Source organism: Triticum aestivum, chromosome 5B (assembly GCF_018294505.1).
Source record: "Triticum aestivum cultivar Chinese Spring chromosome 5B, IWGSC CS RefSeq v2.1, whole genome shotgun sequence".
Lineage (NCBI taxonomy): Eukaryota > Viridiplantae > Streptophyta > Magnoliopsida > Poales > Poaceae > Triticum > Triticum aestivum.
Window position 1 is genome coordinate 147,810,571 of NC_057807.1, and position 72,089 is coordinate 147,882,659.

The window sequence follows — 72,089 nt, forward strand, 5'->3', positions numbered from 1 at the left end:
CTAACCTGGAGATAAAGCGGCTCAAAGCGGCCACACATCCAGCTAGTTTCTAGATGTGCTTGAGGTCTGTTGGTATAGCCAACTGCGACAGAGCTCGGATTTTTGCCGGATTCGCTTCAATTCCTCTATTGGAAACAATGAAGCCTAGCAGTTTCCCCGAGGGGACGCCGAAGATGCATCTTTCTGGATTCAACTTAATGCTGTATGCCCGGAGGTTATTGAATGTAAGCCTCAAGTCATCTATTTGGGTTTCGATGTGTCTAGTTTTTATGACCACATCGTCCACATATGCTTCCACTGTTTTGCCAATTTGTTTTTCCAGGCACGTTTGAATCATGCGTTGATAGGTTGCGCCTGCATTCTTGAGCCCGAAGGGCATAGTGTTGAAGCAAAAAGGGCCATATGGCGTTATAAAAGCTGTTGCAACTTGGTCAGACTCTGCCATCTTTATTTGATGGTATCCAGAGTATGTGTTGAGAAAACACAGCGAGTCGTGTCCAGCTGTGGCATTGATGATTTGATCGATGCGAGGGAGGGAAAAGGGATCCTTGGGGCAAGCCTTGTTGAGGTCTTTGAAGTCGACGCATAGGCGCCAGGATTTGTCCTTCTTTGGTACCATTACCAAATTTGCCAGCCAATCCAGATGTTTAATATCTGTGATGAATCCGGCCTCGAGTAGCTTGGCTAACTCTTCCCCCATTGCTTGTCGTTTGGGCTCTGAGAATCGCCTTAGGGTCTGCTTGACCGGTTTGTATCCTTTTAGAATAATGAGGCTGTGTTCGGCTAATCTGCATGGGATGCCAGGCATGTCCAATGGGTGCCAGGCGAAAATGTCCCAATTCTCGCGTAAGAAATCTTGCAGTGCGGCGTCCATGGCGGGGTTCAACTGTGTCCCGATGGAAGCTATCTTCATGGGGTCCATTGGATGGATTTGGAATTTGACTATCTCGTCTGCAGGTTTAAATGAGGTGGACTTGGGTCACTTGTCGAGTATCACATCGTCCCTGTCCATGGTGGCCCGCAGTGTTGTGAACTCTTCGGCTGCTAGGGCTTCAGATAATGCTTCCAGGGCTAGTGCTGCGGTTTTATTTTTGGCGCGAAGTGCGACGTCCAGATCACTGGCTAGAGTGATGATTCCATTGGGTCCGAGCATTTTAAGCTTCATGTACCCGTAATGGGGTACAACTTGAAAGCTTGTAAACGCGTCCCGCCGTAGAAGGGCGTGGTATCCGCTGCTAAAAGGAGCCACTTGGAATGTGATTTCTTCAGACCTATAATTCTCCAGGGTGCCGAATTCCACATCGAGTGTGATTTTTCCCGCACACCGCGCTTCCCGAGTAGGGACAATTCCCCTGAAGGTTGTGCCTCTTTGTTCAATGCGGCTTTTATCAATTTCCATCTTGCTGAGTGTTTCTTCATAGATCAGATTTAATCCGCTTCCGCCGTCCATGAGTACTTTAGTGAGCCGAAAGCCATCTACGATCGGGCTAAGGACTAGAGCAGCTGGTGCCCAGACAGTCTGGAATCGAGGTTCATCACTGGCATTAAAAGTTATAGCAGTGTCGTTCCAGGTGTTTATTTTTTGCCACATGGCAAATTTCAGTGGAGCTTCGATGAGCTCGCTTGTGCCTATTGTTCGAGGCAAAAGTCTCGAAGACTGTTAGTACCGTATTGTATTCGCTGGCAAGATGTTGTTCCACTTTATGGCTTACAAGAAGATCCTCACCACTTTTTGCCACCTGCCGGAGTATCCAACATGCCCTAAGGTTATGAGTTGGTATTGTGTCCGGAGTACTGTGGAGCTTACATGGCCCGTCGAGCCATTCTTCCAATACGGTTCCCCGCCCTCGGGTGGCCTTTGGTTTCTTGGGGATTGGATCGGCCGACTTATAAGAGTTCGTCTGTTTAGTTTGGACAAAGGTCTTGGTGAGAGTAGTACTATCCCAAAATTCTGTTTGGGTTTTCTAGGCGTTTTCATTTGCACAGTACTTCTATACTATGATTGCCAAGTCCGCGAAGTGTACTATGTCACAGCGGCTTATAGCATTGAGGAGTCCTTCGTCCGTGCAGTTTTTGCAGAAGAGTGAGACCACGTTCTCCTCGCGACAGTCCCTGACCTTGTTAAGCGCAAGGAGGAATCTGGCCCAATAGCGATGTACAGTCTCCTGGTGCTCTTGTCTAATGCGGGAGAGATGGTTTAAGTCCGGGTTGGCGTTGTTAGCTGAATCCGGATTTTGATCCGATCTAACGCCCAAGGGCGCAGGAGATTCCGAGCTTAACAGCTCAGAATCCGGAGTGCTGCCCAATTTCGTTGGCCCGATGCCCGATTCTAAGCCCGGGCCCGGGTCATGTCTTCCCTTGAGCAGGTGTTTGGCTCAAGGAGTTTGGTGATCCGAACATAATTTGTCCTCAAAGTTGAGGGGAAATCCGCGTGTGGTTCCTCCACTATCGCTATCTCATGGGTGGCCAGCGGGGATCTGATGTCCCTTTGGTCGGGTTTAAGCCCGATCCGGTCATAGTCCGTAGCGACTCCCAAAGCGGCGATGCGATCCAAGAGCTCATTAAGGGAGGAGAGCTCATTGGATCCATCTGTTTGGCAAGTTCCGAACTGACGCGAAGGTTATGATTGATGACCCGAGAGGCCATCGTCGGTGCTACCGTCGATGGGCCGGCCATGATAAAGCCGCCGAGTCGGAGAGTTTGGCCTACAGCCAGAGCTCCCTCCGAGGTAATGTCGTCCTTGATGATGAGACGAGCCATCGAGCCTTGCGGCGACGTCACAGAGGAACTCTCAATGAAAGCACCAATGTCGGTGTCAAAACCGGCGGATCTCGGGTAGGGGGTCCCGATCTGTGCGTCTAGGCTGATGGTAACAGGAAGCAAGGGACACAGATGTTTACCCAGGTTCGGGCCCTCTCGATGGAGGTAAAACCCTACTTCCTGCTTGATTAATATTGAATATATGGGTAGTACAAGAGAAGATCTACCACGAGATCATAGAGGCTAAACCCTAGAAGCTAGCCTATGATGGTATGATTGTAATTATGATCGGCCTTCTAAGGACCAACCTCTCCAGTTTATATAGACACCGGAGAGGGCTAGGGTTTACATGGAGTCGGTTACAAGGAAGGAAACACAATATCCGGATCGCCAAGCTTGTCTTCCACGCAAAGGAGAGTCCTATCCGAACGCGGGTCGAAGTCTTGAGTCTTGTATCTTCACGCTTCAATAGTCCGGACGTTGTACACTGTCTGGCCGTCTGGATACTCCCTAATCCAGGACTCCCTCACATCTCCCGGGAGGAAGGACTAAAGCTGTTGGCAGAGATACATGGAGGCATATGTGGGTCCCACATAGGGTCGAGCGCCCTCGCCGGCAAGGTTTCTTCTGGCCCACCGCCCTCCAGGATGCGACAGCACTAGTAACCAAGTGTGAAGCGTACCAGTTCCATTCGAAGAAGCTTCATCCACTGAGCAACGGCCAAGTGGAGAGAGCAAATGCTGAAGTTCTGCGAGGCTTAAGAATGAAGACTTTTGACAGGCTGCGCAAGAGTGGAAGGCGCTGGATTGATGAGTTGCTGGCGGTTCTTTGGTCGATCAGAACGACGCCAAATCGAGCCACCGGCCAGACACCCTTTGCCCTGGTCTACGGGGCAGAAGCAGTTCTCCCCACGGAACTCATATACGGGTCACCTCGAGTGCTCGCTTATGATGAGCTTGAGCAAGAGCGATTGCGGAAAGATGACGTGACGCTCCTTGAGGAAGATCGTCTCCGGGCGGCTGTGAAAGCAGCACACTACCAGCAAGCCTTGCGCCGCTACCATAGCCGCAAGGTTCCTGCCCGGAGCTTTGAGGAAGGCGACCTTGTTCTTCGGCACATTCAGTCGGCCAAGAATTCCAACAAGTTGATGCCGAAGTGGGAAAGCCCTTATCGGTAACGCAAGTCACCAGGCTCGGCGCACTCCGGCTAGAGACCGAAGATGCCATTCCAGTGAGAAACTCCTGGGACATCGAGCATCTCCACAAGTTTTACCCATAAGGCGCGGCTGCCGGGCCTCCCGGCAAGCCCCCTTTTGTACAAGCCTTGCCGGCGAGGCATGTAACCCTTTGTACAAAGCCAGACGCAGACCCTGAGCATAAATAAACGAAGCGCTGGCGCCCTAAGTTATAGCATGCATGCTAGGTCAAGTCTCTTCCTCGGTTAGGGTTGATAGTGCTTGGCGGCGGCTAACCCCTAGCTTAGAGGTCGAGTGCGCATCTCTCTGTTCTTCTCTGTCTTCTTTGGTTCGGAGGGCACATAAGTATGCTTGCTGAGCTATTTTGGAAGGAAAGGGACGGACCGGCGTCCAGGCCCCGGCGAGCCAAAGTTGCCGGGGGCTGCAAGAACAAGGATCCATCCGTGGCAAGCCAAGGTTGCCGGGGGCTGCAGATCCAGATAAGTTCTCTATCCTCTTATCATGTATTTCATTATGAACTGGGATATGTGAAACCTCGTTTTATCCCTAGACTATCGTGCTCCCCTCTTTCCGTACTCTGGGACTTTCTCCTGGGGGCGAATTTGGTCGTAGTCGCGGCAGCAAGGAAATGAAACGAGGAGCCTAAGCCCACCTCATCCCTGCCTCTGCCAAGGGCGTGAGAAAGGTCGAGTGAAGTGGGGGGACAGCAAGGTGAAGGAAATATACCCTAGAGGCAATAATAAAGTTATTATTTATTTCCTCATATCATGATAAATGTTTATTATTCATGCTAGAATTGTATTAACCGGAAACATGATACATGTGTGAATACATAGACAAACTTAACGTCACTAGTATGCCTCTACTTGACTAGCTCATTAATCAAAGATGGTTATGTTTCCTAACCATATACATGTGTTGTCATTTGGTTAACGGGGTCACATCATTATGAGAATGACGTGATTGACTTGACCCATTCCGTTAGCTTAGCATTTGATTGTTTAGTATGATGCTATTGCTTTATTCATGACTTATACAAAGTTCCTACAACTATGAGATTATGCAACTCCCGTTTACCGGAGGAACACTTTGTGTGCTACCAAACATCACAACGTAACTGGGTGATTATAAAGGAGCTCTACAGGTGTCTCCAAAGATACATGTTGAGTTGGCGTATTTCGAGATTAGGTTTTGTCACTCCGATTGTCAGAGAGGTATCTCTGGGCCCTCTCGGTAATGCACATCACTATAAGACTTGCAAGCAATGTGGACAATGAGTTGGTTACAGAATGATGCATTACATAACGAGTAAACAGACTTGCCGGTAACGAGATTGAACTAGGTATTGAGATACGGACGAACGAATCTCGGGCAAGTAACATACCGATGACAAAGGGAACAACGTATGTTGTTATGCAGTTTGACCAACAAAGATCTTCATAGAATATGTAGGAGCCAATATGAGCATCCAGGTTCCGCTATTGGTTATTGACCGGAAACAGTTCTAGGTCATGTCTACATAGTTCTCGAACCCGTAGGGTCCGCACGCTTAACGTTATGATGACAGTTATATTATGAGTTTATATGTTTTGATGTACCGAAGTTTGTTCGGAGTCCCGAATGAGATTACGGACATGACGAGGAGTCTCGAAATGGTCAAGACATAAAGACTGATATATTGGACGACTATATTCGGACACCGGAAGTGTTCCGGGTGATTTCGGAGAAAATCGGAGTGCCGAGGGGTTACCGGAACCCCCCGGGGAAGTATTGGGCCTTAGTGGGCCTGAGGGGAGAGAGAGGGCAGCAGCCCAGGAGGTGGCGCGCCCCCTCCCATGAGGAGTCCGAATTGGACTAGGGGAGGGGGGCGCGGCCCCTCTTTCCCACTCCCTCTCCCTCTCTTTCCTTCCCCCTCCCTCTTCCTAGTTGGACTAGGAAAGGAGAGTCCTACTCCTACTAGGAGGAGGACTCCCCCCTCCTTGGCGCGCCCCAAGGGCCGGCCGGCCTCCCCCCTTGCTCCTTTATATCTGGGGGCAGGGGGGCACCCCAAAGACACACAAGTTGATCTTCGTGATCGTTCCTTAAATGTGTGCGTAGGAATTTTTTTGAAATTCCTACGTTCCCCAACAGTGGCATCCAAGCCTAGTTTTATGCGTAGATGTTATATGCACGAGTAGAACACAAGTGAGTTGTGGGCGATACAATTCATACTGCTTACCAGCATGTCATACTTTGGTTCAGCGGTATTGTGAGATGAAGCGGCCCGGACCAACATTACGCGTACGCTCACGCGAGACTGGTTTCACCGTTACGAGCACTCGTGCTTAAAGGTGACTGGCAGGTGTCTTCCTCTCTCACTTTAGTCGAACCGAGTGTGGCTACGCCCGGTCCTTGCGAAGGTTAAAACATCACTAACTTGACAAACTATCGTTGTAGTTTTGATGCGTAGGTAAGAACGGTTCTTGCTCAGCCCGTAGCAGCCACGTAAAATTTGCAACAACAAAGTAGAGGACGTCTAACTTGTTTTTGCAGGGCATGTTGTGATGTGATATGGTCAAGACGTGATGCTATATTTTATTGTATGAGACGATCATGTTTTGTAAGGGTAGTTATCGGCAACTAGCAGGAGCCATATGGTTGTCGCTTTATTGTATGAAATGCAAACGCCCTGTAATTGCTTTACTTTATCACTAAGCGGTAGCGATAGTCGTAGAAGCAATAGATGGCGTAACGACAATGATGCTACGATGGAGATCAAGGTGTCGCGCCAGTGACGATGGTGATCACGACGGTGCTTCGGAGATGGAGATCACAAGCACAAGATGATGATGGCCATATCATATCACTTATATTGATTGCATGTGATGTTTATCCTTTATGCATCTTATCTTGCTTTGATTAACGGTAGCATTTTAAGATGATCTCTCACTAATTATCAAGAAGTGTTCTCCCTGAGTATGCACCGTTGCAAAAGTTCTTCGTGCTGAGACACCACGTGATGATCGGGTGTGATATGCTCTACATTCAAATACAACGAGTGCAAAATAGTTGCACACGCGGAATACTCAGGTTAAACTTGACGAGCCTAGCATATACAGATATGGCCTCGGAAAACGAAGACCGAAAGGTCTAACGTGAATCATATAGTAGATATGATCAACATAGTGATGTTCACCATTGAAAACTACTCCATCTCACGTGATGATCGGACATGGTTTAGTTGATTTGGATCACGTGATCACTTAGATGACTAGAGATATGTCTGTCTAAGTGGGAGTTCTTAAGTAATATGATTAATTGAACTTAAATTTATCATGAACTTAGTCCTGGTAGTATTTTGCAAATTATGTTGTAGATCAATAACTCGCTTTGTTGCTTTCATATGTTTATTTTGATATGTTCCAAGAGAAAATTGTGTTGAAAGATGTTAGTGGCAGTGATGCGGATTGGATCCGTGATCTGAGGTTTATCCTCATTGCTGCACAGAAGAATTATGTCCTTAATGCACCGCTAGGTGACGGACCTATTGCAGGAGCAGATACAGGCGTTATGAACGTTTTGCTAGCTCAATATGATGACTACTTGATAGTTTAGTGCACCATGCTTAACGGCTTAGAATTGGGACTTCAAAGACGTTTGAACGTCATGGACCATATGAGATGTTCCAGGAATTGAAGTTAATATTTCAAGCAAATACCCGAGTTGAGAGATATGAAGTCTCCAACAAGTTCTCTAGCTAAAAGAACGAGGAGAATCGCTCAACTAGTGAGCATGTGCTCAGATTGTATGGGTACTTCAATCACTTGGATCAAGTGGGAGTTAATCTTCTAGATAAGATAGTGATTGACAGAATTCTCTAGTCACCATCACTAAGTTACTAAAACTTTGTGATGAACTATAGTATGCAAGGGATGACGAAAACGATTCCCGAGCTCTTCGTGATGTTGAAATCGACGAAGGTAGAAATCAAGAAAGAGCATCAAGTGTTGATGATTGACAAGACCACTAGTTTCATGAAAAGGGCAAAGGGAAAGAAAGGGAAACTTCAAGTAGAATGGCAAACAAGTTGTCACTCCCGTGAAGAAGACCAAAGCTGGACCAAAGCCTAAAACTGAGTGCTTACACTGCAAAGGAAATGGTCACTGGAAGCGGAAATGCCTTGAATATTTGGTGGATAAGAAGAATGGCAAAGTGAACAAGGGTATATTTGATATACAGGTTATTGATGTGTGCCTTACTAGCGTTTATAGTAGCCCCTGAGTATTTGATACTTGTTCGATTGCTAAGATTAGTAACTCGAAATAGGAGTTACAGAATAAACAGAGACTAGTTGAAGGGGAAGTGACGATGAGTGTTGGAAGTAGTTCCAAGATTGATATGATCATCATCGCACACTCCCTATACTTTCGGGATTAGTGTCAAACCTAAATAAATGTTATTTGGCGTTTGCGTTGAGCATGAATATGATTTGATCATGTTTATTGCAATACGGTTATTCATTTAAAGTCAGAGAATAATTGTTGTTCTGTTTACATGAATAATACCTTCAAATGGTCATACACCCAATGAAAATAGTTTGTTGGATCTCAATTGTAGTGATACACATATTCATAATATTGATGCCAAAATTTGCAAAGTTAATAATGATAGTGCAACTTATTTGTGGCACTGCCATTTGGGTCATATCGGTGTAAAGCGCATGAAGAAACTCCATAAAGATGGATCTTCGGAATCACTTGGTTATGAATCATTTGATGCTTGCGAACCGTGCCTTTTTGGGCAAGATGACTAAAACTCCATTCCCCGGAACAATGGAACGAGCTATTGACTTATTGGAAATAATACATACAGATGTATGCGATCCGATGAGTGTTAAGGCTCGCAGTGTGTATCATTATTTTCTGACCTTCACAGATGATTTGAGCAGATATGGGTATATCTACTTGATGAAACATAAGTCTGAAACATTTGAAAAGTTCAAAGAATTTCAGAGTGAAGTGGAAAATCATCGTAACAAGAAAAATAAAGTTTCTACGATCTGATCTTGGAGACGAATATTTGAGTTACGAGTTTGGTCTTCATTTGAAACAATGTGAAATAGTTTCGCAACTCACGCCATCTGGAACACCACAATGTAATGGTGTGTCCCAACGTCGTAATCGTACTTTACTAGATATGGTGCGATCTATGATGTCTCTTATCGGTTTACCACTATCGTTTTGGGGTTATGCATTAGAGACAGCTGCATTCATGTTCAATAGGGCACCATCTAAATCCGTTGAGACGACACCATATGAACTATAGTTTAGCAGTAAACCTAAGCTGTCGTTTCTTAAAGTTTGGAGTTGCGATGCTTATATGAAAAGGGTTTTCAACCTGATAAGCTCGAACTCGAATCGGAGAAGTGCGTCCTCATAGAATACCCAAAGGAAACTGTTGGGTACACCTTCTATCACAGATCTGAAGGCAAAACATTCATTGCTAAGAATGAATCCTTTCTAGAGAAGGAGTTTCTCTCGAAAGAAGTGAGTGGGAGGAAAGTAGAGCTTGATAAGGTAATTTGTACCTTCTCCCGAATTGGAAAGTAGTTCATCACAGAAATCAGTTCCAGTGATTCCTACACCAATTAGTGAGGAAGCTAATGATGATGATCATGAAACTTCAGATCAAGTTACTACAAAACCTCGTAGGTCTTCCAAAGTACAGTCCGCACCAGAGTGGTATGGTAATCCCGTTCTGGAAGTCATGTTACTAGACCTTGATGAACCTACGAACTATGAGGAAGCGATGATGAGCCCAGATTCCGCGAAATGGCTTGAGGCCATGAAATCTGAGATGGGATCCATGTATGAGAACAAAGTGTGGACTTTGGTGGAGTTGCCCGATGATCGGCAAGCCATATTGTATAAATGGATCTTCAAGAGGAAGACAGATGCTGATAGTAGTGTTACTATCTACAAAGCTCGACTTGTCGCAAAAAGGTTTTCGACAAGTTCAAGGTGTTGACTACAATGAGATTTTCTCAACTGTAGCGATGCTTAAGTTTGTCCGAATCATGTTAGCAATTACCACATTTTATGAAATCTGGCAAATGGATGTCAAAACTGCATTCCTTAATGGTTTTCTTAAAGAAGAGTTGTATATGATGCAACCAGAAGGTTTTGTCAATCCTAAAGGTGCTAACAAAATGTGCAAGCTCCAGAGATCCATCTATGGACTGGTGCAAGCATCTCAGAGTTGGAATATACGCTTTGATAAAGTTGATCGAAGCATATAGTTTTATACAGACTTACAATGAAGCCTATATTTACAATAACGTGAGTGGGAGCACTACCGCTTTTCTGATAAATATATGTGAGTAACATATTGTTGATCAGAAATGATGTAGAATTTTTCTGGAAAGCATAAAGGAGTATTTGAAAGGAGTTCTTTAAAATAAAGACCTCAATAAAGCTACTGACATATTGAGCATCAAGATCTATTGAGATAGATCAAGATGCTTGATAAGTTTTTTGATAAGTACATACCTTGTCAAGATTTTGAAATGGTTCAAAATGGAACAGTCAAAGAAAGAGTTCTTGCCTGTGTTGCAAAGGTGTGAAATTGAGTAAGACTCAAAAACCCGACCATGGCAGAAAATAGAAAAGAATGAAAGTCATTCCCCATGCCTCAGTTAGAGGTTCTATAAAGTATGCTATGCAATGTACCAGACCTATTGTATACCTTGCTCTGAATTTGGCAAGGGAGTACAATAGTGATCTAGGAGTAGATCACTGGACATTGGTCAAGAATATCCTTAGTGAGGACTAAGGAAATATTTCTCGATTATGGAGGTGATAAAAGAGCCCGTCGTAAATAGTTACATCGGTGCAAGCTTTTACACCGATCCAGATGACTCTAAGTCTCAATATGGATACATATTGAAAGTGGGAGCAATTAGCTAGAGTAGCTCCGTGCAGAGCATTGTAGACATAGAATATTTGCAAAATACATACGGCTCTGAATGTGACAGACCCATTGACTAAGCTTCTCTCACGAGCAAAACATGATATCACCTTAGTACTCTTTGGGTGTTAATCACATAAGCGATATGAACTAGATTATTGACTCTAGTAAACCCTTTGGGTGTTGGTCACATGATGATGTGAACTATGGGAGTTAATCATATACAGATATGGATATTTGTGTTAAACCACATGGCGATGTGAACTAGATTATTGACTCTAGTTCAAGTGGGAGACTGAAGGAAATATGCCCTAGAGGCAATAATAAAGTTATTATTTATTTCCTCATATCATGATAAATGTTAATTATTCATGCTAGAATTGTATTAACCGGAAACATGATACATGTGTGAATACATAGACAAACTTAACGTCACTAGTATGCCTCTACTTGACTAGGTCATTAATCAAAGATGGTTATGTTTCCTAACCATAGACATGTGTTGTCATTTGATTAACTGGATCACATCATTAGGAGAATGACGTGATTGACTTGACCCATTCCATTAGCTTAGCACTTGATCGTTTAGTATGTTGCTATTGCTTTCTTCATCACTTATACAAATTTCCTACAACTATGAGATTATGCAACTCCCGTTTATCGGAGGAACACTTTGTGTGCTACCAAATGTCACAACGTAACTGGGTGATTATAAAGGAGCTCCACATGTGTCTCCAAAGATACATATTGAGTTGGCGTATTTCGAGATTAGGTTTTGTCACTCCGATTGTCGGAGAGGTATCTCCGGGCCCTCTCGGTAATGCACATCACTATAAGACTTGCAAGCAATGTGGCCAATGAGTTGGTTACGGAATGATGCATTACGTAACGAGTAAAGAGACTTGCCAATAACGAGGTTGAACTAGGTATTGAGATACCGACGATTGAATCTTGGGCAAGTAACATACCAATGACAAAGGGAACAATGTATGTTGTTATGCGGTTTGACCGATAAAGATCTTCGTAGAATATGTAGGAGCCAATATGAGCATCCAGGTACCGCTATTGGTTATTGACCGGAAACAGTTCTAGGTCATGTCTACATAGTTCTCGAACCCGTAGGGTCCGCACGCTTAACATTACGATGACAGTTATATTATGAGTTTATATGTTTTGATGTACCGAAGTTTGTTCGGAGTCTCGAATGAGATTACAGACATGGCGAGGAGTCTCGAAATGGTCAAGAGATAAAGATTGATATATTGGACGACTATATTCGGACACCGAAAGTGTTCCGGGTGATTTCAGAGAAAACCGGAGTCCCGGAGGGGTTACCGGAACCCCCCGAGGAAGTATTGGGCCTTAGTGGGCCTGAGGGGAGAGAGAGGGCAGCTGCCCAGGAGGTGGCCCGCCTCCTCCCATGAGGAGTCCGAATTGGACTAGTGGAGGGGGGCGCGGCCCCTCTTTTCCTCTCCCTCTCCCTCTCTTTCCTTCCCCTCCCTCTTCCTAGTTGGACTAGGAAAGGGGAGTGCTACTCCTACTAGGAGGAGGACTACCCCCTCCTTGGTGCGCCCCAAGGGCCGGCCGGCCTCCCACCTTGCTCCTTTATATACGGGGGCAGGGGGGCACCCCAAACACACACAAGTTGATCTTCGCGATCATTCCTTAGCTGTGTGCGGTGCCCCCCTCCACCATATTCCACTTCGATCATATTGTTGCGGTGCTTAGGCGAAGCACTGCGTCGGTAGAACATCATCATCGTCACCACGCCATCGTGCTGACAGAACTCATCCCCAACACCCTGCTGGATCGGAGTCTGGGGATCGTCATCGAGCTGAACGTGTGCTGAACTCAGAGGTGCCGTACGTTCGGTACTTGGATCGGTCGGATCGTGAAGACGTACGACTACATCAACCGCATTGTTCTAATGCTTCCGATTTTGGTCTACGAGGGTACGTGGACAATACTCTCCCCTCTCGTTGCTAAGCATCACCATGATCTTGCGTGTGCGTAGGAATTTTTTTGAAATCACTACGTTCCCCAACAAAAGGCCTGTTGTCGGGCGGGAAAAAACATTTTTCTTGGAAGATAATGAGGATTCACTCCTTGTCGTGGGTTCGACCCGCGAATGAAAAACCCGGCAAACATCCCTTTTTCATTAAAAACATCCCGTACAGGTACAGTTCATACGAAATGAAAAACATGAGCAAGGGGATTACAAGTTCTAAATCCAACAAAGGCCCGAAGGCTTACAAGACTAAAAAGAGATAAGGTGCCCGTAATCCCTTTCTTGTCCCTCTCCTCGGGAAATGGAACAAGAAAGCAGAAGGGCAAAAGGGGCGCCTAGGCGAGCTACGAGCGGCAGAAGACACCAAGAGAACATCTTGGTGGCCGTCCAAAGGCTAGATGGTGATGGCGCCGCCGGAGGAAGAGCTCGAAGACGAGGCGGCAGGACGTCAATACGCGACGAAGGCGTCGGTGCCTGCGTACTCTGACTTGACGGCCTTGCAGCCCGCCCTCTTCCTCTTCCGCAGCCTCCCAACGCCAGCCGCCCAAGGAGACGACCCCGAGAAGTTCAAGGAGCCGGCGACACGGATGATGGGGTCGCCGGTGTCACCCGGAACGGCACCCGACGCCTAGTCGGACCCGTCATCCTGTCGCCCGCTACCCTCGTCATCGCTGCCGTTGTTTTCCTCGCCACTCTCGCTCGAGGGGGAATCTTTGTCATCAGAACAGCTCTCCACGCAGCACCTTACGCGAGTCCCGAAGTGCCCTAAGATCTTGACGGAGAGTAGGCCACTCTCCATTAGTTTGAAATGGAGAGTGAGCCCCTCCGTCAAGCTGTGGATATGAGCGAAATTTTCCACCCTCAGCGGAGATACATGACATGAGGTGCAGGGAACTCGACATTGGCCCATGTGTTGTTGTTCCCGCAACCCTTCATATGCAGCCGCAACGCCTGCGGCGGATCCAGCTCCATCTCCCGCGCAAATGGAGTCGGGAGGCGAAGACGACAGTGTGGCGGCTGGCGCAACCTGACAAAGAATTCATAAGGGTTGTCCCCCACGTGGCCCTCCATCGGAGGAGGGGCCCCTGGCGGAGGCGAGGCCGATCCGCCGCCCCGTCCTCCTCTCCCTCGAGCGCCACGACGGCCTCGACCTCGCCCCCTCCCCCTTCCTCTAGCGGCCGGCTCTTCCGCTACAAGCTCTTGGGGAGGGGCGATGCGTTATCTAGCCGAAACCCTCACCGCCACCGATGAAGCGTCGCCACGCCCCCTCGCCATGGCAGAAGAAAGGGGCGAAGGATTGAGAGGCATTATTCCTCCCGCTCCCCTCTTTATAAAGGGGCGGGGGCGAGACTCGGTCGCCCCTCTTGGCCAATCTGGCCCGTGGAAGTGACAGCAAGCGGGGCCGTCGACCGCCCTCCCCGCTCCACTGAAGGCGAGTGGGAATCGACTCACGCGCGCGTGTGACTTCCTACATCCCGCACGCCTGCCATTCGCTTTGCATCGTGCATGCAGCGAACGTGGCACAAGGGATGGGCGCAGTGGGACGCGTTGAGCGACGGTTCTCAAGCGAGCGCGGTAAATGAGCAGCGGCCCTGCGGTCTCGGAGAGACACGCAAGCCGCCTCTTTACTGTCCACCACAAGATGACGCTAGTGTGCTTCCATCACGCAAGCGCGCATGACCCCCACGTTGCTCGTTCAATGTGGGTCATGGGGAAGTGCAGCGGATGGAGTAGTTACCACGGTAAAATCCGCCCCACCTGCCCGTGCACCGTTCTGGGCCTGGCCCAACAACATGTCGTGCTTATGTATGGCCCAGGCCTGGGGGCTCCTGTTGGTGTACAAAAGTAGGGGCTCTCCTTTTGACCCCTTTACTTGTGCACAGGCAGTCAGAGCCACGCGCCATGGACACACATAGCAGGGCAAAGGAGGGAAGCCGGAGAGAAGCTGAAGGCTCGAGACAAGCAAGGCAACGTCAAGGACCAAGGCCACAAAGGGCGGATGGACGAAGCAGGATGCCCCGGCAAGACCCTTGCCGGGGGCAACCTCAGCAGCCCCGGCAAGTCCCTTGCCAGGGCAGCTCGCCCACACCAGCGGAGCGAGCCACCCTCGAGCCCACGATTTCTAATGAACCACGTTGGACCAGGGCTCGAGAGGCGCCTCCGTGGTGGCATGCATATATTTGTGAAGACATAGAATGCTCAAGATCAAATGGGGGTTGAGAGGCAATAATCCTCACCAAAGGCCCTTACCGAAGAAACCCACAAGACCCCCGGCAAGATCCTTGCTGGGAAAGCCAGCGCGCCACGGCAAGACCCTTGCCGGGCCACCCAGCAAGACCCTTGCCGGGCCACCCGGCAAGACTGTCAGGACCCTGACTCAATGCCACATCGATCTAGCATGTAACACCTCATATCACTTTGCGGCCTCACGCACGGTATTCCCACGGGTGTCGCCTTACCTTTGCCCGGGACCGTTTGCGCCTTTTGGCACACGTATATGATAGTGTCGCTAGCATCCATATGATAAGGAGCCTGGGATGACATGGCTAGTCGTAAACCCAAAGTGGCACAAACTTACAGGGACAGGCATCCATGACCCAACATCGAACGTGTTGGTCATCAGCGAGTGAATCCAGGCTGTAGCACTGGGCTAGCAGGACTCCGGTGAATCGGGCTATAGCTGGCTAACAGGACTCCGGTATTCATCGCGTGACATTTCCTCGAAGGGACAGACACAGGAACGAAGAAGGACACATGCTGGCCAGCCTAAGTGTTTCAATAACATATACACAATATGCTCGATATGTGCAAATACAACATGGCATCACAACATGACTCTACAACTCAAGTATTTTATTCAATAGGCTTCGAGGAGCGAGATATTACAAACATGGGTCTCTCGACCCAGCATTCAGAGCATACAAGTCAAAGCACATGCGAAAGCTTAACATGTCTGAGTACAGACAACTACAAATGAAAAAGGCTGAGAAGCCTGACTAACTACCAGATCCTGCCGAGGGCACAAGATCGTAGCTAAGGTAACAAGCTAAACGTCGAAGTCCACGCGGAACTACTAGTGAGAATGAAGTCTCTGCAAAAACATAAAATAGGCAAACATGAGTACAAATCTACCCAGCAAGACTTACATCAGAACTAACTACATATGCATCATTATCAACAAAGGGGGTGGTGGAGTTTAACTGCAGCAAGCCAGCTTTGACTCAGTGGCTATCTTGAACTACGACTGCATGTAACTCTTTAGAGGTGGCGCACACAAGTCCACATATTCACCATATCAATACACCACTATGGATCCGCTCCCATCTCCCCACGAGAGCGCCATCCATAGCACTCACGCTTATCTTGCGTATTTTAGAGTATCCACTTCAAGTTATCTATGAACTGTACAGGCAACCCAGAAGTCCTTTACCGCACACACGACTATTTGAATAGATGATGTTAACCTTGTAGGGGTGTACTTCTTCACACACGCTCTCGCCACTTACCGCCATATACACGTCATGTATCTCGGCAACCTTCAAGCGGAAGCACTGGCGAGGGTGTCGTCCACGGCCTACCTAAACACTCAAGTCTCTCGTCCAGGTTTATCGCCTATTCACGTTCCATCCGCAAGGAGATCCGGCCGGGGTGTCGCTCACGGCCCCAAATGATGTGAGCAGGGTTCCCAAGCCCACCATCCGGGTGCCACTTGGTACACCGTGCCACTGCACCTAGTCTGTCCCAAGCCCACCTGTACTGGGTGCCACTTGGTAGACTACTAGCACTACCTACAAACACCAGAAACTAGTTGCAACTCCTGGACAGAGAACAAGTGTGATTAAGAAGACGAGAGGGTCAATTAAGGATCCCAATGAGTGGTAGTAGTTATTCATGGATCACAAACACAGAACTCAGTTCCTGAGGACGGTTTCAATGAGACAACCCACCATGTACTCCTACATGGCCTCTCACCCCTACCTTTACCAAATCGTGTTCACAAATTTAGACCACACTCAGCAGGACATGTTCACACACCTCCAATTCATCCCCGATGAATCAGACCTGACTAAACTCTAAGCAATAGTAGGCATGACAAACAAGCATGAATGAGTAGGCACATTAGGGCTCAAACAACTCCTACTCATGCTAGTGGGTTTCATCTATTTACTGTGGCAATGACAGGTCATGCAGAGGAAAGGGGTTCAACTACCACAGCAAGTAACAGATATGTCGTTGTTGTCCTAATGCAGTAAAAGAGAGCAGGAGCGAGAGAGTGGGATTGTATCAGAATGAACAAGGGGGTTTTGCTTGCCTGGCACTTCTGAAGATAGTATAGTTCTTCATCGGTGTCATCGATCACATCGTCAGAACCACATCTATCGAGAGGAGACAAACACCGGCATACAAGGAAGAACACAATCAATGCAATGCACAATATGATGCATGATCATGACATGGCAATATGCTGTAATTTGAGCTAATGCAACTAGCAATAGATTAAATGAAGTTGGTTCGAACCAAGGGTTCAAATTCAAACTCCATATGTGTTTATTCAAATGCCAATTATGCAAATTTCCATATACAGCAACCTTAGGTTGTTCAAACATGCATGAAAATGGTACAGATGGATAGATTGGATTTTTCTGATCATTTTTCATATATAAATTATTTCATTTGGAGTTATGGTTGAATTTCTATGAATTTTAGAAGTTTATACAATTTTCTGGAATTTCTTGGATTAAATTAAATCCAGAAAATAATTAATTGCGTCAGCACAACGTCACTGTGACGTCAGCGGTCAACACGCGTCGGCCAGGTCAAACCTGACCAGTGGGGCCCACTGGTCAGTGACCCAGTCAACTAACTAAGTTAGTTAGCCCTAACTATCTGGGCAGGGCCCACTAGTCAGTGACTGTAGTAACTAACCTAACTAGTTAATTAGTGCTAACTAGAGTAATTAATCGGGCGGGGCCCGCAAGTCAGTGAGAGAGAGGGGGAAGTCAAACCGGGCAGTGGGGTCAAACCACGCCGGTCAACGGGTCAGCGGTCGCTAGCATTTAACCGCCGACGAGTCCAGACGCGGTGGTGCTCTGCGGGATTCGCCTACAGAGCGTCGTTTGGTGCGCGAAGCTCAGCTACGGGATGCGGATGCTCGTCCGCATCCAACCGTGGTGGTGGCGGAGGCTGGGGTGGCCGGAGTTGTCGCCGGCAACGACCTTGGCGGTCGCCGGAGCTCGGGTGAGCTCGGGATCGACGCTACGGCGGACGAGTCGGCGCGTGCGAGGCATCTACGGGCCCTACAAGATGTGGCGAGGTCAGTGGACAGGACGACGGGGCCGTTGCATGGCCGGAGCCACGTCTTGTAGCGACCAGACCTCAAACAGTCTGATCTCTATGCTCAGTGTCATCCCTGGATCAGTAATGCTGACACCACACAGTACTTGGAGGATTTATAACAGAGTAGCAAACACACACTTATTACATCGAATGTCTCAAAAGAGAACTTACTGAAATAAATATGGCTTAAGGCCATCTAAAATGATAACAGCCGAAGGCTTGGAAGATAAGCGAGTCCATCAACTCCAACGGCATCACTGAGTATAGAACCACGACCTAACAGCACCTTACTCGTCGTCTGAAAAGTCTGCAACATGAAACGTTGCAGCCCGAAAACGGGTCAGCACATGGAATATGCTGGCAATGTAACACATAGAGAATAACAAAGGAGATAGGCTATACTGCATGCATATTTGGCTGGTGGTAAAGCTCTATGGTTACAGTTTTTGCGAAAAGCCAATTTTTCCCTACTGCAAAGGAATAAATTTAATTAACTATCGTGGTGGTTGTTAAACATTGAGAATGGTTGACAGCATCCTCAATCCCAATTAAAAGTACTAATTAAAACCCAACAATATTAATTAGAAGTAACATGATGAGATTCACATGATAATCAAGTACTAGATACTCAAGATGTCCATAACCGGGGACACGGCTAACCATGATTAGTTTATACACTCTGCAGAGGTTTGCGCACTTTTCCCCACATGACTCGATCGCCTCCGCTTGGTTTCTCGCACTACATGGTGTTTGAGAAACGGATGACCGAGACATAGTCTTTCAGAAGCACTAGCACCTTACATGAGGGGTAGACCGTACCAACCTACATCCCCTACATCTTCTAGTCCACCCCGTAAGAGTTCGCACAACTTAGTAAACTATGCTAGAGCCCATAATAGCATGTGACTGCACACGGAAGTTTCTAGTTTGAATAATCTCATGATCCCTTTGAGCCTGGGTGGCGGTCCGAAGAAATACAGGCAAGTCCTGCTAGAAAACAGGTGCCTCAATCCACCCAGATGTGTGTTTAAGTTGCCACCTTAAATAAACCATTAATTAACAATCTCACATCTGTCATGGATACACTCACCCAATCCACGTCTACTAGCATAGCATGGCATAATAAGCAAACGTAGAAGTAACTCCCAAAGGTTCGAAAATAAAACAGGTAATAGGTACTACCTCATCTACTTCCCATCCCACAATTTAATTAGATCCTAGTCATGCAATATTTGAGGATAGATCTAATGCATAAAACTGGGTAGTAGAAAGGTATGATCAAGTGTTACTTGCCTTGCTGATGATCCGCGAGACCTAGAGACTCGAAGTAACAGGCGACGCACTCCGGGTATTCTATCGCAGACAAACAAACAAGCATACAATAAGTAATTATCTAATGCACAGGTAAAACTCGAATAAAAGATCCAACCAGAATGTTCAACTTAAGAACTCCGGTTTGCAAAAAGAATCAAATCGAATAAAGCAACGAAAGTCAAACGGCGAAAGAAATCAGCTTCATTTTACTAATCTGGATCTAAGTCAAATTTTACAGAAGCAAAAACTTGTTCAAGTATATTATTTGGAAAGAGGGTTTCGAGACGAAACTACAGGCACTTGAATCGCCTGATTCCGATAAACGAGCGAAAAGATATACTAAAACGAAAATCAGATCAGAAATCACGATCAAAAAATAACCGCGGAAAATCTGAGAAAAAGAAAAACGACGAACGGATTAACGAACGAACGTTCGTTAATTAAACGAATCTGATGAAAAGCGTTCGCTAAAACGAACTAACGGACGAATGTCCGCTAATTAACCTAAACCGAAAAAAACCGAAACTAAAAAAACGAAAAAAAAACCAAAACAAAACCGCCTGGTTTTCTAAAAAAACCGGCATGCTTTTCGAGGCAGCGGCGAACCTCGGGATGCGGGGCGGCGGGGGCGGTGGCGACGGGCGGCGGCGGCGGGGGCGGCGGCGGCGGGGGCGGCGCTGGGCTAGGGTTAGGGTTAGCGCGCGGGTGGGCCGGCGGGGTGGGCGGCGGGGCGCGACGCTGGCGGCGGGCGCTAACGGGCCGGGGCGGCGGCGGGGCTGGCGGCTGAGGCATGGGGGGGCGGGGCGGCGCTATATAAAGGCGCCCCGAGCGGAGTCCCGCTCGGGCACGGCCCGTTAGGTCGGTTCCGTTTTTTTTAATTATTACGCCCAGAAAAAAAACAAAAGAAATACTAAACGGACTCCAAAAATCCCGAAATAAATTTTCCCCGGCTTCTAAAATCAAGCCGGACTAGATAAACATTTATTTGGGGCCTAAATGCAATTTTGAAAAACGCGCATTTTTCCTAAATTCAAATAAAAAGCGAAAAACTACAAAATAAAACTTATTTGATTTTTTATTAAATCTTCATTATTTCTTTATTTTGGGAAAGTCATTTTATTCCCTCTCTGAATTTTTGGAAGTAGAAATAATTGAAGATAAAATAAATAAAATCAATGATCCTATTTTCAACATTTGAGAAAAACCCAAATATGAAAATAACGAAATCCCCAACTCTCTCCGTGGGTCCTCGAGTTGCGTAGAATTTCTAGGATCGAGCCAATAATGCAACAAAAATATGATATGCAATGATGATCTATATATAACATTCCAAATTGAAAATTTGGGATGTTACAAACCTACCCCCCTTAAGATGAATCTCGCCCTCGAGATTCGGGTTGGCTAGCAAATAGGTGAGGGTGGTCCTTGAGAAAATCTTCCTCTCGCTCCTAGGTGGCTTCCTCCTCGGTGTGGTGGCTCCACTGAACTTTGCAAAACTTGATAACCTTGCTGCGGGTAACTCTGCTGGCATAATCCAAAATTTTAACTGGTTTCTCCTCATAGGTCAAATCTTCTGTCAACTGAATCGTTTCCAATGGCACAGTATCTCTTAGTGGTATATCAGTCATCTCTGCGTGGCACTTCTTCAACTGTGAAACATGGAACACATCGTGAACTCCTGACAATCCCTCAGGTAATACCAACTTGTACGCTACTTCTCCCATGCGTTCCAAAACCTTGTATGGCCCCACAGAACGTGGCGCTAACTTTCCTTTAACTCCAAAACGCTTAACTCCTCGAAGTGGAGATACTCGAAGATAAACTCTGTCTCCGACTTCGTATTCTGTCTCCTTGCGTTTCGAGTCGGCATAGCTCTTCTGCCTTGACTGAGCTACCTTAAGCCTGTCGCGAATCAACTTTACTTTCTGTTCAGACTCCTTAATCAAATCTGGTCCAAACAACTGGCGGTCTCCAACCTCATCCCACAACAACGGGGTTCTGCACCTCCTTCCGTATAAGGCTTCGAAAGGGGCCATCTTCAAACTGGATTGATAACTATTGTTGTAAGAAAACTCCGCGTATGGCAAGTTGTCATCCCAACTTGATCCATAATCCAAAACACAAGCTCTAAGCATATACTCCAAAATCTGATTGACTCTCTCAGTCTGTCCATCTGTCTGTGGGTGGAAAGCTATGCTAAACTCCAGTCTGGTTCCCAATGTTTCGTGCAACTGCTTCCAGAATTTCGAGGTGAATTGGATTCCTCTATCTGATACAGTACTTCTCGGAACTCCATGCAAACATACAATACTCGTCATGTATATCTTAGCCCATTTGGCACTGCTGTAGGTAGTCTTTACTGGGATGAAATGAGCTACCTTCGTCAAACGATCAACTACAACCCAAATCGAGTCATAGCCGGAACGAGTCCTGGGCAATCCCGTGATGAAATCCATGCCTAGTTTATCCCACTTCCATTCAGGTATAGGCAATGGCTGCAACAATCCAGCTGGCTTCTGATGTTCTGCCTTCACCCTCTGACATACATCACAAACTGCTACATACTCTACAATATCCTTCTTCATTCCGGTCCACCAGAATGTTTTCTTCAAATCCAAATACATATTTGTATTTCCAGGGTGGATCGAATATGGTGAATCATGTGCCTCTTGCAGAACCAACTTCCTGATCTCCGGGTCATTGGGCACAAAAACACGGTCCTCAAATCGTAAGGTATCGTACTCATCCTCACGAAATCCTTTAGCCCTTCCCTTTCTCATTCGTTCCTTAATAGTGGCAACTTCCGTATCTGCCGTTTGAGCTTCTCTGATTTTATCCATCAAAGTTGACTGAATCTCCAATGCTGCTACATAGCCTCTCGGAACTATTTCCAAACATATCTCTCGAAGGTCCTCGACTAACTCCTTGGGTATTTCTCCCGTCATTAGAGTATTGACATGGCTCTTGCGGCTCAACGCGTCTGCTACAACGTTAGCCTTCCCGGGGTGATAATGCAATCTCATATCATAATCCTTAATAAGTTCCAACCATCTCCTTCGCCTGAGATTCAACTCCTTCTGTGTGAAGATGTACTTCAAACTCTTGTGATCCGTGTACACCTCACAATGATTTCCAATGAGAAAATGTCTCCATGTTTTCAATGCATGCACTACGGCTGCTAACTCCAAATCATGCGTAGCATAATTCAACTCATGCGGCTTAAGCTGTCGTGAAGCATACGAAACAACTCTTCCCTCCTGCATAAGCACTGCTCCAAGTCCTCGTCGTGAAGCGTCACAATACACTTCATAATCCTTAGTCTGATCTGACAGAATCAACACTGGCGAGGTAACCAAATGTTTCTTCAATTCTTGGAAACTAGCCTCACACTCCTCGCTCCAAATGAACTTGGTATCCTTCTTCAACAATTCTGTCATAGGCTTCGCAATCTTCGAGAAATTTTCAATGAATCTTTGGTAGTATCCTGCGAGTCCAAGGAAACTCCTGATCTCTCCAACTGTGGTTGGTGCTTCCCAGTTTGTCACAGTGACTACTTTAGTGGGGTCTACTGCGATACCTTCTCCGGATATAACATGTCCGAGAAATCCAACTTCCTTCAACCAAAACTCACACTTGCTGAACTTGGCGTATAGCTGATGTTCCCTCAGTTTCTCGAGTACTAATCGCAAGTGCTCCTTGTGTTCCTCTTCATTCCTCGAGTAAACCAAAATATCATCAATGAACACCACGACGAACTTATCCAAAAACTCCATAAACACCTTGTTCATCATGTTCATAAAATAGGCTGGGGCGTTAGTCAGACCAAATGACATAACGGTATACTCATACAGCCCGTACCTGGTGGTAAAAGCCGTCTTCGGTATATCTTGCTCCCGAATCTTCAACTGATGGTACCCTGATCGCAAATCGATCTTGGAAAACACCTTAGCTCCTTGCAACCGATCAAACAGATCATTTATCATTGGTAGTGGGTACTTGTTCTTGATTGTTACTTCATTCAATCCGCGATAATCAACAACCATTCTTAACGATCCATCCTTCTTCTCCACTAGAAGTACTGGCGATCCTGAAGGCGAAGAACTTGGGCGAATAAAACCTTTGTCCAACAACTCCTTAATCTGCTTCTTGATTTCCTCCAAATCTTGGGCTGGCATCCTGTACGGTCTCTTGGATATTGTCCCAGTGCCTGGCAGTAGCTCAATTAAGAATTCAATGTCTCTATCCGGTGGCATGCCAGGCAACTCTTCTGGAAATACATCGGGGAAATCCCTTACCACTGGTACTTCCTCCTGCACAACTCCTGATAGGGAATTTACATGTGCTCTCCTCGGCTCCTGCCGTGATACATACTTAATCCTTCTTCCTTGAGGTGTGGTAAGCAAAATCGACTTACTGACGCAATCAATATTCCCTCCATACTTTGATAACCAATCCATGCCTAATATCACATCCAAACCTTGCGATTCCAAAACTATTAGGTCTGAGGGAAATACATGGTGTCCAATCCTTAATGACAGTTGATCACACCATTTACTAGCCATATACTCTGCTCTGGGTGAGGTTACTAGCATGGGTGACCTAAGTGTTTGGTTGGAAATTTATATTTATCCACAAATCCCCTTGATATGTATGAATGCGATGCACCAGTATCGAAAAGAACAACTGCAGTAAATGTCTTAACCAAAAACTTACCTATTACTGCATCTGGCTGAGCTTCAACCTCCTCCACGGTAACATGGTTTACTTGCCCCCTGTTGAAAGGGTTCGGCTTCTTTCCTGAGCTTCCATTGCCATTTCCATTTTGGCCTTATGGGCAATCATTTGCATAATGCCTCGTCTTGCGGCACTTATAACAAGTGATATGGCTCAGGTCTGCGTTGGATGGTGTTGACGGGTTGGTGCGGCTTTGTCCATTGCTTCCTCCATTCCCGTTCCCATTCTTTGTGCCATTGTGATTGTGCGAACTGCCTCCTCCATGAGTATGTTGAAAATGCCCTCCTGACTTTGGGGTAAAGCGTGGTTTCTGCTGAGCTCCAGAATTATACTTCCCCTGTGCATACTTCCTCTTACAATTATCGATCTGCTGCTGCTTCCCTTCAATCATAAGAGCATGATCTACTAACTCCTGGTAATTATTGAAAGTGGCTACCATCAACTACATGCTCAGCTCATCATTCAGTCCTTCCAGAAACTTCTCCTGCTTAGCTGCATCCGTAGCAACGTCATCTGGGGCATAACGTGCTAGCTTACTAAAATCATCCACATACTGGCCAACTGTCCGTCCTCCTTGGCGTAAGTTGCGAAACTCACGCTTCTTCATGGCCATAGCTCCTGCTGAAACATGGGCAGTACGAAAAGCTTGCTGAAACTGATTCCATGTGACAGTGTCTACAGGGTAAGTGGCTGTAAAATTCTCCCACCATGCTGCTACGGGTCCGTCAAGCTGATGTGCGGCAAACTTCACCTTTTCTCCATCTGTGCATCCTGCAGTGGTCAACTCCCTCCCTATCTTACGGAGCCAATCATCGGCTACTATCGGCTCGGTGCTACTGGAAAACACCGGCGGATTCAACCTTAAGAAACGTGCCAGATGGTCAATAGGTGGTGGTGGTGGTGGGTTGTTGTTGTTGTTGCCTTGGTTCTATACCAATGTTTGAATCAAGGTATTCTACTGCTGAATCAACTGAGTGATCTCTGGCGGAAAAACAAACTCGGGGTCACGTCTCGGAGGCATCTGAGGGTTTAAAGGGGAGAGTTAAGAATAGAAATGAGGTCTAGTGAGAATACACTACCCATATGCACATGAGACAAAACACACAATATCATTCCAATCAATTCAAACAAGGGCATACAACGGTCTAACTATCGTTACAAAAGTGCTTGGACTAAAACTAGTTAAATGGTGGAAAATTCTACTACTGTTATGGTGGTCAACTAGAAAAACTGATCCGATGCAGATTCCATGATATCTGCTCCAACTTCATCAACATAGTCATCATCGCTGTCGTCGGGATCAGAGTCGGTGTCGTCGATGATGATATAATTATCTGGACATGTAGGTTCATCCTCTTCTCCTCTGGGTGCTGAACCTCCCATGAATACTCCAATCTTCTCCTTAAGGTCACCGTTCTGTCTTACTAGAGTGACGATTTCTTCCATATAGTCTTCACGCGTAGCCTTGAGTTCTGCTTCTAGCTCCTTAATCCTGGTCATAGCCTTCTGTAACTCTTCCATATCCGCGCACATCTGGTTCTCCTGGCGTCGGATGTGTTGGTTTAACTCCTGAATATAAGCTGCGATCGATCTGTCCCTCCTAGTGGTGATCATCTCCCAATGCTCATCTCGACGCCCACAAATCTGGTAGATGGTATTCTTGAGATCGTTGTAGTAAACTTCTCTAATTCGTCCCATGGCGATGTGAGCTGCCATGCTCTTTCCTAGGCTCCATGTTGGTACATCAAAGGTAAACTCTATTGGCTCCGTGACTGGTGCAAACGTCCTTCCTGGAATGTAGACTTGAATCCTCCAGCGCTCCTCTTCAGGTAAAGTGGCGTTGAAAGTTCCAGTGAAGCTTGGTACTCCTATGTCCAAGTATCTAGTGGCTTCCTTCAAGTGACATCCAAAAGGTGAATTCTCATCTGGTTGAGCGAACTTGATCCTTGCATCCGCCATCCTAAAGAATAGGAAAGATTAGGAGTCAGAATGAGAAGAAAGAGTAGTGATCTAGGGCTTAAGCTTAGTGGCCGTGTCCTACAGTCAGCGTGTGCTCTGATACCACCTTGTAGCGAGCAGACCTCAAACAGTCTGATCTCTGTGCTCAGTGTCATCCCTGGATCAGTAATGCGGACACCACACAGTACTTGGAGGATTTATAACAGAGTAGCAAACACACACTTATTACATCGAATGTCTCAAAAGAGAACTTATTGAAATAAATATGGCTTAAGGCCATCTCAAACGATAACAACGGAAGGCTCGGAAGATAAGCGAGTCCATCAACTCCAACGGCATCCCGGAGTATAGAACCACGACCTAACAGCACCTTACTCGTCGTCTGAAAAGTATGCAACATGAAATGTTGCAGCCCGAAAATGGGTCAGCACATAGAATATGCTGGCAATGTAACACATAGAGAATAACAATGGAGATAGGCTATACTACATGCATATTTGGCTGGTGGTAAAGCTCTATGGTTACAGTTTTTGTGAAAAGCCAATTTTTCCCTACTGCAAAGGAATAAATTTAATTAACTATCATGGTGGTTGTTAAACATTGAGAATGGTTGACAGCACCCTCAATCCCAATTAAAAGTACTCATTAAAACCCAACAATATTAATTAGAAGTAACATGATGAGATTCACATGATAATCAAGTACTAGATACTCAAGATGTCCATAACCGGGGACACGGCTAACCATGATTAGTTTATACACTCTAAAGAGGTTTGCGCACTTTTCCCCACATGACTCGATCGCCTCCGCTTGGTTTCTCGCACTACATGGTGTTTGAGAAACGGAAGACCGAGACATAGTCTTTCAGAAGCACTAGCACCTTACATGATGGGTAGACCATACCAACCTACATCCCCTACATCTGCTAGTCCACCCCGTAAGAGTTCGCACAACTTAGTCAACTATGCTAGAGCCCATAATAGCATGTGGCTGCACACGGAAGTTTCTAGTTTGAATAATCTCATGATCCCTTTGAGCTTGGGTGGCGGTCCGAAGAAATACAGGCAAGTCCTGCTAGAAAACAGGTGCCTCAATCCACCCAGATGTGTGGTTAAGTTGCCACCTTAAATAAACCATTAATTAACAATCTCACATCTGTAATGGATACACTCACCCAATCCACGTCTACTAGCATAGCATGGCATAATAAGCAAACGTAGAAGTAACTCCCAAAGGTTTGAAAATAAAACAGGTAATAGGTACTACCTCATCTACTTCCCATCCCACAATTTAATTAGATCCTAGTCATGCAATGTTTGAGGATAGATCTAATGCATAAAACTGGGTAGTAGAAAGGTATGATCAAGTGTTACTTGCCTTGCTGATGATCCGCGAGACCTAGAGACTCGAAGTAACAGGCGGCGCACTCCGGGTATTCTATCGCAGATAAACAAACAAGCATACAATAAGTACTCATCTAATGCACAGGTAAAACTCGAATAAAAGATCCAACCAGAATGTTCAACTTAAGAACTCCAGTTTGCAAAAAGAATCAAATCGAATAAAGCAACGAAAGTCAAACGGCGAAAGAAATCAGCTTCGTTTTACTAATCTGGATCTAAGTCAAATTTTACAGAAGCAAAAACTTGTTTAAGTAGATTATTTGGAAAGAGGGTTTCGAGACAAAACTCCAGGCGCTTGAATCGCCTGATTCCGATACACGAGCGAAAAGATATACTAAAACGAAAATCGGATCAGAAATCTCGATCAGAAAATAACCGCGGAAAATCTGAGGAAAAGAAAAACGGCGAACGGATTAACGAACGAACGTTCGTTAATTAAACGAATCTGACGAAAAGCGTTCGCTAAAACGAACTAACGGACGAACGTCCGCTAATTAACCTAAACAAAAAAAACGAAACTAAAAAAACGAAAAAAAACCAAAACAAAACCGCCCGGTTTTCTAAAAAAAATGACGCGCTTTTCGAGGCAGCGGCGAACCTCGGGATGCGAGGCGGCGGGGCGGCGGCTCCGGCGAGACGGCGGTCGTCGTCGGCGGCGGTGACGGCCCGGCGACTGGCGGCGGCGCGGGGCGGCGGCGGCGGCGGCGCTGGCGGCGGCGGCGGGCTAGGGTTAGGGTTAGCGCGCGGGTGGGCCGGTGGGTGGGCTGCGGGGCGCGGCGGCGGCGGCTGGCGCTAACGAGCCGGGGCGGCGGCGACGGCGGCGGGGCTGGCGGCGGAGGCCTGGGGGAGGGCAGGGCGGCGCTATATAAAGGCGCCCCGAGCGGAGTCCCGCTCGGGCACGGCCCGTTAGGTCGGTTTCGTTTTTTTTAAATTATTACGCCCGAAAAAAACAACAAAAGAAATACTAAAGGGACTCCAAAAATCCCGAAATAAATTTTCCCCGGCTTCTAAAATCAAGCCGGACTAGATGAACATTTATTTGGGGCCTAAATGCAATTTTGAAAAACGCGCATTTTTCCTAAATTCAAATAAAAAGCGAAAAACTCCAAAATAAAACTTATTTGATTTTTTATTAAATCTTCATTATTTCTTTATTTTGGGAAAGTCATTTTATTCCCTCTCTGAATTTTTGGAAGTGGAAATAATTGAAGATAAAATAAATAAAATCAATGATCCTATTTTCAACATTTGAGAAAAACCCAAATATGAAAATAACGAAATCCCCAACTCTCTCCGTGGGTCCTCGAGTTGCGTAGAATTTCTAGGATGGAGCCAATAATGCAACAAAAATATGATATGCAATGATGATCTATATATAACATTCCAAATTGAAAATTTGGGATGTTACATGTCGGCGGCGAGTTCAGGCGGCGGCGCGAGCGGGTGTGCTTGGTGCGGCGACTACGGCGAGTGGCAGAGAGAACGGAGAGGGGGAGGATAGTAAGTGGCTCACAGCAGATGCAGGGGTGGCTTCGGCGTGCTCGGGGAAGCACCAGAGCGAGCGCAGCGGTGAAGGGGATCTCCGGCGGCCGGTGACGAAGATGGCGATGATGCAGGGCCTCCGGCACCATGTAGCTCAGTGAAGAGGACGAGGAAGATGCGGCGGAGCTTCTGGACTGGTCGAGGGGGTGAGGTAGAGGCGATGGCCGCGGCGGTGCTTGTCGGTGGCGGCGGACGCGTTCGGTGAGATGGGGAATGGCGAGTGAGAGAGCGGGGGGGAGGAATGACAGGACAGATCGATCGGGACGGCACCGAGGGGGAAAACCCGCGGCATTGCGCTGTCCCGGGGACGCAGGCAGGCAGGTGGCGTGGCAGCACGGCCGTGCGCGCGCGTCGGGCACGCGCTTGGCGTCCGACTGGCACGGTGGAGATGACGACTGACAGTTGGGCCCGTGGGCCGCACTGCTGGGCTGGGTAAGTGGCCAGGTATTCTCTCTCGCTCTCTCTTTCTAATTATTATTTCTGTTTTCTATTTTTCTGCAGCTTTTTGGCTTTATTAAAAATACTAAATCAATCCCAAAATTCATGCAACTGCTCATGACCACTGTTGGAAATATATCCTACAGTAAACATTCCAGTTTGGGATTATTTGAGCATTTAAAATATTTTATAGTATTTAAATGCCCAAATGCAAATAAGTAATGATTTAATTCAAAAATCCAGAATGGCCTAGAAAAATCTGCACCATTTTTGGGAGAGGTTCTAGACCAATCCAAAAATAATGAACTTTTCTGTAGAGCATTTTGGGTTCATTGAAAACATTTTTATTTGAACCTAGTTGATTTGATCTGGTGCTAGAGTTTGATCAATCCCCATTTCAACTTAAATAAAATTTAAACATGATGCACACATGAAGGGCTAGCCTACTGCATACCAGAACTAGGGATGTGACAAAGACCCTGGCCAGAGGCGACAGCGGGGCCACTGCCAGGCCCGCACCAACCACATTCCCGCCGCCGTTCGCATGCACCTGCCAGCCCAACCAGCTGGGCAGGCACCTGCGTGGCAACATGCAGCTTCCAGGCCAACTCAGCACGCACCTGCATGGCGGCATGCAGATCTTCGTCGAGGCTCCATCACCGCGCCACCTCAGCCACTTGCCTGCCTACATGTCACCGCATGCACCACTGGCCAGGGCGCGTGTCGAAGCGAGGAGGAGCGGCGATGGACGGCACGGGCCTCACTCCCGTCCCCGGTAAATTGAGGGACACCTAAGCCATGCATTAAATGCATCTTGTCCTGCAATACGGGCGATAAGCTCGCAACACTGTAGGCTTTTCCACCTCCTGTGTGCCACTGTGGTAGCCCCTTTCGTTGATAAAAGGAGGCCCATGGCATTGAGGAAAAGGATTCGGCTCTTTCGAACCACGCGTCACCCGCAGCTAGTTCGAGAGCTCAAAAACACTCAATACATCCACCAAAGCAGGACTAGGGTTTTACACATCCTCGCGGCCCAATCCTGGGTAAACGGTCCTTGTGCCAACTGCTAATCCTGCTCTTCTCACAACCTCGCACCCCGCAACCGTAGTAGGGATTCTTGTGATCCCATAGGTGTCGTTTTGCACCGACAAAACTACTAGAGACTTCTTTGCTTACAAGGATAGATATGATCGTAAGAAACTATTATATAAGCTGAATGAAAAGTCTTTGAATGCTAGAATGAAATATGACCCTGCTTTTGCTACTTCACCTATCTATATTTCTGATAAGGATTATGATTTCTCTGTCGATCCTGAGTTAATTGCTTTGGTTGAATCTGATCCTTTTCATGGCTATGAATCTGAAACTGTTGTGGCACATCTTACTAAATTGAATGATATAGCCACCCTATTCACTCATGAGGAAAAAATCGTTACTACTATATCCTTAAGTTATTTCCGTTCTCATTAAAGGGTGATGCTAGAACATGGTTTAATTCTCTTGATCCTGGTTGTGTGTGTAGTCCCCAGGATATGATTTATTACTTCTCTGCTAAATATTTCCCCGCTCATAAGAACAAGCTTCCTTAAGGGAAATATATAATTTTGTGCAAATTGAAGAAGAGAGTCTCCCACAAGCTTGGGGGAGGCTTCTCCGATTACTTAATGCTTTGCGTGATCATCCTCTCAAGAAAAATGAAATACTTGATATCTTTTATAATGGACAAACTAATGCTTCTAGAGACCACCTGGATAGTTGTGCTGGTTGTGTTTTTAGGGAAAGAACTGTTGATCAAGCTGAATTACTATTGAATAATATATTGAGTAATGATAATGATTGGACACTTCCTGAACCAACTCCTAAGACAACTCTGAAGAAAAGGGGTATTCTATTTCTCAATCCTGAAGATATGCAAGAGGCAAATAAATCTATGAAAGAGAAGGGTATTAAAGCTGAAGATGACAAGAATTTACCACCTATTGAAGAAATACATGGTCTTGATAACCCGACACAGGTAGTAGAGGTAAATTCTATTGGGTAAAGTAGTAATTTCAAAAATTTCCTACGCACATGCAAGATCATGGTGATGCATAGCAACGAGAGGGGAGAGTGTTGTCCACGTACCCTCGTAGACCAAAAGCGGAAGCGTTATGAAAACATGGTTGATGTAGTCGTACGTCTTCACGATCGACCGATCCTAGTACCGAAAGTACGGCACCTCCGCGATCTGCACACGTTCAACTCGGTGACGTCCCATGAACTCACAATCCAGCAGACTGTCGAGGGAGAGCTTCATCAGCACGACAGCCTGATGACGGTGATGATGAAGCTACCAGTGCAGGGCTTCGCCTAAGCACTATGACGATATGACCGAGATGGATTATGGTGGAGGGGGCCACCGCACACGTCTAAGGGATCAATGATCAACTTGTGTGTTCTAGGGTGCCCCCCTACCCTTCTATATGAAAGAGCAAGGGGGAGGCCGGCCGGCCCTTGGGGCGCGCCAAGGAGGGGAGTCCTCCTCCTCCTAGTAGGAGTAGGACTCTCCCTTTCCTAGTCCATCTAGGAGGGGGAAGAAGGAAGGAAGGAGAGGAGAGGAGACGAAAAGGGGGGGCGCCCCCCCTCCCTAGACTAATTCGGACTCCCAATAGGGAGGGGGCGCGGCTGCCCCTTGTGGGATGCCTCCCCTCTTCCCTATGGCCCATGTAGGCCCAATAGTCCCCACGGGGGTTCGGATAACCCCCCGACACTCCGATAATTATCCGGTGTCCCCTAGAACTCATCTGGTGTCCGAATATAGTCATCCAATATATCAATATTTATGTCTCGACCATTTCGAGACTCCTCGTCATGTCCGTGATCACATCCGGGACTCCGAACTATCTTTGGTACATCAAAACACGTAAACTCATAATACCAATCGTCACCGAATGTTAAGCGTGCAGACCCTACGGGTTCGAGAACTATGTAGACATGACCAAGACACGTCTCCCGTCAATAACCTATAGCGGAACCTGGATGTTCATATTGTCTCCCACATATTCTACCAAGATATTTATCGGTCAAACCGCATAACAACATACATTGTTCCCTTTGTCATTGGTATGTTACTTGCCCGAGATTCAATCGTCGGTATCTCAATACCTAGTTCAATCTCATTACCGGGAAGTCTCTTTACTCGTTCCGTAATGCATCATCCCACAACTAACTCATTAGTCACATTGCTTGAAAGGCTTATAGTGATGTGCATTACCGAGAGGGCCCAGAGATACCTCTCCGACAATCGAAGTGACAAATCCTAATCTTGATCTATGCCAACTCAGGAGGTACCATCGGAGACACCTGTAGAGCACCTTTATAATCACCCAGTTATGTTGTGATGTTTGGTAGCACACAAAGTGTTCCTCCGGTATTCGGGAGTTGCATAATCTCATAGTCATAGGAACATGTATAAGTCATGAAGAAAGCAATAGCAATATAATATACGATCAAGTGCTAAGCTAACGGAATGGGTCAAGTCAATCACATCATTCTCTAATTATGTGATCCCGTTAATCAAATGAAAACTCATGTCTATGGCTAGGAAACTTAACCATCTTTGATTCAATGAGCTAGTCAAGTAGAGGCATACTAGTGACACTCTGTTTGCGAAAGTATTCACACATGTACTAAGTTTCCGGTCAATACAATTCTAGCATGAATAATAAACATTTAGCATGATATAAGGAAATAAACAATAACTTTATTATTGCCTCTATGGCATATTTTCTTCAGTCTCCCACTTGCACTAGAGTTAATAATCTAGTTCACATCGCCATGTGATTTAAAAATAATAATTCACATCACCATGTGATTAACACCCATAGTTCACATCGCCATGTGACCAACACTCAAAGGGTTTTCTAGAGTCAGTAATCTAGTTCACATCACCATGTGATTAACACTCAAATAGTACTAAGGTGTGATCATGTTTTGCTTGTGAGAGAAGTTTAGTCAACGGGTCTGCCAAATTTAGATCCATATGTATTTTGCAAGTTTCTATGTCCACAATGCTGTGCACGGAGCTACTTTAGCTAATTGCTCCCACTTTCAATATGTATTCGGATTGTGACTTAGAGTCATCTAGATCGGTGTCAAAGCTTTCATCGATGTGACTCTTTATGACGAACTCTTTATCACCTCCATAACCGAGAAATATGTCCTTAGTCCTCTAAGGATATTTTTGAGCCCTGTCTAGTGATCTACTCCTAGATCAAAATTGTACTTCCTTGCCAAGCTCAAGGTAGGGTATACGATAGGTCTGGTACACATCATGGCATACTTTATACAAACCTATGGCTGAGGCATATGGAATGACTTTCATTCTCTCTCTATCTTCTGCCGTGGTCGGGCTTTGAGTCTTACTCAACTTCACACCTTGCAACACAGGCAAGAACTCTTTCTTTGACTGTTCCATTTTGAACTACTTCAAAAACTTGTCAAGGTATGTACTCATTGAAAAACCTATCAAGCGTCTTGATCTATCTCTATAGATCTTGATGCTCAATATGTAAGCAGCTTCACCGAGGTCTTTCTTTCAAAAACTCCTTTCAAACACTCCTTTATGCTTTCCAGAAAATTTTACATCCTTTCCGATCGACAATATGTCATTTACATATACTTATCAAAAAGGATGTAGTGCTCCCACTCACTTTCTTGTAAATAAAGGCTTCTCCAAAAGTCTGTATAAAACCATATGCTTTGATCACACTATCAAAGCGTATATTCCAACTCCGAGAGGCTTGCACCAGTCCATAAATGGATTGCTGGAGCTTGCACACTTTGTTAGCACCTTTTGGAGCGACAAAACCTTCTTGTTGTATCATATACAACTCTTCTTTATGATATCCATTAAGGAATGTAGTTTTTACATCCATTTGCCAGATTTCATAAAATGTCGCAATTGCTTACATGATTCGGACAGACTTAAGCATCGCTATGAGTGAAAAAATCTTATCGTAGTCAACACCTTGAACTTCTCGAAAACTTTTTTCAACAATTCGATCTTTGTAGACAGTAACATTACCGTCAGCGTTAGTCTTCTTCTTGAAGATCCATTTATTCTCGATGGCTTGCCGATCAGCGGGCAAGTCAACCAAAGTCCATACTTTGTTCTCATACATGGATCCCATCTTAGATTTCATGGCCTCAAACCATTTCGTGGAATCTGGGATCATCATCGCTTCCTCATAGTTCCTAGGTTCGTCATGGTCAAGTAACATGACCTCCAGAACAGGATTACCATACCACTCTGGTGCGGATCTTACTCTCGTTGACCTACGATGTTTGGTAGTAACTTGATCAGAAGTTGCATGATCATCATCATTAGCTTCCTCACTAATTGGTGTAGAAATCACTGGAAATGATTTATGTGATGAACTACTTTCCAATTCGAGAGAAGGTACAATTACCTCATCAAGTTCTACTTTCCTCCCACTCACTTCTTTCGAGAGAAACTCCTTCTCTGGAAAGGATCCATTCTTAGCAACGAATATCTTGCCTTCGGATCTGTGATAGAAGGTGTACCCAACAGTCTCCTTTGGGTATCCTATGAAGACACATTTCTCCGATTTGGGTTCGAGCTTATCAGGTTGAAGCTTTTTCACACAAGCATCGCAGCCCCAAACTTTAAGAAACGATAACTTTGGTTTCTTGCCAAACCAAAGTTCATATGGTGTCATCTCAACGGATTTAGATGGTGCCCTATTTAACATGAATGTATGTGTCTCTAATGCATAACCCCAAAAATGATAGTGGTAAATCGGTAAGAGACATCATAGATTGCACCATATCTAATAAAGTGCGGTTACGATGTTCGGACACACCATTACGTTGTAGTGTTCCTGGTGGTGTGAGTTGTGAAACTATTCCACATTGTTTTGAATGAAGACCAAACTCGTAACTCAAATATTCTCCTCCACGATAAGATCGTAGAAACTTTATTTTATTTTCGTTACGATGATTTTCCACTCACTCTAAAATTCTTGAACTTTTCAAATGTTTCAGATTTATGTTTCATCAAGTAGATATACACATATCTGCTCAAATCATCTGTGAAGGTCGGGAAATAACGATACCCGCCGCGAGCCTCAACGCTCATCGGATCGCATAAATCAGTATGTATTATTTCCAATAAGTTAGTTGCTCGCTCCATTGTTCCGGAGAACAGAGTCTTAGTCATCTTGCCCATGAGGCATGGTTCACAAGTATCAGGTGATTCATAATCAAGTCAGCATGGAGTTTCTTCATGCGCTTTACACCAATATGACCTAAACGGCAGTGCCAGAAATAAGTTGCACAATCATTATTAACTTTTCATCTTTTGGCTTTAATATTATGAATATGTGTATCACTACGATCGAGATTCAATAAACCATTTATATTGAGTGCATGACCATCGAAGGTTTTATTCATGTAAATAGAACAACAATTATTCTTTGAGTTAAATGAATAACCGTATTGCAATAAAAATGGTCAAATCATATGCATGCTCAACGCAAACACCAAATAACATTTATTTACGTTCAACACTAATCCTGAGAGTATAGGGAGTGTGTTATGATGATCATATCAATCTTGGAACCACTTGCAACACACATCGTCACTTTACCCTTAACTAGTCTATGTTCATTCTGCAACTCCCGTTTCGAGTTACTAATCTTAGCAACTGAACTAGTATCAAATACCGAGGTGTTGCTATAAACACTAGTAAAGTACACATCAATAACATGTATATCCAATATACCTTTGTTCACTTTGCCATCCTTCTTATCCGCCAAGTATTTAGGGCAGTTCCACTTCCATTGACTATTTGTAGTAGAAGCACTCAGTTTCAGGCTTGGGTTTAGCTTTGGGTTTCTTCATGGGAGTGACAACTTGCTTGGCATTCTTATTGAAGTTCCCTTTCTATCCTTTGCCCTTTTCTTGGAACTAGTGGTCTTTTCAACTATCAACACTTGATGCTCTTTCTTGATTTCTACCTTTGCCGATTTCAGCGTCGCGAAGAGCTCGGGAATCGTTTTTGTTATCCCTTGCATGTTATAGTTCATCACAAAGTTATAGTAACTTGGTGATAGTGACTAGAGAACTTTTTCAATTACTATCATATCTAGAAGATTAACTCCCACTTGATTTAAGCAATTGTAGTACCTAGACAATCTGAGCACATGCTCACTGGTTGAGCTATTCTCCTCCATCTTGTAGGCAAATTACTGTTAGAGGTCTCATACCTCTCAACATGGGCATGAGTATGAAATACCAATTTCAACTCTTGGAACATCTTATATGCTCCATAGCGTTCAAAATGTTTTTGAAGTCCCGGTTCTAAGCCGTAAAGCATGGTGCATTAAACTATCAGGTAGTCATCATATCGAGCTTACCAAACGTTCATAACGTCTGCATCAGCTCCTGCAATAGTTCTGTCACCTAGCGGTGCATCAAGGACACAATTCTTCTGTGCAGCATGACGATAATCCTCAGATCACAGACCTAGTCCGCATCATTGCTACTATCATCTTTCAACATAGTTTTTCTCTAGGAACATATCAAAAATAAACGGGGAGCTACATCGCGTGCTATTGATCTACAACATAGTTATGCAAATACTATCAGGACTAAGTTCATGATAAATTAAAGTTCAATTAATCATATTACTTAAGAACTCCCACTTAGATAGGCATCCCTCTAGTCATCAAAATGATCACGTGATCCAAATCAACAAAACCATGTCCGATCATCACGTGAGATGGAGTAGTTTTCAATGGTGAACATCACTATGTTGATCATATCTACTATATGATTCACGCTCGACCTTTCGGTCTCCAGTGTTCCGAGGCCATATCTGCATATGCTAGGCTCGTCAAGTTTAACCTGAGTATTCTCTGTGTGCAAAACTGGCTTGCACCTGTTGTGTGTGAATGTGGAGCTTATCACACCCGATCATCACGTGGTGTCTCGGCACGACGAACTTTCGCAACGGTGCATACTCGGGGAGAACACTGTCGGCGTTCTGGGAACGGGGGTCCCCAGACTTGCTTGCCTGTGGCCTGCGGCGTGGCTCGAGTAGTGGCCCAGTACGGCCTGTCTTCATTAACCCAAGCTCAAGACCCTCGTGAGGGGCCAAGCCTCGCGGGGTGGACGACACTAGGCTTCCTCAGGGGCGGCCTCACCAGGAAGGCTCGCGAGGAGGCAGAGAGATCAAGGCAAGGAGTACCTCACGAGGTGCTCATGATGCAAGCCATGACGATCAAGACCAGGAAGGCGCCAGCCAGCATAGTGTCCTCGTTTCCTCTTTGGTGCAAAGGGGGCGAGCGCAGGCATGGAGTATCGAGGCATCAAGCAAAGGTTTCCATATCGGTGCAACGAGACCAAGACCAGCAGAGCGGCAGGACGGAGATCACGGTGGAGCCCAAGACGGCGTCATCGCCAGTGCCTTTGGCAGTCCAAGACCACCTTTAGTCAGGATAGCTTGTACTAGCTGTCCCCCTTCAAAACGGTCGTTGTTGGCTCCCTTCTCGCTCAATATTTGGGAAGAGGACCAGGGCCTCTATAAATAGAGATAGCCACCACAGTAGAGAGCATTGAATCCTTCCCAAGTAGAACACCGCACCAGCTCAAGAACACCCCTCGTGAGGCTATTCTTCCTCTGTACTATTCATCATCAGCCCCTGAGGCAATCCACCACACCACAGACTAGATTAGGGTATTACACCACAACGGTGGCCCGAACCAGTATAAACCTCGTGTCCCTTGTGTTGTTCACCGTGCTAGCATAGAATCGCGGCGAGGTTTTGGGGCGTGGATCGGTAGGGAGAAGATCTTCGTGCACACCCTAGAGTTCGAACCTTAAGGGTTTTGTCGGAACCCGATATCCGACATTTTGCGCGCCAGGTAGGGGTCCGCCGGGATCTTCTTTCCGCTATTCTGTGTTCCATCACTTCGTCGCATCCATGGTGGATGCTCGCCGAGCTGGCTGCTCTCGCCGCCCACATCACCTAGACAGTCCCCGTCGATGGACCTCCATGTCATTCTCCGTCGTCTGCCGCCAACGCCACCACCGGCCCGGCGGGGAACGAGCAGCAAGCATAGCCGCTGCATCCCTCGGTGCGGCGGGAAGGCCGCACCGCCACTCCGTCGCTAACTCCAGGTGCTTCATCGTCTCACGCTCGTCGCGCTCCCATGGACGCGCATGCCACCTTGCTCCTGGCACATGAGATCCTGCACTACCTCCCCATTGACGACCTCTACGAGGAGTGGCTCGCTCGCATCACCAAGCTCATCAGCACCGCAAGGGGGCTCTCCTGCGCTGTCTCTCTCACTGCCTCGCCCCCTGTCCTGCATGGGTGATGCAGCTCAGGGAGCACCTCCGCCACCTCCTCCCCAAGAAGGCACCCTGGCTCCAAGGTGCGCGGCCCCTGTACATGACCCACCGCGTCTAGTGCCCACGCGATAAGAAAGAAGCTGCCAAGAAATCCCTCGACCTCAAGAAGGCGCTCACGTGCTCCCTGCTCCAACGAGGCAAGACCGCATCCCTGCACCAGCACGCCAAGACCCCGTGCTGCCCCTGGCAGCAGCACGCGGGAACCATCAAGAGCAGGCCCCTTGTCCGCAAAAGGCTCCGGTGGCCATCGCAGGCTGCCGCGCCTTCACCACCGAGCTACGCAGCGTCGCCTTGCCAGGCGAGTTCAAGCCGACCTGCCTCCTCGCTACGACGGCACTGTCGACCCCGTGGAGTTCCTGCAGCTCTACGAGCTGGGCATCAAGGCGGCCAACAGAGACGAAAAGGTCATGGCGAACTGGTTTCCCATGGCGCTCAAGGATGGTGCCCGCACCTGGCTCCTGAACCTGCCTCTTGGCTCGATCTCCTCTTGGGACGAGATGCGCAGCCGTTTCATCGCCAACTTCCAGGGCACTCGCGACCGTCCTCCGGTCGTGGGTGAACTACGCCGCATCAAGCAGCAGCCTGGAGAGACCCTACAGAAGTACATCCAGCGCTTCAACATCGCTCGCCTCAAGATTCCCAAGGTGACTGAGGAGGCCATCATCTCAGCATTCTCGGATGGCGTCCGCGACGTCAAGATGAAGGAGGAGCTGGCCATCCACGAGGATCTGTGCACATCTCTGGAGCTGTTGAACCTGGCGACCAAGTGCGCGCGAGCTGAGGAAGGGCGCCTCTCCCTCCTCGAGCTTCCAGTAGCTGACCCAGAAGAGAAAAAAGCCAAGGCCAAGGATGCGAAGCACAAAGGAGCAATCGTGCTCGCGGCAGAGCCAGACACGAAACGCGGCAGGGACCAGCCAGAGTCTTCCAAGGGCAATCGATTCTGTGCTTACCACAACCTCTACACCCACAACACCAACGAATGCCAGGAGCTCAGAGCCGTTCGAGAAGGACGCATCGGTCGACGCCCTGAGCGCAACGACTGGGGCTACGGCTGAGGAGGAGGAAGAGGTGGAGGACGATGGGACGACCGAGGCCCTCGCCAAGTGTGGCGTGACCGACCTCATGAGGATCGCTGGCAGGACTAGCCTCGCGAGGGGGCTTGGAGGGATCAGCCTCGCGAGGATCGCCCGCAGGGCAATGCAGGCCTTCCTCCTCTGCCACCAGCGCCAAGAAGGAATGACGACCACCACCAGGACGAGGGGGCTGGGGGCTTCCAGGATCCACGAGCTATCGCTTGCATCATGGGCGGTCCCCAGGCCCCAGCCTCTCAGTGCATCTTCAAGCAGTTTGCTCGCGAGGTGAATGCAGTCCTTCCCAAGCTCGAGGCCACACGCCCTCTTAGGTGGTCCATGCGTGCCATCACTTTCAGCTCACCGGATCAACTCAAGTGTGCGGCTACAGCTGGCATCCTCCCAATGCTCTGCTCCCCAGTCATCAGCAACATGCAAGTTACCAGGACCCTCATCGATCGCGGCGCAGGGCTCAATGTCCTGTCCGTCGAAACGTTCAACAACCTTCAAGTGTCGTATGACCAACTTTAGCCAACCAAGCCTTTCTCAGGAGTTACTGATGGCTCCACTACTCCAATAGGGCAGGTTTGCCTCCCTGTCACTTTCGGACAGCGTAAGAACTACCGCATCGGGCTCATTGACTTCGACGTTGCCCACCTTTGCCTGCCATACAATGCCATCCTCGGGTATCCTGCCCTGGCCAAGTTCATGGCGGTAACTCACCATGGTTACAATGTCCTCAAGATGCCGGGAAGCGGTGGAATCATCACAGTCCCCTGCGAAGAGAAGGATGCGGTGTACTCCCTCGAGCGCGCCTTCCAAGCTGCATCAATTGAGGACCCAGACAACAGGAGCGAGAACCCTCCCGAGGCAGTTCCCAAGAAGGAGAAGACATCGCCCAACTCAAGGCCTCAGGAGGTTGGCATCTCTGAAGGCATCTCTGAAGGATCTGCGCCCGTGCAAGGGGCGCCTCCCTCCATCGCATAGGAAGGCGCGCTCGGTGCCCTCCTCGGGCAGGGCTCGGGAGCTCTCTTCTGGAGGGCCTCAGACTTTTCCAAGATCACGAGGGAGGCGCTCGGGCATCACTTGGAGGCGTGCTTCACAGCATATTTCCCTCAGGAAGGCATGGGGCAAGGAAGGCCCAACCCTCAGGAGTTCATCACCAAGGCCACTCAAGAGCTTCAAGAATCAAGAGTCATACGCGGCGATCGTCGCCTACCTGGCATAGCTCCCCATCTAGGCGAGGATGGCGGGTTGCGCATCTGCATCGACTACCCAGGGCTCAGCCGAGTCACGTCTCAGGAGCGCCTCTGGCCTTCGCACGTGGGACGCTGTGAGGGTCCGTTGCACAGCTACGTTCGCATGCCTTTCGGCCTGCCGAACACGACTGCCACTCACCAGCGCCATCTGTGGAGCATTCTGGGAGCTCAGGAGGCCAGGCACCACGCGGTCCTGGCGGAGATGGAGATGGTCCTCGAGGAACCGCTCGGACCCCCAGAGCCTCCCGAGGCTCAGGGCTCCGGTGGCTCGTGAGGGTCGGTCTCTTCACTGCGCGTCTTCAGCTACTTCAACACCCCCTCTACAATGGTATCAGGTGACATTTTCTGAGTTTATTTCAGCTGGGAGCACCCTCAGGGCTGCATCATTCCCAGGTCACATGGATCTGTCCCTGCGGCATGTATCCCTTTTGCTTATGTCTTTAGTTTACCTTGCTGGGGGTGCCCCTCGGGCTGCATCATCCCCAAGCTGCTCGGGCCTAACCCAGTGGCATGTATCCCCCCTACTTTTATCTAAGCTGATTTGCCTTTCATGCTTAACTTGCCTGTGATTATCATCTACCGCCTACCATGGGCCTTCCCTCCCTCATGAAAATCGCTTGCACGTTAAAAGGGGGGCGCCTGAGCATCGCGACTCAGGAGCTCTTACTAGCTCTCCAGCCCTCACCCCCTGGCCTTGTCCACGACATCGCGACCTGGCATACGAGCGGCGGCTGAGCTCGCTCGAGGGCCGGGACCTGAGGATGTAGAGCATTTGTATCTAACCATCTTGCAGGAACACATAGCCGTCCAAGGCTCAAGACCAGGCGCAACCCTCCTTGAGCTAGGGCCTCGTGAGTCCCATGCTGGCTCACGAGTGCCCAGATACACCTTGCCTAGCCCTGCCGTGCAAGCCACGTGTCAGGGTGGGGTTGTACACGCCCCGGGGGCTCCTCCCGGAGGGGGGGGGGCGCCCACGTACCAGTGGAAGCACCATGCTCCATGCTGACTGACAACACTGCGGAGGAGCGGCTATGCCCGTACACATACGGAAGCGCTATGCTCCGCGCTTGTGATAAACAACTGAGGGCGGCCTACGGCCGTATCAACCTCAGGGAGCCCAGTGCTCAGTGTCTGGCCTCATCGCAACGCCTCCCGTCGGGAGCGCTGCGTGAGGGGGCTGGACACGGGGGCTGCACCCGGGTCACGCCTGAGCGCACGCCACCTAGCCAGGTCCCTTGGACCTGGTCGTCGCGTGCCCCTCCCCAAGCGGAGCCAAGGTATGAAGGTCGTTTGGACATCAAGGGGAAATCCTGAGCATCGCGACTCAGGAGCCTAACTGGTCATGTAGCCCCTCACTCCTTAGTTCCGCAAGGCTAACGGCGGTTGAGGTATGCGCGGGGCCGGGCCCTGCCGACATAGAACGCCAGATCCACACCTACACTCCCTCCCTATTTATTGTTTGTGCGTCAAGGGGGACTCCTGAGCATCACGACTCAGGAGCCTAACTTGTCATGTAGCCCCTCACTCCTTGGTTCCGTCCTGGTGATCCGGTCGGGGCTAACGGCGGCTGAGGTATGCGTGGGGCCGGGCCCTGCCAACGTAGAACACAAAGCAAATAGGAAGGAAACCGCAAAATCTCGAAGCAAATCCAGAAGCAAATATTACAAACCATAAATTGTCCTCATGATACCAAACACAAGTTTAAACGCCTCCACGAGGCACGGTGCATATTGCAGGAGTTGAAACAGGAACGAAGCCGCGAGAAGATCACCCTTGGGCAGCGCCGTCATTCGCCAGGAGTCCCGCCTCCGTGGTGGTGTTGCGCCTGTCAGCTCCACCGCCCGAGGCCCTGGAATCAGCAGTACCTGCCTTGGGCGCAGTGGCGAAGGGCATAACTTCATGAGCAGGGCTTCCGCTCGGCCCTTCATGGCTTCAGCAGCAGCGGCGGAGCGTTCGATGTCCACAGGCTCCAACATCTCGTCGAGGTTGGCGCCAGGGTCGCGTAGGTAGACATGGCTGAGGACACGCGTAAACGGCGTAGAAGAAAGGACGCAAGCTTCAACCTCGGCCATGGGGCCGACACCGGTCACGACTTCCTCAAGCGCTTCGACCGAGAAGGGAAGCAGCTGGGCAGGGCCGTCCTTAGCCCCAGCCAGCGGCTTCTCCAGGCCACCGTCGTAGAGTGTCTTCGGTGCCTTGCGGGACCTCACCTCAAGGTCCGCGAAGGCCACGCGATCCTCGACTAGGACCTTCACCTTGGCGTCCAGCTCGGCCCTCTCCGCCTTCAGCTTTTGCTCCAGTGTCTTCAGTCGGCCGCGCTCAGTGGACAGCTCAACATCGTGGTCCCCAACAACGTCCTCCCGAGCCTTCATCTCATCCTCCTTCGCCTGGCGGTCGCGAGCTTCCTTGGCGAGCTCATAGCATAGACCCTGCAGCTCGACCTCCATCGCCTTGCAACGGTCCTAGGCGGCCGTGGCGTCCTTCAGCGCTGCATCACGGGCAGCTATGGCCTGTGTGGCGGTTTGCTTCTCCTCCTCAGAAGCTACCGCAGCCCGGCTCAGCGCCGCTCGGACGGAGGCATCAGAGCGAGCCTAGCCGGAGACCAGCTCCAGGCGCCGGGCTACCAGGTGGGAGTTGGTGCCCTAGAGGTCTTCTTGCAGCTGGCCTAGCTCGACAAGGGCGCGATCCAAGACAGCAGAGGAGGAAGAGGAGTACGGAACCTGTGGTGCAGGAGGAGAAGGCGGCAGCATGATCACGGCTTGGGAGACTGGGAGCTCCTGAGTCTTGTCCACCTCAACAACGGCATGAGCCACTGGCACCTCCAAATTCAACGAGGCCACGGGGGTTGGCACCTCGTCAGGGCACTCCTCCAGGCCCCGCGAGGACGATCGGGTAGGGGAGGTGCGAGCTCCACTGCCTCCCCTTCCCATGGGCGAAGGCGCAGCTGCGGCAGATGAGCCTGTCCCAAGCGGAGCCGCCATGTCCCCCTTCAGCTTCTTCGTCGCGAGCGGCGGCCTAACCATGTGATGGAGAATGTCAAGCCTCGATAGCAAAAACAAGAACAAGACAGAGGTCGAGCACTTACTGGTCAATCTCGGCATAGGTTGGCGGCCTCTTGCCGAGCTTGAAGCCCGTAAGCCTCTTGGTCTGGGGTGCAGCCTCGAGAGGAAGGTGTACCAGAAGGGCTGGAGCTGGCTTCGGGTGGTGCCTAGGCCGGATTAGCCCCTCGGGAGATCAGCCCCGACCTATGTTTCTTTGGGATCACGACCGGGTCCTCTTCCTCTCGCCTGGCCATAGCCTCATCGTCGTCCGGCAGGGTGCGGAGGATGCAGGCCCTGCGTTGGGGGGAGGTCTCCCTCGTCCCCTCAGCAGTCGCCTTCGAGTCGCGCTCCTCTTATTCTTCGTCTTCCTCTCCTCCCTCGTGAGAATAATCAGAGGACACCTCCACCGGCACCGTTGCCCCCTGGCCCTCAGGAGGCACCTCCGGCACCAGGCTGCGCCCGTCAAAGGTGGGCATGGCATTCACCACCTGTTCCCAGTCTTTGTGAAGGAATAGGGGGCAGGAGCGCCCTACAGGCCTTCCACGCCCTCTTCGACCAAGAAGCGGAGAGTTACAACCAGATCCTCCTCGGCCAGGGCCGCCAAGTTCAAGCGAAGGTCGTCGTCCGCGCCCCCAAGCATCCACAGCGGGCGCGAGTACACTTGAAGTGGAGCCACCCACTGCGCCAGGAACTCCCTCACGAGCGTGGCCCTGGTCAGCTTTGCCACCTTCATGTTTCCCAGCCTCAGGTCGGCGTTCATCTTCTCCAGCACTAGCTTCACCCGTTGGTAATCAAGCTTCGTGATACGTCTCCAACGTATCTACAATTTTTGATTGCTCCATGCTACTTTATCTACTGTTTTGGACTATATTGGGCTTTATTTTCCACTTTTATATTATTTTTGGGACTAACCTATTAACCGGAGGCCCGGCCCAGAATTGCTGTTTTTTTTTGCCTATTTCAGTGTTTCGAAGAAACGGAATATCAAACGGAGTCCAAACGGAATGAAACCTTCAGGAACGTGATTTTCTCACCGAACGTGATCCAGGAGACTTGGACCCTACTCCAAGACATAACAGAGGCGGTCACGAGGGTGGGGGGCGCCCCCCCTAGGGCGCGCCCCCTGCCTCGTGGCCCCCCTGTTGCTCCATCGACGTACTCCTTCCTCCTATATATACCTACGTATCCCCAAACGATCAGAACAGGAGCCAAAAACCTAATTCCACTGCCGCAACCTTCTGTATCCACGAGATCCCATCTTGGGGCCTGTTCCGGAGCTCTGCTGGAGGGGGCATCCAACACGGAGGGCTTCTACATCAACACCATAGCCCCTCCGATGAAGTGTGAGTAGTTTATTTCAGACCTTTGGGTCCATAGCTAGTAGCTAGATGGCTTCTTCTCTCTTTTTGGATCTCAATACAATGTTCTCCCCCTCTCTCGTGGAGACCTATTCGATGTAATCTTCTTCTTTTTGTGGTGTGTTTGTTGAGACCGATGAATTGTGGGTTTATGATCCAGCTTATCTATGAACAATATTTGAATCTTCTCTGAATTCTTTTATGTATGATTGAGTTATCTTTGCAAGTCTCTTTGAATTATCCGTTTGGTTTGGCCAACTAGATTGGTAGTTCTTGCAATGGGAGACGTGCTTAGCTTTGGGTTCAATCTTGCAGTGTCCTTTCCCAGTGACAGAAGGGGCAGCAGGGCACGTATTGTATTATTGCCATCGAGGATAACAAGATGGGGTTTTTATCATATTGCATGAATTTATCCCTCTATATCATGTCATCTTGCTTAAGGCGTTACTCTGTTTTTAACTTAATACTCTAGATGCATGCTGGATAGCGGTCGATGAGTGGAGTAATAGTAGTAGATGCAAAATTGTTTCGATCTACTTGTCTCGGACGTGATGCCTATATACATGATCATACCTAGATATACTCATAACTATGCTCAATTCTGTCAATTGCTCAACAGTAATTTGTTCACCCACCGTAGAATACTTATGCTCTTGAGAGAAGCCACTAGTGAAACATATGGCCCCCGGGTCTATTCTCATCATATCAATCTCTATCACTTTATTACTTGCTTTGCTTTTTACTTTGCCTTTTACTTTTCACTTTGCATCTATCTATCAAAAATACCAAAAATATTATTTATCATCTCTATCAGATCTCACTCTCATAAGTGACCGTGAAGGGATTGACAACCCCTAATCACGTTGGTTGCGAGGAGCTATCGTTTTGTGTAGGTACGAGGTACTTGTGTGTGGTCTCCTACTGGATTGATACCTTGGTTCTCGAAAACCGAGGGAAATACTTACGCTACTTTGCTGCATCATCCTCTCCTCTTCGGGGAAATCCAACTTAGTTCTCCAGAGGTAGCAAGAAGAATTTCTGGCGCCGTTGCCGGGGAGGCTCACGCAAGCAAGTCAACAATACCAAGTACCCATCACAATCCCTATCTCTCGTATTACATTATTTGCCATTTGCCTCTCGTTTTCCTCTCCCCCACTTCACCCTTGCCGTTTTATTCGCCCTCTCTTTCCCAATCTCCTCCTCTCTTTCCCATTTGCCTTTTTCCCGTTTGCCTTTTTCCTATTGCCTTTCTGTTTGCTTGTGTGTTGGATTACTTGTTGCCATGGCGCAAGATAATACCAAATTGTGTGACTTCTCGAATACCAATAATAATGATTTCCTTAGTACTCCAATTGCTCCTCTTAATAATGATGAGTCTTGTGAAATCAATACCGCTTTGCTGAATCTTGTTATGAAAGACCAATTCGCCGGCCTTCCTAGTGAAGATGCCGCTACTCATCTAAACAATTTTGCTGATTTGTGTGATATGCAAAAGAAGAAAGATACGGATAACAATATTGTCAAATTGAAGTTATTTCCGTTTTCACTTAGAGATCGTGCTAAAGTTTGGTTTTCGTCTTTGCCTAAAAATAGTATTGATTCTTGGAACAAGTGCAAAGATGCTTTTATCTCTAAGTATTTTCCTCCCGCTAAGATCATCACTCTTAGGAACGATATTATGAATTTTAAACAACTTGATCATGAGCATGTTGCCCAATCTTGGGAAAGAATGAAATTGATGCTTCGCAATTGCCCTACTCATGGTTTGAATTTATGGATGATCATACAAAATTTTTATGCCGGATTGAATTTTGCTTCTAGAAATCTTTTAGATTCGGCCGCGGGAGGCACGTTTATGGAAATTACGTTAGGAGATGCTACAAAATTGCTTGATAATATTATGGCTAATTATTCTCAATGGCACACCGAAAGATCTTCTAGTAAAAAAGTGCATGCTATAGAAGAAATCAATGTTTTGAGTGAAAAGATGGATGAACTTATGAAGATGTTTGCTCCTAAAAATACTCCTCTTGATCCCAATGATATGCCTTTGTCTACTTTGCTTGAGAATAATAATGAATCTATGGATGTGAATTTTGTTGGTAGGAATAGTTTTGGAAACAACGCGTATAGAGGGAATTTTAATCCTAGGCCTTATCCTAGTAATCCTTCTAATAATTATGGAAATTCCTACAACAACTCTTATGGAAATTTTAATAAGATGCCCTCTGAATTTGAGAGTAGTGTTAAAGAGTTTATGAATTCACAAAAGAATTTTAATGCTTTGCTTGAAGAGAAATTGCTTAAAGTTGATGATTTGGCTAGGAACATTGATAGAATTTCTCTTGAAATTGATTCTTTAAAGCTTAGATCTATTCCTCCTAAGCATGATATCAATGAGTCTCTCAAAGCCATGAGAATTTCCATTGATGAGTGCAAAGAAAGAACCGCTAGGATGCATGCTTCCAAAGATGCCTTTATTAAAGCGTGTTCTTCCAATTCCTATGAAAATCAAGATGAAGATCTAAAAGTTATTGATGTGTCCCCCATTAAATCTTTGTTTTGCAATATGAATCTTTATGAAACTGAATATGATCTTCCTTTACCTAGAAGGCGTTCTAAGAATTCGGAGTTTCTAGATCTTGATGATGAAATTGATGAAAGTGGGATTGAAAGAAATAAAAACCTAGATGTTGCTAAACCCACTATTTTGGATCTCAAGGAATTTAATTATGAAAATTGCTCTTTAATTGGTTTTATTTCCTTGTTGCAATCCGTGCTAGATTCTCCTCATGCTTATAGTCAAAATAAGGCCTTTACCGAACACATTGTTGATGCCTTGATGCAATCTTATGAAGAAAAACTTGAGTTGAAAGTTTCTATCCCTAGAAAACTCTATGATGAGTGGGAACCTACTATTAAAATTAAAATCTAAGATTATGAGTTTCATGCTTTGTGTGATTTGGGTGCTAGTGTCTCTACTATTCCCAAAACCTTGTGTGATTTGCTAGATTTCCGTGACTTTGATGATTGCTCTCTAAACTTGCATCTTGCGGATTCCACTATTAAAAAGCCTATGGGAAGAATTAATGATGTTCTTATTGTTGCAAATAGGAATTATGTGCCCGTAGATTTTATCGTTCTTGATATAGATTGCAATCCTTCATGTCCTATTATTCTTGGTAGACCTTTCCTTAGAACGATTGGTGCAATTATTGATATGAAGGAAGGGAATATTAGATTCCAATTTCCCTTGAAGAAGGGCATGGAACACTTCCCTAGAAAGAAAATAAAATTACCATATGAATCTATCATGAGAGCCACTTATGGATTGCCTACCAAAGATGGCATTACCTAGATCTATCCTTGCTTTTATGCCTAGCTAGGGGCGTTAAACGATAGCGCTTGTTTGGAGGCAACCCAATTTTATTTTTGTTTTTTTTGTTTTTGCTTCTGTTTAGGAATAAATAATCCATCTAGCCTCTGTTTGGATGTGGTTTTATGTTTTAATTAGTGTTTGTGCCAAGTAGAACCTATAGGATAACCTACGATGATAGTTGATTTGATTCTGCTGAAAAACAAAAACTTTGCACGCACGAATATAATTTTGTTAAATCACTGGAACGTGCTTTTGCGTTGATTCTTTTTTCTTCTGATCAATAAACAAATTGTACAGGACTTCCTATTTTGTTATAATTTTTAGAGTTCGAGAAGTTTAAGTTAGTTACAGATTACTACAGACTGTTCTGTTTTTGACAGATTCTGTTTTGCGTGTGTTGTTTGTTTATTTTGATGAATCTATGGCTAGTAAAATAGTTTATAATCCATAGAGAAGTTGGAATACAGTAGGTTTAACACCAATATAAATAAATAATGAGTTCATTACAGTACCTTAAGTAGTTCTTTGTTTTCTTTCTCTAACGGAGCTCACGAGATTTCTGTTGAGTTTTGTGTTGTGAAGTTTTCATGTTTTGGGTGAATTCTTTTGATGGATTATGGAACAAGGAGTGGCAAGAGCCTAAGATTGGGGATGCCCATGGCACCCCCAAGATAATCCAAGGACACCAAAAAGTCAAAGCTTGGGGATGCCCCGGAAGGCATCCCCTCTTTCGTCCACTTCCATCGGTAATTTACTTGGAGCTATATTTTTATTCACCAGATGATATGTGTTTTGCTTGGAGCGTCTTGTATTATTTGCGTCTTTGCTTGTTAGTTTACCACAATCATCCTTTTTGTACACACCTTTTGAGAGAGCCATACATGAACTGGAATTTGTTAGAACACTCAATGTGCTTCCCTTATATCTTTTGAGCTTGATAGTTTTTCTCATAGTGCTTCACTTATATCTTTTGAGCGTGATAATTTTTACTCTAGTGCTTCATTTAGATCTTTTAGAGCACGGTGGTGGATTTTTTTAAAAGAAACTATTGATCTCTCATGGTTCACTTAGATTATTTTGAGAGTCGTTAATAGCATGGTAATTTTCTTAATGTTAATATACTTGGTATTCAAGATATCTGGAACTTTCTTTTGAGTGAATTGAATACTAAGATAAGTTTGATGCTTGATAATTGTTTTGAGATATGGAGGTGATAATATCAAAGTCGTGCTAGTTGAGTAATTGTGAATTTGAGAAATGCTTGTGTTGAAGTTTGCAAGTCCCGTAGCATGCACATATGGTTAAAGTTGTGTAACAAATTGGAAACATGAAGTGTACCTGGCTTGTGCATCCTTATGAGTGGCGGTCGGGGACGAGCGATGGTATTTTCCTACCAATCTATCCCCCTAGGAGCATGCGCATAGTACTTGATTTTTGATGACTTCTAAATTTTTGCAATAAGTATATGAGTTTTTTTGACTAATGTTGAGTCCATGGATTATACGCACTCTCATCTTTCCGTCTTTGCTAGCCTCTTCGGTACCGTGCATTGCCCTTTCTCACCTTGAGAGTTGGTGCAAACTTCGCCGGTGCATCCAAACCCCATGATATGATACGCTCTATCACACATAAACCTCCTTGTATCTTCCTCAAAACAGCCACCATACCTACCTATCATGGCATTTCCATAACCATTCCGAGATATATTGCCATGCAACTTCCATCATCATCATCATGACATACATTACTTTTGTCATATTGCCATTGCATGATCATGTAGTTGACATCGTATTTGTGGCAAAGCCACCATGCATTATTTTTCATACATGTCACTCTTGATTCATTGCACCATCCCGGTACACCGCTGGAGGCATTCATATAGAGTCATATCTTGTTCTAAGTTTCGAGTTGTAATCCTTATGTTGTAATCAATAGAAGTGTGATGATCATCATTATTAGAGCATTGCCCCAAAAAAAGAGAAAGTCCAAAAGAAAAAAAAAGTAAAGGCCCAAAAAAAGAGAATAAATAAAAAGGGCAATGCTACTATATCTTTTCCACACTTGTGCTTGAAAGTAGCACCTTGTTCTTCATGTAGTGAGTCTCATATATTGTGCTTCAAAGTAGCACCTTGTTCTTCATGTAGTGAGTCTCATAAGTTGTCTTTTTATACTACTGGGAATTTTTCAGTATAGAACTTGGCTTGTATATAACTACGATGGGCTTCCTCAAATGCCCTAGGTCTTCGTGAGAAAGTGAGTTGGATGCACACCCACTAGTTTTCTTTTGTTGAGTATTCATAGCTCAAGTGCATCTGTTGCATGGCAATCCCTACTCCTCATGTCGACATCAATTAATGGGCATCTCCATAGCCCATTGATTATCCTCGTCAATGTGAGACTTTCTCCTTTTTTGTCTTCTCCACACAATCCCCATCATCATATTCTATTCCATCCATAGTGCTATATCCATGGCTCACGCTCATGTATTGCGTGAAGATTGAAAAAGTTTGAGATTATTTAATTATGAAACAATTGCTTGGCTTGTCATCGGGGGTATAGAAGTTGGGAACATCTTTGTGTGACGAAAATAAAGCATAGCCTAACTATATGATTTTGTAGGGATGAACTTTCTTTTGCCATGCTATTTTGAGAAGACATGATTGCGTTGATTAGTATGCTTGAAGTATTATTATTTTTGTGTCAATATGAACTTTTGTCTTGAATCTTTCGGATGTGAATATTCATGCCACAATTAAGAAGATTTACATTGAAATTATGCCAAAGTATCACTCCGCATCAATTTTTTTTATCATTTACCTACTCAAGGACGAGCAGGAATTAAGCTTGGGGATGCCTGATACGTCTCCAACGTATATATAATTTTTGATTGCTCCATGCTACTTTATCTACTATTTTGCACTATATTGGGCTTTATTTTCCAATTTTATATTATTTTTGGGACTAACCTATTAACCGGAGGCCCAGCCTAGAATTGCTGTTTTTTGCCTATTTCAGTGTTTCGAAGAAACGGAATATCAAACGGAGTCCAAACGGAATGAAACCTTCGGGAACGTGATTTTCTCACCGAACGTGATCCAGGAGACTTGGACCCTACTCCAAGACGTAACAAAGGCGGTCATGAGGGTGGGGGCGCCCCCCCAGGGCGCGCCCCCTGCCTCGTGGCCCCCCTGTTGCTCCACCGACGTACTCCTTCCTCCTATATATACCTACGTATCCCCAAACGATCAGAACAGGAGCCAAAAACCTAATTCCACCGCCGCAACCTTCTGTATCCACGAGATCTCATCTTGGGGCCTATTCCGGAGCTCCGCCGGAGGGGGCATCCACCATGGAGGGCTTCTACATCAACACCATAGCCCCTCTGATGAAGTGTGAGTAGTTTACTTCAGACCTTCGGGTCCATAGCTAGTAGCTAGATGGCTTCTTCTCTCTTTTTGGATCTCAATACAATGTTCTCCCCCTATCTCGTGGAGATCTATTCGATGTAATCTTCTTCTTTTTGCGGTGTGTTTGTTGAGACCGATGAATTGTGGGTTTATGATCCAGCTTATCTATGAACAATATTTGAATCTTCTCTGAATTCTTTTATGTATGATTGCGTTATCTTTGCAAGTCTCTTCGAATTATCTGTTTGGTTTGGCCAACTAGATTGATAGTTCTTGCAATGGGAGAAGTGCTTAGCTTTGGGTTCAATCTTGCGGTGTCCTTTCCAAGTGACAGAAGGGGCAGCCAGGCACGTATTGTATTGTTGCCATCGAGGATAACAAGATGGGGTTTTTATCATATTGCATGAATTTATCCCTCTACATCATGTCATCTTGCTTAAGGCGTTACTCTGTTTTTAACTTAATACTCTAGATGCATGCTGGATAGCGGTCGATGAGTGGAGTAATAGTAGTAGATGCAGAATTGTTTTGATATACTTGTCTCAGACGTGATGCCTATATACATGATCATACCTAGATATACTCATAACTATGCTCAATTCTGTCAATTGCTCAACAGTAATTTGTTCACCCACCGTAGAATACTTATGCTCTTGAGAGAAGCCACTAGTGAAACCTATGGCCCGCAGGTCTATTCTCATCATATCAATCTCTATCACTTTATTACTTGCTTTTCTTTTTTACTTTGCCTTTTACTTTTCACTTTGCATCTATCTATCAAAAATACCAAAAATATTATTTATCATCTCTACCAGATCTCACTCTCGTAAGTGACCATGAAGGGATTGACAACCCCTAATCGCGTTGGTTGCGAGGAGCTATCGTTTTGTGTAGGTACGAGGGACTTGTGCGTGGTCTCCTACTGGATTGATACCTTGGTTCTCAAAAACTGAGGGAAATACTTATGCTACTTTGCTGCATCATCCTCTCCTCTTCGTGGAAATCCAACGCAGTGCTCAAGAGGTAGCACTTCGCACAAGACCACGCCTCATCAGCCTGGGAGCTGCTCCATGGGCAACACCAACCGAGAGTGGATGCATCCGGCATCCAGCATGACCCACTTGCTTCAGAAGCCATCAACCCTCTTCCCGGTCTTCGAGATCGCGTTGGCCTTAGAGTACGCGATGAAGCCAGCACACGTCGAGGTATGGCTGCCGGTGATTCAGAGGTAGAAGAAGTGGCGCAGCAAAGCCACGGACGGCATCACCCCAACATGCGCCTCGCAGTAGTAGGAGAAAATTAACAGAAGGAGGACGGAGTTGGGATGGATATGAAGGGCCTGCAGCTTGTAATGGTGGAGGACAGCGTAGAAGAACTTGGAGAAGGGAGGCACCAGGCCAGCGATGACGATGCTCATGAAGAAGGGGTAGAAGGTGCTCCCCTTAGCCTCCGGCTGGGCGGAGCTGGCCTGGAGCCCGGTCGACCCCATCTCGCTGCCCTGCGCCACCGTCATCAGGCGCGTAGCGGTGAGATTCTTCTCCATCATGTTGGGGGGATCCAGGGCCAGCGAGTACCAAGCCGGCAGGGACTCGGCCGCGGTCTTGCGAGGCGCCATTGCTCGCTGAGAGGGGAAGGATGGAGCGGATCTAGAGATTTTGGAAGCAAGAGAGCAAGGGCAAGGAAGGGGATCTGGAGCAAGGCGAATGAGAGCAATGAAGGTAAGCTTAACCCAGGCCAGCCTTTTGTTAATCGTGCAGTTGCCGAGGCAGCATGGGGAAGCGGAGACACCCACATCCAATCAACCGCCATGCAGCGACCAAGGCCGCATGCTGTTGGGGCCCGCGACGCTCCGCACTTGCCCTTTGGCTTCGCTGCTAAGCCAAGTCCGAGCGCGCCTTGGGCCCGGGGGCTACTGTTGGCGTTCTAGGAACGGGGGTCCCCAGACTTGCCTGTTTGCGGCCTGTGGCGTGGCTCAAGCAGTGGCCCAGTACGGCCCGTCTTCATCAACCCAAGCTCAAGACCCTCGCGACGGGCCAAGCCTCGCGGGGCGGACGACACTAGGCTTCCTCAGGGGCGGCCTCACCATGTAGGCTCTCGAGGAGGCGGAGAGATCAAGGCAAGGAGTACCTTGCGAGGTGCTCATGACGCAAGCCATGACGATCAAGACCAGGCGGGCGCCAGCCAGTGTAGTGTCCTCGTTTCCTCTTTGGTGCAAAGGGGACGAGCGCAGGCGCGGAGTACCGAGGCATCAAGCAAAGGTTTCCATATCGGTGCAACGAGACCAAGACCAGCACAGCGGTAGGACAGAGATCACCGTGGAGCCCAAGACGGCATCATCGCCAGTGCCTCTGGCAGTCGAAGACCACCTTTAGTCAGGATAGCTTGTACTAGTTGTCCCACTTCAAAAGGGCCATTGTTGGGTCCCTTCCCTCTCAATATTTGTGAAGAGGATCAGGGCCTCTATAAATAGAGCTAGCCACCACAATAGAGAGCATTGAATCCTTCCCAAGTAGAACACCGCACCAGCTCAAGAACACCCCTCGCGAGGTTGTTCTTCCTCTGTACTATTCATCATCAGCCCCTGAGGCAATCCACCACACCACACACTGGATTAGGGTATTACACCACAATGGTGGCCCGAACCAGTATAAACCTCGTGTCCCTTGTGTTGTTCACCGTGCTAGCATAGAATCACGGTGAGGTTTTGGGGCGTGTATCGGTAGGGATAAGATCTTCGTGCGCACCCCAGAGTTCGAACCTTAAGGGTTTTGCCGGAACCCGATATCCGCCAAACACTTGTACCATGAAATTTAGTGAGAGATCATCTTATAACGCTACCGTCGAACTAAGCAAAATAAGATGCATAAAGGATAAACATCACAGGCAATCAATATAAGTGATATGATATGGCCATCATCATTTTTGTGCCTTTGATCTCCATCTCCAAAGCACTGTCATGATAACCATCGTCACTGGCGCGACACCTTGATCTCCATCGTAGCATCGTTGTTGTCTCGCCAACTATTGCTTCTATGACTATGGCTACCGCTTACTGATAAAGTAAAGCAATTACATGGCAATTTCATTTCATACAATAAAGCGACAACCATATGGATCCTGCCAGTTGCCGATAACTCTGTTACAAAACATGATCATCTCATACAATAAATTTAGCATCATGTCTTGACCATATCACATCACAACATGCCCTGCAAAAACAAGTTAGACGTCCTCTACTTTGTTTTTTTGAGGGTTAAGATAGTAGGAAAGGCTCCTACTGCATATATATATATATATTAGAATAAAGTAACAGTTACATGGTGATATTTACAAAGGTGGAGGAGGGGTCAGATCCTAAGCACAACCCTAGTTTCGTTGTGGTAGACTTTGCAAGAAGGAAGAGACAACATGTCTCTTGTTATCAGGTAATCTATATCTAATATTGTCAAAGTCTTCTTTGAACCTATTGAACCATGAAGTAATGGAGGGTGACACGTGTCTAAAATAGTTATTATTGCGCTCCTTCCAAAGACTCCAGGCAGCAGTCAAAAAGATCTCCATGATCATTTTGCAGGGGTGTTGTGTCTTTAAGTTCTCCACCAGCGTCAACCTATCTCCTTGCACAGCCCAAGATATGTTTAGTAAGTGCCAACATTCCTTGCTAAAGGTGCAATGAAAGAAGAGGTGTTCCACAATTTCTTCAACGTGATGCCCGCAAATCAAGTAGTCAAGATTGGTGCCAATATTGTAGTGCCGTCATTTGAGCATGTTCCTTGTGTTGAGCCGGTCCGAGAGCAAGAACCAACCAAAGACTTTGATTTTGGGTGTGCATTTAGTCTTCCAGAGCCACTTAAACGCCACGTGCGCAACCACATCCCGAAAAACAAACTGATAGTAGGCTGTAGTTTTGAACACAGTTGATCCCCAATAGTAGGACCATACATCATCCTGACCTGCCAATACCACCGCAGCCATATCCGTTCGGAGGAGCTTTAGCTCGTCATGGCTTGCAACGAGAGTGGTAGTTGAAAGGTTGCATGAAGGGTGTGGGCAGTCAAAAAGCCTTGCACGGACAAGTCCTCATTAAGGGCATAAAATAAAGCTCGCGGATATTGTTCTGCCAAGATGGACTGGTTCTAGTTGTCTTTCCAGAACAGTCCTCTACTTTGTTGTTACAAGTTTTACGTGGCTGCTACGGGCTGAGCAAGAACGGTTGTTACCTAGATATCAAAACCACAATGATTTTTTGTCAAGTATGTGATGTTTTAACCTTCAACAAGGACTGGGCGTAGCCACACTCGATTTAACTAAAGTTGGAGAAACTAACACCCGCCAGCCACCTGTGTGCGAAGCACGTCGGTAGAACCAGTCTCGCGTAAGCGTACGCGTAATGTTGGTCTGGGCCGCTTCATCCAACAATGTCGCCGAATCAAAGTATGACATGCTGGTAAGAAGTATGACTATTACCACCCACAACTCACTTGTGTTCTACTCGTGCATATAACATCTATGCATAAACCTGGCTCTGATGCCACTGTTGGGTAACGTAGTAATTTCAAATTTTTCCTATGCACACGCAAGATCATGGTGATGCATAGCAACGGGAGGGGAGAGTGTTGTCCACGTACCCTCGTAGACCGAAAGTGGAAGCATTATGACAATGTGGTTGATGTAGCCGTACATCTTCACGATCGACCGATCCTAGTACCGAAAGTACGGCACCTCCACGATCTGCACACGTTCAGCTCAGTGACGTCCCACGAACTCATGATCCAGCAGAGTGTCGAGGGAGAGCTTCGTCTGCACGATGGCATGATGACGGTGATGATGAAGCTACCGGCGCAGGGCTTCGCCTAAGCACTACGACGATATGACCGAGGTGGATTATGGTGGACGGGGGCACCGCACTTGGCTAAGGGATCAATGATCACCTTGTGTGTTCTAGGGTGCCCCCTACCCCCGTATATAAAGGAGCAAGGGGGAGGCCGGCCGACCCTTGGGGCACGCCAAGGAGGGGAGGAGTCCTCCTCCTAGTAGGAGTAGGACTCCCCCTTTCCTAGTCCAACTAGGAGGAGGAAGGGGGAAGGAAGGAGAGGGAGAGGAGAAGGAAAGGGGGGACGCACCCCCCTCCCTAGTCCAATTCGGACTCCCTATAGGGAGGGGGCGCGGCTGCCCCTTGTGGGCTGCCTCCCCTCTTCCCTATGGCCCATGTAGGCCCAATAGTCCCCCCGGGGGGTCCGATAACCCCCGACACTCTGATAATTATCCGGTGACCCCCGGAACTCATCTGGTGTCCCAATATAGTCATCCAATATATCAATCTTTATGTCTCGACCATTTCGAGACTCCTCGTCATGTCCGTGATTACATCTGGGACTCTTAACTATCTTCGGTACATCAAAACACATAAGCTCATAATATCGATTGTCACCGAACGTTAAGCATGCGGACCCTACGGATTCGAGAACTATGTAGACATGACCGAGACACGTCTCCGGTCAATAACCGATAGCGAAACCTGGATGTTCATATTGGCTCCCACATATTCTATGAAGATCTTTATCGGTCAAACCGCATAACAACATACGTTGTTCCCTTTGTCACCGGTAAGTTACTTGCTCGGGATTCGATCGTCGGTATCTCAATACCTAGTTCAATCTCGTTACCGGCAAGTCTCTTTACTCGTTCCGTAATGCATCATCCCACAACTAACTCATTATTCACATTGCTTACAAGGCTTATAGTGATGTGCATTACCGAGAGGGCCCAGAGATACCTCTCCGACAATTGGAGTGACAAATCCTAATCTTGATCTATGCCAAATCAACAAGTACCATCGGAGACACCTGTAGAGCACCTTTATAATCACCCAGTTACGTTGTGACGTTTGTAGCACACAAAGTGTTCCTCCGGTATTCGGGAGTTGCATAATCTCATAGTCATAGGAACATGTATAAGTCATGAAGAAAGCAATAGCAATATACTAAACTATCAAGTGCGAAACTAACAGAATGGGTCAAGTCAATCACATCATTCTCTAATGATATGATCCCGTTAATCAAATGACAACTCATGTCTATGGCTAGTAAACTTAACCATCTTTGATTCAATGAGATAGTCAAGTTGAGGCATACTAGTGACACTCTGTTTGTCTATGTATTCACACATGTACTAAGTTTCCAGTTAATACAATTCTAGCATGAATAATAAACATTTATCATGATATAAGGAAATAAATAATAACTTTATTATTGCCTTAGGGCATATTTCTTTCAAATTCTCTCTATAGATTTGATAAGGGTGAAATCCCATCTACTAAGTTTGCTAGCCAATGCTTGGATGAGTTTGATAATTTTATTGTTAAACAAGAAAACTTCAATGCTTATGTTGGTAGACAATTGAAACGTAATGCTTATATGATTGAACACTTGAGTGATTATATGTCTAGAGTTAATGGTGAACTTAAACTTATTAGTAAACATGCTTCTATGGTTACCACTCAAGTAGAACAAGTGCTTAAGGTTCAAAATGATATGCTCAATGAGTCAAATAATAAGAAAAATGATAATGCTGTAGAGTTATGACTAGAGGGGGTAAAATGTTTCAAGAACCTTTGTATCCTGAGGGACACCCTAAGAGAGTTGAGCAAGATTCTAGAGAACTAATGCTGATGCACCTACTTCTTCTAAAAAGAAGAAAAAGAAAAATGATAGGACTTTGCATGCTTCTAGTGAACCTGTTGTCGACACACCTGATAATCCCAAAGATATTTCTATTTTTGATGCTGAAACACAAGCTGGTAATGAACATGAACCTAGTGATAATATTGATGATGATGTTCATGTTGATGCTCAACCTAGCAATAACAATGATGTAGAGATTGAACCTGCTGTTGATCCTGATAACCACAATCAAAGAATCAATGTTATGATAAGAGGGACTTCATTGCTAGGAAGCACGGTAAAGAAAGAGAACCATGGGTTCAGAAACCCATGCCTTTTCCTCTTGAACCATCCAAGAAAAAGGATGATGAGGATTTTGAGCGCTTTGCTAAAATTATTAGACCTATATTTTTGCGTATGCATTTGACTAATATGCTTAAAATGAATCCTTATGCTAAGTATATGAAAGAAATTGTTACAAATAAGAGAAAGATACTGGAAGCTGAAATTTCCACCATGCTTGCTAATTATACTACTTAAGGCGCAATACCTAACAAACTCGGAGACCCAGGAGTACCAACTATACCATGCTCCATTAAAAGAAACTATGTTAAAACTGCTTTATGTGATCTTGGAGCTGGTGTTAGTGTTATGCCTCTATCTTTATATCGTAGACTTGATTTGAATAAGTTGACACCTAATGAAATATCTTTGCAAATGGCCGATAAATCAGCTGCTATACATGTCGGTATATGTGAGGATGTGCCTGTTGTGGTTGCAAACGTTACTATTTTAACGGACTTTGTTATTCTTGATATTCCCGAGTACGATAGTATGTCTATTATCCTTGGTAGACCCTTTTTGAATACTGCAGGGGCTGTTATTGATTGCAACAAAGGCAATGTTACTTTTCATGTTAATGGTAATGAGCATACGGTACACTTTCCGAGGAAACAACCTCAAGTCCACAGTATCAATTCTATTGGAAAATTCCAACGATTACTATTGGAGGTTTTGAATTTCCTCTTCCTACTGTCTAGAAGAAATATGATATTCTTATTGTTGGGGATGTGCATATCCCCGTTGAGGTAACTTAGTGTTATTCGAAAATTCTTCGGTTTCATGCGATTCGGAAAGAGTTTGTTAACAAGACTTGATCAACCTTGTTAGTGGATTCCTTTTGATGAGCATGAGATGGATGAAGTTTGAAAGCACAACTCTCTGTAACCTCCTTTTACTTTCTGTTATTTAGATTAAATAAAGCAAAAAATAGTATTTTATGTCTGTTTTTTTAATTATCCTTGCAATAAAAAATACCCCGAAAATATAAGTTCTCCAAATGTCCCGAAAATGAAATATGATTTTTTGTAGAATATTTAAGAATATCTGGCACTGAGAACACACCAGGGGGATCCACCAACTGGCCACGAGGGTCCAGGGCGCGCCCACCCCCCAGGGGGCACCCCTACCTCGTGGGCCCCACGTGGCACCCCTCCACTTATTCTAGCACCCACACACTTCTTCTTCCTCCAAAAAAAATCCTCCCATAGCTCAAACCCATGTTCTAGCTCATCTTGCTGCGATTTTCGATCTCCTTGCTCAAAGCTCCATTCACAAAACTGCTTTGGGGGATTGTTCTTTGGTATGTGACTCCTCCAATGGTCCAATTAGTTTTTGTTCGAGTTCCTTATTTATTGCAAATTTTTCTGCTTAGGTGACCCTGTTCTTGAGCTTGCATGTCAAATTCATATGGTCCAGAGTAGTTCTAATGCATGATATAGCCTCTAGGCACTTGTGGTAGTAGTTGCTATCAATCTTGTTGAGTTTGGTTCACTTTTATTTTGAGTCACTAAAAATTTCAGAAATTTTTCAGAGGAAGAAATCTGTTTAGGAAAATGTACCAAGGTGGTTCCTCAAGAAAGCAGGCACCTAGGCTCGCGATACGTTAGCCAGAATATGAACTACCAAGGGAAGCTCAAGTGCGGCCTTGTGAATGGCCGTCAGAGGAGTTTATGGTCGGAGCAGGTATCAAGGATGAATTTGACGCGTATGTGCGTAATGCTGACCTTGAAGGCTTCATGTCAGATAAGTGCCCGTAATACCGTTACCTAACTGATTCCTTTGTGAGAAGGTTTAAATTTACATCCTCACGCAATTCTCACACTTTTTTATTGATCTTTATGATAAATCATATACCATGGACCTAGAAGATTTTAGTAATGCTTGCAAACTCCCACAGTGGGGCAATCTTAGTGAACCTCGCAAATCTGAATATAAAGACTTTATTGCTAGTATCACTGTGGGGGAATCTAGAGAAATCACACAAGCTACCATAGGGAGCATTCATTTTCCTTCCACACATTATTTTACTCTCTTTGTAGGTAGATGCATTAACGATAAAGATGAAGCTTTTCACATGTGCGTTCCAGATCTTTGTGTCCTCAAAAGTGCGGTATTAGGTGATAAACAATATAACTTGGGGGTCATCGTTGCACGAAGGTTGCATCTTAATAGTTTAAGTGGAGACTTGTTTGGTGGAATTTATGCAACCCGTGTAGCTAATTATCTTGAGATACCCATACATGAAAATGATATGGAATTGCCTCCTACTTATCCAGATTATAATGCTATGGTTCGTCGTCAGTTTGTTGAGAGGAATGAACAGTTCCTCCAATACCGACTAATCTTTGACAGACGTCACACTGTCCATGTTCCTCTCCCTTCTCCTACTTTCTTTGACTTTCAGGCAAAAGGGAGATACATTATAATCAGGGAGGAGGCGAACGAGTATGAGAGGAGGACAGAGGCAGCTCGCCTCCAAGCTACAACTCGTCAGGCAATAGCCGCTGCATCTCAGTACGACCCCAGTTACAACTTCGGATATCCGCCAGGCCAGCCGTGGCCATAGACCAACTTAGGCCAAAAGCCTGAGCTTGGGGGAGTATGTATTTCTCACCGACATTACATTCATGTTCACACACTCATGCCAGTTGTCGGTGCTCATACTTTTTCATTGTACTATCCATGCTAGTTTATTTTCTTTTTAAGTTTTCTTCTTGTGTGTTCGAAAAACCTTAAGAAAAAACAAAAAAAATTAGCTGTAGCTTTTAGCTAGTTTACTTTCCATGCATGTAGTAGTAATAATTAAAAGAAAACCCAAAAAAGATTTCTCCTTCTTCTTCTGTTTGTTGGGAGCTTTCCCTTGTAAATAGTTTTATTTCTTTTCTTTGGAGGTCGAGAGGAGAAGACCATGATGAAAATGTTAAGTGACTCTTATATGCTTTATTGTTGAGTTAACTGAGAACCCATATTACCTTGTCTTCTCCCTTGTATTAAATGCTTGCATATTCCATCTTAGTCCAATGCACATGCACTATTATTATTATCCACACCGTTCGGTTGTGCAAGTGAAAGGCAATAATGACGATATATGATGGACTGATTGAGATGAGAAAAGCTGGTATGAACTTGACCTCTCTTATTTTTGTAAATATGATTCGTTCATCGTTCTTGATTCAGCCTATTATGAATGAAATATGTTTGCAATGATAATTAGAGATTATAGTTGCTCATGCCATGCTTAATTAGCTACGAGTTTATAATGGTTTACCTTGCATGCCAACATGCTATTAAAATGGTTGTGATGTGGTATGATAGCGTGGTATCCTCCTTTGAACGATTCGAGTGGCTTGACTTGGCACATGTTCACGCATGTAGTTGAAAAAGAATCAACATAGCCTCCATGATATTTATGTTCATGGTGAATTATATCCTACTCATGCTTGCACTTAGTGTTGATTAATGCATGTTCATGACTGTTGTCGCTCTCTAGTTGGTCGCTTCCAAGTCTTTTTCTAGCCTTCACTTGTACTAAGCGGGAATTCTACTTGTGCATCCACTTCCATAAACCCCAAAGTTATTCCATATGAGTCCACCATACCTTCCTATATGCGAATATCTACCTGCCGTTCCAAGTAAATTTGTATGTGCCAAACTCTAAACCTTCAAATGAAATTCTGTTTTGTATGCTCGAATAGCTCAGGTATCAACTAAGGTTGTCTGTATCTTCCATGCTAGGTGGGTTATTCTCACGAGGAGTGGACTCCGCTCCTCATTCACGAGAAAATGGCCGGTAACCGGGATGTCCAGTCCCATGCTCAAATCAAAATAATTGCACACAAAACTCCCCCAACACTGTTGTTAGTTGGAGGCACCCGTTGTTTCGGGAAAGCCATGGATTGATGCTTGTTGGCGGTGGGGGAGTATAAACTTTACCATTCTGTTTGGGAACCGCCTATAATGTGTGTAGCATGGAAGATATCGAGATCTCTTGGTTGTTATGTTGACAATGAAAGTATGCCTCTCAAAATATAATTCATCTCTATTTCAAAAATCAAGCTCTGACACCTCTACAAATCCTTGCTTCCCTCTGCGGAGGGGCTATCTATTTACTTTTATGTTGAGTCATCACCCTCTTATTAAAAAGCACCAGTTCGAGAGCACTGCCATCATTTGCATGCATTACTATTAGTTTACATTAAGTATGACTGTGACTGGATCTCTTTTACCATGAATTACAATGTCTAGTCAGTCCTTGATCTTTAGAGGTGCTCTGCATTTATGTTTTTGTGGTCTCAGAAAGGGCTAGCGAGATACCATCTTGTTATATCATATTATGATTGTTTTGAGAAAGTGTTGTAATCCGAGATTTATTATTATTGCTCGCTAGTTGATTATGCCATTGATATGAGTAAACATGAGACCTAAGTGTTATTGTGAATATGGTTAGTTCATAATCTTTGCTGAAAACTTGAATGCCGGCTTTACATATTTACAACAACAAGAGCAAACAGAGTTTGTAAACGTTTTTCTTTATCACTTTCAGTTTATCAACTGAACTGCTTGAGGACAAGCAAAGTGAAAGTGCTAGTTATCGACTAGAGGGGGGTGAATAGGCGATTTTTATGGAAGTCTTCAAAACACGGGGGCTTTGAAGACAAACAGTAGAAATGGACCTATTGATATGCAGCGGAAGGTAGACTACATTAGACAAACCATAGTCAAGTAAGCAATAAAATGAAAGCACGGAGACTATTAGTAGCTAGGTAGTAAGGATCAGGATGGAAGATAGTATGAAGCCAAACAACAACATTCTTCACATGGTGAAGCCAATCAGATCATGCAAGCATGCAATGACTTCACGAAGACAAACTGTAAGTAAAGAGAGGTAAGAGATAGAACCAGTTGCTTAGTGAGGACAAGGATTTGTTGGACCAGTTCCAGTTGCTTGACAACTGTACGTCTGGTTAGGGAGGCTGAGATTCAACTCATAAGACCGCGTCTTCACCTTATTCCCCTTGAGCTAAGGACACTTATTCCTCTCCCAATCACTTTGATAAGTCTTCAAGGTAGACTTCCAAACCTTCACAGACTTCGTTCACCGGCAATCCACAATGCCTCTTGGATGCTCAGAACGTGACGCCTAACCGGTTGGAGGATTCATAGTCCTCAAGTGTAACAAGTCTTCAGATCACGCGGACAGAAAGACTTCAGTGATGCCTACCACTCTTTGGCTCTGGGTGTTTTGGGCTTTGTCCTCGCAAGGATCTCTCTCTCAAATGCTTCAGAGGTGGGTTGCTCTCAAACGACAAAAGCCGTGCACTAACTTTGAGCAGCCACCAATTTATGGTGTAGGGGGTGGGCTATTTATATCCAGGAGGCAACCCGACCTGATTTGTCCCAAATGACCTTGGGTCACTAAGGAACTGACACATGTCCAACGGTCAGATTTCAAACACACAAAGCAGCTTGACTTGGGTTACAAGTAAAGCTTACTCATCCAGCACTAGATAAGATTTTCTCTCATTGTGTTCGCTCGAAGACATAGGATTTGCTTGAGCATCACATGAGTTATTCTGACTTTGTTCACTCGGACCCCACTTAATAGTGCGGTGGTTCCCATGACTCAGCAAAGAAGAAAAGGAAACCACAAAACAACTATGTCTTCGCACTCCATAGTCTTCATGTGAATGTCTTCTCATGTCATAGTCTTCGTTGTGAATATCTTCACAGACCAGCATTGTCTTCAATGTCTTCACACATTTTTAGGGGTCATCTCTGGTAGGTAAACCGAATCAATGTGGGACTACTACCTGCGTTATCCTGCAATTCTCACAAACAAATTAATCCCTCCACCAAGTTTGTCGCCAATACTCCAAAACCAACTAGGGGTGGCACTAGATGCACATACAATCTCCCCCTTTTTGGTGATTGATGACAAACTGGTTGAAGTTTTCAACAGGGATAAAAGTATGTGAAAGTTGAGAATTACGGCATTGTCTTCATAAGTAGCAAAAGGCTCCCCCTGAAGATATGCATATAAGTAGTTTGCTTTTGAATGCAAATGCACATGGCAGGTTTTACTTTGTGGAGATCCTCTTCAACTTATGAAGACAATTCATCATGCATATAAAGATATAGCGAACATAATGACATGCATAATGAAAAATGGACGTCTTCGGAATGAATTCATGCGGAATTTATCATCGCATCACATAGTGGCAGTAAAAGTAGCAGACGACCATCAAGTTTAAGTGTTACAACCCAAGGAACCAAATATATCAAAAGACGAGAGTTGTAAACACTTGGCAAAATATAGCAACCACCCGTAAAGGACCCGTATGAAGACTATCAACTCATATGCTTCTCCCCCTTTTGTCAGTAACGACCAAAAAGGTTTGAAGACATAGAGCGTCTACTCGTTCCCATCAGGAGTAGATGAAGGTGCAGGGTCGATGTTTGAGTTCAGTGGTGCAGAGGGGCTTGGTGCAGTGTCGAGACGTGGTGAAGTGGAATCGTCTTCTTCATCGACGAATCTCGCAACAATAGTTACAGCTGAAGATGAATACTCAGAGCCTTCTATGGAAGAATTTTGATGCCAACTTGCATTCTGGGGAGGTCTGGAATCAAACTTGAAATCCTCAGTGAAGCCATCTTCGCGAAGATCAGCTTCAGGGCATAGCAGAGTGAGGCTCTTCCAGGACCGCCGACAGGCTTCATGAGCAACAAATGAGTTCTTTGTGTCAAGGTTTAGAATGCGATTGACATCCACCAAGATGCTCTACATTTGACGCTTTAGCCAGTCATGGTGCCTATCCTGTTTCTGATGTAAGGCCACAAGAAGCTCTCGGTCATTGAGTACACGAGAACGCCTCTGAGGCCTTTGTGCAATTGTACTGTCAGTGGCTTTGGTGTGTGCACGATGAGGCACACGCATATTTCCAGCCAGAGGATAGACTCTAGTTGCAGCAAGAATTCCCTCCATTGGTTGCGAGAAGCTTTGGTGATCAGCATTATGAAGATACAATGGCTCCTTGGCAGGCTCGGGGTAGATGGCTTCAACTGATAGATCAACCTCAAGCAAAAAGACAAGATGCTTGCGCGCCGAGGGCTGATAGTCGATAGAAGAATGAAGCTTGATTAGGCGCATCACCCATGGAGCCTAAAACTTCAAAACAAATAGATCGATTCTAGATGCAGCAAGCTGTCTGATGAAGAAATCCTGGGAAATGAATCTGATGCCATTGACAATATAGAATACCAAAGTCTTCACGGCTCCTTCAAGTTTGGCTTCAGCAGAATATCCCTTGATTGCCGTAGAGTATGCCTCAGAATGTGATAGACTGTGTGGGGCAAGTACTCGAGGTCCTTGACGAAGAATTCCTTGGGATATTCAGCATCTTGAGGCAATGGCTTCATCATGCTGAGCATCTGACTCATATTTGGTTCAGGCCGCTGAAACATACTATGTAGTTCATTATTGTGAAGCTGACAACCTGGCTCATACAAGTCACCTGGAGTGGGCAAGGAAGTAAGCTCAATAATGTCTTGAGCTTTGGCTTCATGGTGCACATCGCCTGACATCCACTCAAGGACCCATGTCTTCGGATCCCTGTTGTAGCCACGAATGCGAAGTGTGGTGTAGAACTACAGCAGGAGCTCTTAATTCCAGTGTTCTTTGGCCCTGTTTGGTTCGGCTGTGGATTTCTAAAAGCAGCTGTGAAAAGTCTACTATGGAAAATCTGATCTGAAAAAAATGAAGGTCATTTGGCAAACCAGCTGATACAGCTTTTTTAGATTTTGGCCCGCAGCGGAATCAGATTTTGGAAAGCATGTCCTGGGCTGCTTCCACTTTTGGTTAAGATTTTTGCAGGGGATATCTGGAATCGGATTCTGCTGGGTTCGCCCTTTGGTTCAGATTCTGCTGCGCAGTAGTGGAATCCGTCGATAAAAGCAGAACCAAACAGGGCCTTTGTTAGTGACGAACTGTAGAAGACCAACCTCCCTGAAGCAGTCAAGGGCTTCTTCCAGACAGGGCAACCCAGCAATAGCTTCACAATCAAGATGCACGTGTTGAAAGATTCGCTCTTGATTGTATAGGATGCACGAGTAGTAGATGCACTGCTGATAGCTCCAGACGCAATCAGAGGAGATCTTTGGCTTCGAGTAAGGATTTTTGGCGCTATCAAACATGGTGTTGTGGGCTCTGAAGCTATTGACGCTGAAAGATCCTGGTGATGTAGCTGCACCTGGAAGCCTTGGCAGCCTTGGTTTCGACTTCTGAACTTGTGGCCTCTGCTCCACATGATAGTCATATTGAGGTCCGGGAGCAGTGGGAGGCACCATGATGGGCCACCGAACTGTGACAAGTTCACCATGATTATAGGCATGTTCAATTGTGTGAGGCCTTGGGGCTGGAACAGTGGCATCAGCATCCAGATGGGCTTCAGGTGTTAGAGCTTCAGGCACAACATTGGCTTCAGGCTCCACATTATCTTCAGCCATGACAACGTCATTGGCTTCAATATCATTGTTGGTGGCAGCCTCAGTGGTTTCAACCTCCATGTCTTCAATGATAGGAGGGTCGGGCACAGTCACATTCTCCTCGAGAATGACTTCTTCAGTGACAGGGGGTGTGGCAACTTGTGGGGACCCCGACTCATAAGCCGTGATCACCGAATGCACGTGTACAGTGATCCCAGAGATCAATGCTCACTGAACACACAGAAGCTAAATAACAAGAGGCTTACATCCATACATACTGTATTACACAAGTAGGACCATTATTGTCAAGTCTTGAGTATAACATTGCAGCAGAAATCTTCGTCGATAACTTGGACCCATGCCATCTGCCTTAACCCTACAGGCATTCTGACTGGGAAGCGTCCTAGCTAGCATGTTCGTCATCGAAGTATTCTTCATCATATCCTGTGCTTTCATGCCTGGTCAATAAAATAACCAGTGGCAAGCCAATGAGTACTTTGAATGTACTCGCAAGCAACCCATGTTTTGGTTCAAGGTACAACAATGCATGATATAGGTACATTTTTGCAGAAAGCTAGTTTTGAGTGCAATGACATGTTCAACAACTTGTAAGACATGCATCAGGAGAAATTCAAGTAACCATGAGGACAGGTTATAGATATCAACATAAATAGAGTGGGCATCAACCCAACTCAATCATGTCAAGTCCCTTGACTTGACCCAAGTAGTTCTCCCCAATTATCCAAACACACACTGGTTGGTGAAGCTCTAGACGTAGTTTAAGCAGCACCGCCCAACTGTCCTTGACCGTGGACACGGCTATTCGAATAGTTTTACACTATGCAGAGGCTGCACACTTTACCCACAAGATCCGGGGAACTTTCATGTCATCCATGACCCGCGGTACCTCAAGTACCCGGGGTAAGCACCCGATCACTCTCTTTCCCTAGACGACACTAACAAGGAGTCCACTCGTTGTTCCGTATCCTCACGATGTACATCATACGAGACTCACTCGAGATCGTAACATCCGATAGGGGACACAACGGTGTATCCGGTGCCCTGTAAAAACAGTCATGGCCGCCCTACCTGGCACGACCCTGTCCCGAGAGGGAGCACCAACTCTCCCCCGTCACTAGTAATGCGGGCTCCAAGCTAGTATCGGCCTAGGTAATCAATAATGCCCTTTCCCATATAAGGGTAGAATGGTTGCGCATGTAAGGTTGGGACAGTCGACAAATCTTAAATCTAATCCGTTTTTGAAAACAACACACACTGTCGGCGTTCTGGGAATGGGGGTCCCTAGACTTGCGTGCCTGCGGCCTACAGCGTGGCTCAAAGGGGGCCCCACATGGCCCATCTTCATCAACACAAGCTCAAGACCCTCGCGAGGGGCCAAGCCTCGCGGGGAGGACGACAAGGAGCTTCCTCAGGCACGGCCTCATCAGGCTGGCTCACGAGGAGGTGGAGAGATCAAGGCGGGGTACCTCACAAGGTGCCCATGACGCAAGCCATGACAACCGAGGGCACTAGGCGGGCGCCAGCCCGCGTAGTGTCCTCCTTTCCTCTTTAGTGCAAAGGGAGCAAGCGCAGGCGAGAGCATCAAGCAAAGGCATCCATTTCGGTGCAACAAGACCAAGACCCGCCCGACGGCAAGCAGGAAGTCATTGTGGAGCCCAAGCAGGCGTCACCGCCAGAGCCTTTAACAGGCGAGGACCAACTTTAGTCAGGATAAGTGTACCAGATGTTCCCCTTCAAAATGGCCAATTGTTGGCGCCCTTCCCACTCAATATTAGGGAAGAGGCCCAGGGCCTTTGCCTATAAATAAGACTAGCCACCCCCAGGGTAGAGGCATCGAGAATCCAGGAGCTAGAATCAAGACAGAGGCATCTGAAATCCAGAGAGAGAGAGAGAAGGGTGGCTGAACTCCTCCTAGCAGCTCATCGTCCCAGCCAAGAACAGACCCTCGCGAGGCTGTTCTTCCTTGTATTGTTCATAATCATCAGCCCAAGAGGCAATCCACCACACCACAAACTAGAGTAGGGTATTACACCACAATGGTGGCCCGAACTAGTATAAACCTTGTGTCTCTTGTGTTGTTCCTCTCGTAGTTTAGATCCTAGCGTGGTGACGGGGTGCAGGTAGGTAGAGGGTGAAATCTCCACGCGCACCCTAGTGTTCGAACCTCAAGGGTCTGCCGGAACCCGAAATCCGACATTTGGCGCGCCAGGTAGAGGTGCGCCGGGATCCACCTTCTGCCACTTCGCGTCCCGTCGCATCGTCATCACCATGTGCGGCGACCAGGCGGGTAACCCTGGTCCCTGGGCGGCTTGGCCCGCCCGCGCAGAGTCGCTCGCCCCGGGCGACCCCATGCCCCAGGCAGCTCGTAGTCCGCAGGGCGCTGCGGGCCGTGGGCGACGCAGACAGGCTTCGACAGCTCTCACACCGCGGCAGGCGGGGTCGGCAGCAAGGGCCTCCAACCACGCCGTGGCCACGACGCCGTACACCCGCCGGGAGCAGGCGAACACAAGGGCCGCGCTCACGGTTGCCCGAGAGCTACTGCAGTGCAGGCTGATGGAAGGCGGCCGTGACGTGCTGCTAGAGCGGGTGGCAGAGCTCCTGGGCTTTGCCGCCTCGGGGGCTCACCCCTTCTGCACCCAGCTCCCATCTCAGGTCCAGGGCGGCCCACGCAGGGGCTCCACGCGTGCCCGCGGGCTCCAAGGCTACTCCAACAACAGCGAGGCCGTCAGCACCGGGCCAGCGGCAGCGCTGCCTCCGCTCCCGGCCAGCGAAGAAGGACTCGTCGCGACCCATGGCCCCAGTGGGCCGCCGCACTACCACCCCTAGGTGGGCGCATCAAGCAGAGCTGCATGGCACGCGGAGCACTATGGCACGGCCTACAGGATGACGGCTCCAGAAGAACACGTGCCCCACAAGATGGACCAGGGGCACCCGCATGAGGACGAACAAGGCTCGCTCCTCAGCCCAGGCTGGGGGAACGAGGCGCCAGAAGCTAAGCTCTTCCAAGAGCCCCGGGACGGCCCCACCGGCCACGCTGGACGCGACGATTATCGGGTACCGCTAATTCCTCAGGAGCAGGCATACGCTAATCATGGATCGCAGGAGGTGCAGGTCGCCACAGCGAACAACTGCCCCGCTCCCGTAGTCTCCTACCCCTCGGGAGGAGGGCGTAGGGGGCTGCAGGAAAGGGGCCTTGATCCGGCATCACCACCGCGGCGTTCGGAGCAAGGCGTTCTCAGGAGGTAGGCCCTCTGCTGGGGAGGTGCCTCAAGGCCTGCCCCTGGCGGAGGACCCTGGTCGTCGGGGGAACCGCTGGCGACCGCTCTACCTCATCGGCGGCGTCCTGGTTTTCGGTCGTCGTTGATGGCACTAGAGTGTGGTGCAAGGCGGGGCCCTGGTCTGGCGATATGAAGCAAGGCCGGTACCTGTGAAGAAGGCCCAGTGCCTGTGAAGCTCGCCGCCCCGTGACACTCTCACGTAATAATGAGTATGGCTGTATACGCCCCGGAGTCTCAGGGGTGCCGGCCTCAGGCCCTGGGGCTCCCTCCCACGCCCAGTGGCAGCACTTAGCTCCGCGCTGGTGAGAAGACGTCCAAGACTAGACTAGGTGCCGGACGCGGCCTTTTTTCTGCTTTCATTGCTTTTCCCTTGGTTGTCGCTTTCCCCCGCTGGATTTAAGTTGGACTCGAATTCGAGATTTGCGTGTGTTTGGGGAAGGGGTGCTTAGTCTCGTTCGAGCAATCTCTCGCGTTTCGGTTACCACTTCGCCTCAGCTGCCTCCCCTCGTGAGCCCCTCACGAGCCGGGTCTGGCCTAGCTTGCATGCAGCCCAGACTGCCGCCGCCGTATCCTCTCAGGAGGTTTTCACTGCAGATCCTACGGATTCGATCAGGAGACACTCGAGATACGACAGCCTCCCACAGGCTATCTCAGGGCCCGCACGGGACAAAGGTAAACTAGCCAGCCGGCTCGTCGCCTAGCCAACCACTTGGCGCGGGCGTACGGGTGATGTAGCAT